The 72,089-nt window shown below is 40.0% G+C and overlaps 2 protein-coding genes and 1 non-coding gene across 3 annotated transcripts; 1 reads left to right on the forward strand and 2 right to left on the reverse strand.

Annotated features, from left to right (window-relative positions):
- Positions 1-10,171: 10,171 nt before the first annotated feature.
- On the reverse strand, positions 10,172-24,679 carry LOC149011641 (putative beta-1,3-galactosyltransferase 12). Its single transcript, XM_089162711.1, has 8 exons — positions 23,574-24,679; positions 23,320-23,472; positions 23,129-23,211; positions 21,465-21,564; positions 21,262-21,375; positions 19,355-19,497; positions 10,970-11,254; positions 10,172-10,864 (listed from the first exon to the last, which is right to left on the reverse strand). The coding sequence occupies exons 1-7, from the start codon at positions 24,677-24,679 to the stop codon at positions 11,172-11,174; spliced, it is 1,782 nt and encodes a 593-aa protein (XP_089018837.1). The 3' UTR covers positions 10,172-10,864; positions 10,970-11,171.
- A 10,193-nt stretch (positions 24,680-34,872) lies between these two features.
- LOC149011642 (small nucleolar RNA R71) lies at positions 34,873-34,979 on the reverse strand. Its single transcript, XR_016174839.1, has one exon. It is a non-coding gene; the product is annotated as a small nucleolar RNA R71 (small nucleolar RNA).
- A 23,029-nt stretch (positions 34,980-58,008) lies between these two features.
- On the forward strand, positions 58,009-60,109 carry LOC149011643 (protein HOTHEAD-like). Its single transcript, XM_089162712.1, has 4 exons — positions 58,009-58,558; positions 58,681-59,073; positions 59,172-59,545; positions 59,633-60,109. The coding sequence occupies exons 1-4, from the start codon at positions 58,009-58,011 to the stop codon at positions 60,107-60,109; spliced, it is 1,794 nt and encodes a 597-aa protein (XP_089018838.1).
- Positions 60,110-72,089: the final 11,980 nt, after the last annotated feature.

The raw sequence follows: 72,089 nt of genomic DNA on the forward strand, positions 1-72,089 counted from the left end.
CCGCTTGGGGCAGAATGATGTTTGGGAAAAGATTCTTGAATCCATCCCTTCCTTCGATACAACTCCCTTTCGTGAGGTGTGTCACAGAGAGGTCTTCGGGAAGTTAAAAATGGATCTCCCTGACTGGGCTCGGGAAGAGGATGATCCTTTTCCAGCTGACCCAAAATACGAGGAATATCTTGCTGACGAACCGCCACTCCAAGAGGAAAAGTCACAGGCTCTTGCTGAAAAGGACTCTGATAATGACAATCCTGAGGAAGGCTCTCCTGTGCAGGACTCTTCGGGCAACAATGAGGAAGAAGCTTAGGGAGTTACCTCTCTTTTTTTTTTTGTGTAAAGATTGATCCTCCACCTTAACAAATAGATACTTCTTCCATGTTTGCCTTAATGTTTCCTCGTCTCCTATCGAAAGCTTGTCTTGAATATCAAAATATAAATGATAAAACTTATCACTTAACTTCGTATACCTCGACGAATGATAATCTTGTAAAGATATAATGAAGGGATGTTTTGGAAAGATGCCTTAGCCTTTATTCTTCCTTACTCCTTCATTTATTGCAAAGTCCACACGTTTCCCTTCCTTTGCTACGAAGTCCAAACGTTTTCTTGCCTTGGTATACCATTCACTGTTTTCAATGAATTGCTAATACAACCATTATTTAAATGGTGGTGCAACGGTTGGAGGTATTCTTGTATCAAGTGCCTTTCCACGTGGCCTCCCTATGATCGTTGATCTTGCTTGTTGAGGATTTTGAAGTGTTTTTTCGATTTGAGCCATTGGTTGCCTTTGGCTCTCAACCGTCGTCTTAATACCTGAGGCTATTTAAATCCTTTGAGAGTACTCTCCATCTATCCTGCTATCTGCAAGTTAGATTTGCAAAAACGACATTCCGTCTTCTGCATCCGTATTCCTCGTACTCCAACAATAGCTCTATCAGCCTCTGAACAAGTGAGCTTTTTGCTATCACCAATCTCTTCTCCTTCCCCCTAAGTAAACTTCACAGTAGTAATACTTGGGGTTTACTTAATGGGTATTCTGAGGAGTTCAAATCTGATAGAGAACTAGGGTTTTCCTTTGTTTCTTGTGTTGTTGGTGTTTTGTACTGATACGGCTTTTTCTGTGGACATAGTGGCTCCCAGAATCGATCCGAACTTTATTAGGGCAAAATCCTGTAAGAAAATCGTTCCAGTATTGGCGGCGGTTGGGGCTAGCGAGGTGGTTTCATCTGGTGAATCCTCTAAGCGTAAGGCGACTGCTGTTGGTGAATCTTCAAGTCAAATTCCCACAGTTTCTACTGATGCCACTTCTACGCTTCCTCTGCCTGAAGAGATCGTTCGTTCTTCCCAGGAAGATCTTGATCACTCCGTTGCTGATGCCCCTGCTATACAGACCGTTCGTGCATCCCCGAAGGAGATCCTTCGGACATCTGAGGCAACTATGTTGGCGTCTGATGAAGGTGCGGTCCTAGCAGGTGCTGCTTCTATCTCCAACTCTAATGCTTGTTTGGAATCCTCTTCCTCCCCTTTGGAGTTGGAGGATTTTGCCACTAGGAAGCGTCGTCGGTTGGCAAGTGATGCAGCTCATCCTTCTCTTGATGTAGCTCATCCTTCTCATCCTTCGCCTGAATTAGTGTCAAACGAGTTTGACAAAGCGTTGGAATGGTGTACTGCTGCTCGAATGACTTCTGAGAACACAGTTCTTTCCAAACTTCCAGACGAGGACTTTATGAAGTCAATGGTGATGTAAGTCTTTCTTCATTATCTTTTGATTCTGAAGGTTACTCTTCTGCTTCTGTTTAACTCGGAAGTTGTTTGCATGAGTCTTACTGGTAACTTCCACAACCAAGTGGAAGTAGCCTCTAGGCTCAGTAGACTGAAGAATGAGGTTTCCAGGCTTCGGGAAGACTCCAAAGCCAAGGATGCTGAAATTGCTCGCCTTAGGAAGCTAGCTTGGGAGGTTGCAGGAGAAAAGAATTCGGTGATCGAGCATCTTCGGTTAGACTTGGATGATGCCAAGGAGAAGATCCGGCAACTGGAGCGAGAAGTTAGAAAGTCAGGAGCCAAAGGATCTGAAGCGTTACCTTAAAGGCAAGCTATCATTCCTTTGCCCGAATCCCTTCCAGCTGACGTTCGCAGAGCCTGCATCTTCAAGTATTTACACAGTAAGCCCTTTATTGACATGCTAAATGCTTATAACTTGCAGGCGTACCGAGATGGTGAGAACAAAGTATGGGAATCGATACTAAGGAAAGATCCTCATTTTGATACGACTCCCTACAGCGCTGTTTGCCATCCTGAAGTGTTTACCAACCTGGGTCTTCTTTCTCCTGACTGGACCAAAAATAAAACTGATCCTCCGCCTTCTGATCCGGATCTTATGCATTACCTGGAAGATTCTCCTGTTTATTCTCCCCTGGAAGAATTCAATTATGAAGAGCTCGCCTTGAATGCAAGTTTGGTCGAGGACCATACTTCTTCTGGACAAGCTGGACAAAGAGTATGAAATTGCGGAGGATTTTGTACACACTGAAATGCTTTTGTAATCCCCGTTTCTCCTCTTCTTTTTATTGAATCCATGCTGCTGCTTGACTCTTGTGTTTGTTCTGGCAAAGTTGTGCTGATCTTGTACGATTTCTTAATGATCACCGGTGATGACTTTCTTTTTTGACCGAAGATTGTATCCCAACTCTTGTAATCTCATATGTATGTTTGATATAAAGGTTGGTCTCTTTCGGTCTTTTGAAGAAATAAGAAATTAACTTCATCTTGAACTTTGCCAGTCACAATGCCTTTACTTAAGGATTTCCGGAGAAATACAATAAGTCTGAGAAGGAACTCACTCGGGTTTTAAACCGATGCCTTTACTTAAGGATTTCCGGAGAAATACAATAACTCTGAGAAGAACTCACTCGGGTTTTAAACCGATGCCTTTACTTAAGGATTTATGGAGAAATACAATAAGTCTGAGAAGGAACTCACTCGGATTTTAAACCGATGCCTTTACTTAAAGATATTTCGAAAATTCAATAAGTCTTGAAGGAACTTACTCGGGTTTCAAACTGATGCCTTGCGGAAGGAACTCACTCGGATTTTCATCCGACGCCTTGACTTAAGAAATTCCGAAAAAATTCAATAAGTGTTGAAGGACCCACACGGATTTTCATCCGATGTCTTGTAGTTGGATCTTGTGGTGTATGATGCCCCCCAATCAAAAGATAATTTGTTGAAAACCAATAATTGCATTGATTGAGTTGAAAATGGTTACATCACGAACAAAATTGAAATCATCATCAAGGATAAAAAAATTTGAGATGCCTGGCATTCCACGAACGATCCAACTCTTTCTGGGTGTTGATGTTCTTCAATTTGTAAGCTCCTGAACCGACTGGTTTTACAACCATATAAGGTCCTTCCTAGGAAGGGTCCAGTTTTCTTTGGTGGCGTGGATCTAAAGCTAAGGTATTTCTTAATACCAAATCTCCCGCTAAGTACCAACGATTCTTTACTTGGGCATTATAATGTGACGCTATCCTTCTTTGATAATGTTGAGTTCGTGCTATTGCCTTTGCCCGAACTTCGTCCAACAAATCAAGACTATCAAGCAGTCCTTGGTTGTTCGCTTTTTCTTCGAACTCTCTATCCCGTAATGTTCCCGCCATTATCTCCACAGGTGCCAACACTTCGGACCCATATGCCAACCTGAATGGAGTTTCTCTTGTGGGTGTTTGAACCGTAGTTCGATAAGCTCACAGTACATTATGCAGTTCTTCGACCCATAAGGCCTTGTCAGCCTCAAGTCTTCTCTTTATCCCCTCAAGCAGCGTTCGGTTAGTAACTTCTACCTGTCCATTGCTCTGGGGGTATGCCACTGAGGACATACGATGCTCGATCATATATGTTCCACAAAATTGCTTGAATTGTGGACCGAACTGGGTGCCATGGTCAGTGATGATAATCTTTGGAATCCCAAAGCGATATATGATTGACTCAAGCACAAATTTCTCCACTTTTTTCTCAGTGATTGTTGCCAAGGCACTGGCTTCAACCCATTTTGTGAAGTAATCAATTGCTACTATCAGATATTCCCGTCCGCCTGATGCCTTGGTGAATTTGCCCATGATATCGATTCCCCACATCGCGAAGGGGATGGGATCTAGAATCGAGGTCATGGTTTCCGCTGGGTGCTTTGATACTGTAGCATGAATTTGACAATTGCTACATTGACGAACATACTCCATAGCAACTTCTTGGATTTTAGGCCAATTTAACCCAAGTGTTAGAATCTTGTGTGCCAGGGCTCGTCCACCCATGTGAGCTCCACAAATTCCTTCATGAACTTCGGCGAGAGCCGAGTTTGCTCCTTTGGGACCTAAACATCTCAGAAGGGGTTCAGAATAAGATCTTTTGTATAATCTCCCATTCTACATGACAAATCTTGTTGATCGTATCTTGATCAATCTTGCCTCTTTCGGATCCTCAGGTAGTTTGTCATCTCTCAGATATTCAACTATCGGATCCATCCAGCAACGCTCTGCTTCAATATAAAAAATTTCTTTCTCATGATAACTTGCAAATGTTATCTCTTCAATGTAGACCGAAGGGTCTAGATTTTTTTCTTTGGCATTGGCTAATCGGGATAGCTCATCTGCCACTGTGTTTTCTGTCCTCGGAATTTGACATATTTTCAAACTCCTGAATTCTTTTTGAAATGCCTACACAATCTCTTGATACTTCTACATGCGAGGCTCTTTAATACCATACTCCCATTGGACTTGGTTGACTATAAGTTGAGAGTCACTATAAATAGTAACATCTGCTAAGGCCAATGCTTTTGACAACCTAAGTCCAGCTATCAGGGCTTCATATTCTACTTCGTTATTACTAGCTTCGAATGCAAATCTCAATGCATATCGAATGATAAATCCTGCTGGGCTTTTCAATAGAATTCCAGCTCCTGCTCCATCCTTATTACTCGAGCCATCCACATATACTTCCCAAATGGTTGGTATAATGGGATCTTCAATAGTGGTCTCCATTGGTGCAGTAGTTTCTACTACAAAATCAGCTAACGCCTGAGCTTTGATTGTCGTTCTAGGCTTAAAGCTCACTTGGAACTCACTGAGTTCGATCGACCAAGCTACCATCCTTCCAGACAAATCATGTTTATTAAGAACTTTACTAAGAGGGAAAGTCGTAAATTCCTCTATTGGATGAGCCTGAAAGTATGGTCGTAGCTTCCTGGTTGCTGTCATGAGAGCTAAAACCTACTTCTCAATCTGCGAATATCGTGTCTCTGCATCAAGTAATACGTGACTCACATAGTAAATTGGCCACTGTTTCTTATCTTTTTCACGAACAAGTACTGCACTGACCGCTGAAAGGGACGCCGCTAGATATAGCTGTAAGATTTCCCCCCTTCTCCGGTCGGGACAAAAGTGGTGGTTGTCCCAGTGTTTCTTTTAACTCCTCGAAAGCTTTCTGGCACTCTTCAGTCCAATTCGCTTCCTTGCTGCCCCCTCAAATCTTTGAGTGCTTTGAAGAATGGTAAACATTTCTCCCCAGACTTGGAGATGAAACGATTCAAAGCGGCAATTCTCCCTGTTAAGCACTGCACATCACGAACAGTTTTGGGAGCTTCCATGTCGATTAGAGCCTATATTTTGGCTGGATTAGCCTCAATACCTCTCCGTGATACCATGAAGCCCAAAAAATTGCCTGAAGAAACTCCAAAGACGCACTTTTCTGGATTCAGCTTCATTTGATATTTTCGCAGCACTGAGAATACTTCAGTTAAATCTGCGATATGACTTGCTCTTGTAAAGCTTTTTACTAGCATGTCGTCAACATAAGCTTCAACATTCTTCTCGATTAAGTCCTTGAAAATCTTGTTGACGGCCCTCTGATATGTAGCTCCTGCATTTTTCAAGCCAAATGGCATGACTTTGTAATAAAAGCTTTCACGATCAGTCATGAAAGCCGTGAACTTTTCATCATCCTTATTCATAAGGATCTGATTATACCCTGAGTAGGCATCCATGAAACTCAAAGTTTCATATCCTACAGTTGCATCTATCAAGAGATCAATCCGTGGCAACGGATAGCAATCTTTAGGGCAAGCCTTGTTGAGGTCTATGTAGTCTGTACACATCCTCCACTTCCCATTCGCCTTTTTGACCATTACCACATTGGCTAACCAAGTTGGGCATTCAATTGGTTCTATGAAACTAGAATTCTTCATTTTTTCAACTTCGCCCCGACCGGCCTCGTATTTTTCAATGGAGAAATTTCTCCTTTTCTGGATAACTGGTTTCACCTTAGGATCTATCTAGAGTTTGTGCTCTGCGACAGCCCGATCAATTCCTGGCATGTCTTCGGTAGACCATGCGAATACATCACTATTTTGTTGAAGAAAAAACTTCAACTCCTCCTTGAATTCCTCCAGCTGCTTAAACCCAATATAAGTAATCTTTTTCTTATCCTCGGTACACACTGGACTTGCTCCAGCTTTTCTATTGGCTCGGGCCTTTGCATTTCTGCTTCTTCCCGATCATCTCGAACTTCTATAGGAAAGGCTGTCACTTTCTTCGGGCCCTCCTTGTCCTTTAAGTAGGCAACATAACATTGCCGAGAGATCCTTTGATCAGAGGAAACTTGATCAATTCCCATGTCAGTCGGGAATTTTATCTTCAGGTGTTTCGTCGAAAAAATAGCACCAATCTTGGACAACGATGGCTGTCCAAGGATAACATTATAAGCTGGAAGTTCCCGAACCACCAAAAAATTGATTCGAACGGTAGTCTCCTTGGGAAAACTTCCAATGGATAAATCCAACTGGACAAATCCTTCCGCTATTGCAGATGATCCTGCAAAGCCATATAAATGCGTGGATGTCGGTTCCATCAAATCCTCATCCACCTTTAGCTTTTGATACACTTCATAAGAAATTAAGTCAGCTGCAGACCCTGTATCAACTAAAACTCTATGTACCTCCCGGCGCGCAATCTCTACCTTGATGACTATGGCATCATCATGAGGTAGACAAACGCCTCTTTCATCATCCTCGCCAAAGGTGATAGAATCTTCACTACTTGGCCTCTTTCGCTTCTGCGCCTCTCCGGTTCCAACAAATTTAGATTTTGTCTTTAACCTCCGGAGTGATTCGGGTTCTGGGCCTCCGAAAATTGTAAGGATCGGTGACCGAGTAGCATCAATCACCTCCTTACATTTTTTAGACTTCGGAGCCTCCTTCAGTCGTTCCGAACTAACCGAACGATCTCTCTTAGGGGCAGCCTCACGTGGCTCCTCCCTTCTTCTGCTAACAAAATTGGACAAATGTCCCTGAGATATTAATCTCTCAATATCTGCTTTTATATGACGACAGTCATTAGTATAATGACCATAATCCTTGTGGAATCGGCAATATTTTTCTCGATCCTGCTGCTCTCCAGGATTCAAAGGAATTTTGGGTGGTCATTTCAAAATATTTCGCCTTTTGATGATATTCAGAATATCAGCCCAAGGAGCATTCAATGGAGTGTACTCACTTTTACCAGGAGACCTCTGTCGCCAAGCTTGAGGCTTTCCAACCCGATCTCGAACATTCTGCTTTGGCTTCTGCTTTTGCTCAGTAGCCTTTGGTTCTTTAGTGGAGGCTTTGTTGTCTCCCTCGCGCACATCTAAGATCTCCATGACTTCAGCCTGCTTTTGGCATCTCTGTACCAACTCAGCATAAGTTGTAGGCATATCCTGTAGTAATAGCTCCAGGAGTCTTCGGTTAGTGAGTCCAGTGAATAGAGCAGTTTTAGCTACCTGCTCATCCAAATTCTCTATCTCCATTGTTACTCTATTGAATCTTTTCAGATACTCTCTGATCGATTCGCTCTTTCCTTGTCTGATGGTAAACAAGGTTTCTTCGGTCTTCTTGATTTGGATTCCACTCTGGAATCGCCCTATGAATTTGCGTGCCAATTCATCAAAATTTACGATCCTTCTAGATGGGAGGTTCGAAAACCACTTTTGTGCTGCTCCGGTTAAAGATGAACCAAAAACCCTGCAGAGAATTTCATCAGAATTACCTGCAACTGCCATGGTTTGCTGATAATGGCCGATGTGGGCCGTAGGATCTCCGGAGCCATCGAATGTAGAAAAGGTAAGCAAACGGAAGTTGTGGGGAAACTGATATCCCGCAATTGGCTCGACAAAGGGGGTTTTCCGAATAACTAAATAAATATCCTCAGTTATTCTTCCTCTAGCCAATTGTCCTAGTTTTTTTTATTGATCTTGGCCAATTCCTGACCAATATGAGTCGAGTGATCTTCTGCATTACGATCACGACCTCGAACAACACGATCTTCACGAGCTATCCGATCATCATGAACGGCCCGTCCGTCACGAACATTCCGCTCATCGCGAATTGTTCGATCATCACGAACGGTTCGTCTAACAATCGGTGAGTGAGTCCTCATTCCTGTATCCAACCTTGTATTTGAATCGGTCGTACTTTCCTGTGGTCTATCAAACCGATCGTCCCGCCTAGGTCCTCGGTCACCTTTGCGAAAGTTCTGATTGATATTCCGATCTTCAGTCAATCTTTGATCACGTGGCAATACACGCCTCCTTGAATCGCGATGATCCAGTTCTTGTGGTAATACCATTTGTCTGGTTAGCACACGGAGTGCTTGGCTCACCTCCAAAAGTTGAATCTTTACCTGATTCAATTGATCTTGGAATGTCCCCGGAGGATTATGTCCTCCTTGACCACCATCTACCTCAAGAGGAGGTAGACTTCCCTGGGGAATATCTGGATTATTCTCTCCAGAAATTTGAACACCAGTATCACGTTGTGCAGCAGCGGTTGCGGCTGCTGCCGATCTAGTCACCATAGCTTTATAAGTCTTTCCCACAGACGGCGCCAAATGATGCGTCCAAAATCTGCTCAGCCCTTAGATCTCCTTGTGATGACCTGCAAAACGAAAGCGTTAGATGTGGCCCGATCGCTGGGGTCGGGAGTCCACCTTCGAAGGCTAAGTCAGTTGATGAACTTAATCACAAATGGCTCTGTTAGACACAGAGCTAAGGAATAAAAAACTGGGAAAGTGATCTAGATCGTAAGCCCCTGATGGTTTACGTCTACCAGTGTGTATATGGATCTGAGTCCTCCTCACCTCGTAGGTAAGTAAGGTTTATATAGTGTGTACCTTCGAATATTCTTCGTTGGATGCATTTGAGCCTTCTTCGGATAATCGTTGGATTCTAACAGTTAGATCCGTTGAGCAATAGACTTCTACTAGTTTGAACTAGTAGAGGACTCCTGAGATAACCTCACGGTTATTCAATGATTATCCCTTCAATAATGATAAGTGACAGCCGCCAAGTTGTGTCAGCCATCATTAAGGTAATTAACCTAATCCATAAGTCGGATTAGGGTGTGCTTCTTGCCGATTTAGTTTTCTTCCTTAGCAAGCTATCTTCTGGACCCGGCTCACTCGGAAGTGAGTCGATTCCCTCCGCCTCGACCGGTGTTGAGGGTCAAACCTAGTACGAACCAGGTTCGATCATATTTCCTCCGTATCACCTCCAAACTTGATAAGTTCTTTGCCAATGACTCTAGGGTCTCTCATTTTCTTACCTCCCATATCTCCTTCCTATCTTCTAGTCTCTTTGACCATTCCCTTTGTCACCTCCTAATTCATTCTGAGGCAATGCAATCAAGACCCTCCTCCTCTTTCCCCTTGTACATTTTTTTCCTCCCTTCTCTCTCTCTCTCTCCCCTTCAAGATTTTTTTTCTCCATGAGAGATTAGAATAATAAAATGTTCTCTTTTTGTTCCACCAAAAGAGTCACATTCTCGAGTTCCGATCCACCCGTCAGCTTGCCCTATTTTTATGCATTCCTTGGCAGGGGTCTCCTTCAATTGATTGCATTTTACTGCATTACTGTTTTTTTCACTTTCCTCTTCGCCCCTATGTATCAGTTTTTTGCTTTTTTTGCTCTTTAGGTTTGTAAAATCCTAAATTTTACCCTTTTGTAGATTCATACGCTTGTTCCCGGGTAGTTTATCTAGGAGCTCAAGTTTTGCATAAAGTACTTGCTTCATCACACAAGGTTTTAGTACTTCATACTTACCAAAAAAAAAGGTTATAGTACTTCATATACCTCCCAGATTTGAAGCTTTATGGCTTTAAGAACCCTTTTTGATGAACTCATTTCCAGTCACTGATTCAATATAATTCCTTAGGGTTCATCTTCAAGTCATCTTTGCTGTAAACTACTGTCTTTACAATCAACATTAAGGCAATGAAATAAGACCTGGTTTGGAAATATATTCAAGAAAACGGAGAACCTTCAATCTGCCTTGTTTTCTTTATAGTAACATGGATATCGATTCAAGATCTCTCAGCAGTAGAACTAGTTCCAACTCAAAACTCACATCAGACTGAAACTTGGTTGCAGTAAAATCTGAGAATCTATTGGATCAGAATTGAGGACAGCAACTGTAGATACAAAAAGATATGGACGAAAGCACGTCACACATTGATATGATACACTGTACATATTGGTAGAGGTTGTTTACAGACTTGGGACTTCAAATTCCTATAGCTAAACCAAAAAAGCAGACAAAAAATTGAGCCTCGTAAACAAGTTGCATGTGGAAATAGATTCAGAAACTGGTAGTAGTCCCCAGGAACAGATTTGTTCTATTCTTCGGTAGTAGATTCAGAAACTGAATAGTAGTCCCCAGGAATAGAAGTTGTTCTATTCTTTGTTTTGGTAAGACCAGCAATAGAAGTTCTCCATAACAAAATGAGGATAACTTCGTCTTACTTGCTCTTAAATGCCAGGTGAGAACCCATACAAATGCTACCTGTCATCATCAGATTTTACAGGCTTAGGAGCTCAAATTCCTACAGCTAAACCGAAAATACAGACAAAATATCAGGGGAAAAAGAAAGAAAGGATACATACTTGCCTTATTAACAAGTTGCATGTGGAGAAATATAACCCTCTTGATGGTAGTAGATTTAGAAAGTGATTGCAGTTCCCAGGAATAGAAATTTTGTTCTTTTTTTTTTTTATGTAAAACCCAGCAGTCGTAGTTCTCCATAACAAAAGGCAGGTAAATTCCTTTTACTTGATCTAAATCAGGTAGGACCCCATGCAAATGCTACCTGTCAATCAGATGGTCGTGTTGGACTTTTGGAGCACATACTGCTCTTGTGCAGCTCCTTCAGCTCATCGACTGGGTTACATAAACCTGAAAAATTTTCCAGATCGTCAAGTCTAAAGCATTTTACAGAGTAACTAATAATATTAATCACTCAGGAGGTAGTGGGCACTAAAGTCCAAGAAGAGAAAAAGGAGGATCACGAGTTTGGATCACCTATCCTATGTGGGAGGAGGGGAGACAACTCCAGACCACACAATGAGTGAGGATTATCAGATCTCAAAGGTGGGACCCCCACCCCACATGTGGGGTAGAGGATCTGGACTCCTTTGAGATGAGCAGAACTAGATACCTACAGAGTAAATTCAGAGCCCCAATACATGATATTACCATCACAAACCTAAGATTACATTATTGCTGGAGATTTGCAAATTATGTATTAAAAGAAAGGATATTTATTTGTCAATAACTTCATGGTGGATAATTTTTGGAACCTCTCTTCTAGATAATTCACTCCAAGAAGGTACCAACCTCAAATAGAGCTGATTGGAGGGAAGGTATCCATGTACCTGACCCGTTCTGTTAAGCATGCAATAGATCTATGAGGTCTACCACTGAAACTTTATATTTAGCCTATTATTGGCCCATGCATGAGTTCTAACTCAACTCTAAGTTTAAACCTGAAATCTAAAGAAATGAACATGCAATTTGATAAAAAGCGAAATACAGAACCGTTAATTGATATAAATTAAAATCAAGTGATAAGATACATCATAATATTTGGAAAAAATAAAATTTGGGGAAGAAATTCACCTTGCTTGAAGAACACCTTGAAATAACCTTGATTGATGTTGTTTTGTTGTTGTAGATGAACTAAGGACTTCTTAGAAGTGTTGTAATTGAAAAATCTAGCAAGATTTCGACCAAAAATCAGGCAAAAAATGAAGAACACAACACTGGTTTCAAGACATGATCGAGAGGAGTCAATACAAGATAAGGAATCTTGTCTCGACTTGAGCGAGATTGGGTAAAAAGCGGGGTGAGATGAACCAAGATCCTGGTCAAACTGAGATCTCGGTCGACTTTTGGTGTTTTTTGGGTCTCGCATATAATCTCGACTCGACCTCACAAGAAACCGAGATATCGGCCGAGATCTTGCGAGATTTTGCACTATGGCACCGATCACTATAGCCGAAACAACACTTCCAATGTTAACCAAATCAGATTGTGAGTGGGTCAAGTCTGTCAACTGGCTGAGCATAGCAAGCCCTAACTCTATTGTATCAACCCTTAGGCCATGTTCTAACCTAACCTTAACTGCCCTTCTAAACAAACTTTCTTCTTGAGCTCCAACAGCCGCTAGAGTTTCCAAGACCTCTTGTTGTCTTCAGCAGTTGTGCCGATATGCGTCTTCTGAACTTCTTGAGGACGTCTTTGCGAGTACTCTTTGGTGAGATGGACTCTAGTTCTCTCTTCTCTTCTCAGTTCGGTGAAGGCTGCAATGTTCGTTACCCTCTCCTCAATCATTTCCATTGCCGGTGGATTGAATTTGACGGCCTTCCCAGCAGCAGGTAAGTTCTGATTCCCTCCCTGAACACCTAGTTAAATATCTCTTCTCTCCATTTGTTGGGATAGGGATCCTATTTGGATTCCACCACTGATACCTGACTCTGTAACCCCTGCACCGCCGACTGGATTTCTTCGACCTTGGCCTCCATTCAGCTTCTAAACATCTGCTGGATCAATGCGCTTTAATACTAGTTGATAAGAACCTCACACCCTAAATTAAATGGATGGAATCCCTGCAACTAGCTCTTAATGGCCTCTTTACAGCACACACTCTGACCTTGATGGATTGACTCTAACATCAACTGATGGCGTACACAAAGTGTAAAGAAGAAATGTAAAAGACTGATGCATTAAACTCAACCATTGTAATTAATTAAGCAAGACCCCATTACAATGATCTTCCCCAAACCTGGATATATCCTTCAAGATGCCCCAACTGAGGGTCTTTTTCCAAACAAAACACTAGTCAATTCCCCTTCATAGTCCCTCTCTTACCCTTAATATAGCCCTAACACAGTCCTAGCAAATTACTTTCCATGTTCGGAATTCATCACCTACAATTCCATTGTAGCTCTACCCCTATAGTGAATGCTCCTCAACATTGGCATTTTAACAGAGATCATAAATATAACCCTACACATCATTACCCACAACCTTTTAAGGCCAGTTGAGGTCTACCCGGGCTAATTCAGTTCATCTGATCTGAATCAAACCACTCCTCCATACTAGGACATCCAAAGGCCTCCATTGATCATAAAGATGCCAATGCCATCTCCATTGGATTTCTCTTACTCAGCATATCTAGAGCTAATCCCAGTTTGAAGCTCCTTCTCATGCCTGTTTCTTGATAGCCAAAGCAACCATCTTCTGTTATGTTCCATTCCTAGGTTTAGGATTGAGTCTCCGAATTTATTGGACACTCTGAGTTGCCCTATTTGAATCAGCAGCTTGGAAGGGCTGTTGGTGGGAAAGGGTAGAAAAAGTCAGTCAGGTTAGGAAGAGTAACACAAAGGTTAGCTCTCTTTCCCACCTTTTCCCCTAATGCATCTCAACATCCTTATCTCCATTACAAAGTTTTTGTCGACATGATGCTTCTTGACTGCTCACATTATACACAATACCTTAAAATTAATCGTATGATTGTCCTATAACACATCCTTTAGACTTAATTGAATACACTAACCATACAACACTTTGGACACAACTAAAGAGTATTCAAAGAAGAAGGGGGAGGGAGATAAAGAAGAAAAACCAGGGCAAATGAGGGCAGACAACTAAAGAACAGCAGTCAGCAGAAGCATCTGTCATGTTAGGAAAACAAACCATTTCTCTCTTGGAATGGAGTCACACAATGATAACCATTTATGCGTAAACCAACCTAGGGATGGGGGGTCGAATAGGTTGAACTAGTGGAAACTGCCTCTTTTAGAAACAAATGGTTTAAAAATAACTCAACAAAGACAGATAAGCATAAGATCGAAGGCAACACAAAATATTTAGTGGTTCGACTCAATTGAGTCTAAGTCCACTCATCTCTAACTTTAGCAAGAACCTTATTTATGATTCCTTTTCAGTACAATGGTAAAGAAACAATACCTCCACAAGCTTGCTAAGGATAAGAGAACCTTAATACAATCTCAATTCCAAAAAAAAGCATCCACTCTATTAGGGCTTTTTTTGTATCATCTCGATATCATTTTCTGACTTTTTATTTTATTTTATGTGTTTTATATCCATTTTAAATCCTATTTTTATTTAAAAGACTAGAAACGCCCCCCCCCCCAAAAAAAAAATCCATAATAGACTTTTTGTCTATTATTGTTTATGGATTAAGAACTCCTCTTCAATTTTGTGCAAGCCACTTAAAATCCAAATGCAAATTGAGGGTATAATAGTAAACATACATTCTTTTATGAAGTCCCTATTGTTTCACATTTTTCTCACTTCCAAACCCAAACAATCTCTTCTCAATTGTCATTATCATTTTTTTTAATCAACTTTTCATTTTTTACATAGCATACTTATTTTTCATTTCATAATTTGTTCTGAATATAATTTACCAAAATATTTTTAAAATAGAGAGTGAGAACTAATACCAAAAAAAGCCCTTAAGGATGAGAGAGTCCTTGTTCTTTTTTTTTTTTTTTTTTTTTTTTCGGTTGCCAACCCCGGTTTCCAAGGGTTTGCCCTGACTAATCCGGTGTTTGACCCGGGTCGCACACCTGGCTGTGGTGGGTGAGTCTCCCAGCGGGGATTTTTTGCATCCACAAGGTTTCGATACCGGAACCTTGCTTAAGCGGACCAAGCTGCTTACCACTTGGACCAACCCCCGTTGGTTAGAGTCCTTGTTCTTTACTCATAAGTCTAGTCTAAAATCTGAGTACAATCAAGAATTCCAAAAGAAAGGAGAGGTAAAAGATGTTACCTTTTAAAGGGTATGACATAATACCCTTTGAGTAAGGGTAGACAATGCACAGTGATACGACTTATGTTGCAATGCACCAATGGCCTCTTCAAATGACTTCTTCCTCAACTGAGTTCTTCACACCAAGCTCTTCAATTAAGAGCAATTAAACCCAACAGAATTTGGATTCCTAGGGAGACAAAGCTTGGTAGAGACAAGCAAGAATGAGAGGCTAAGTAATGTCTTTTTAACGATGTTTAAGAGGATCACTAAGACCACTATTTATAATCAAAATCTGAAACTGATTTGAATTCCAACAAATAGAAAATGGTTATATTTTTGGCCTGATGGTTGACCTATAAAATGTGTTAGTTGACCTACACAACTAGCCAATGAAAAACTAGCTCTTAGAAATTAAATAAGCCAGTGGTTGCTTGATGGTTGATTTGTAAATCGACCAGCAGACTGAGGGTCACAACTGTCAGGCTACTGACAGTTAATACAGCCAAATGACTATATGGTCGACCAGCACTTCGACCATCACTTATATTAAGCACTGCACATTTCAGGAAGTGATCAACTATTCAAAGGTCTGACCCAATGGTAGCTCATGCACATATGTTCAAACATGAAAGTGCATTGTTATGCAATTACAACATGCTGTCTGTCCTAGACTGGATGCAGTGTCTTACCATCTTGTAAAATCTTCGGTTCTTCGCTTTTGGAGTATGTCTTCTTGTGTGACGGGATCTTGGAAGGTCCATCTGTTTGTAGTAAGCTCTTAGGCTTAACCACTTAAGTGTCATGTATATAAATACATTCGTTCTGATAGATTTACACATACATGTCCAAGAGTATAAAGACATTTTAACTTCCACACAAGTAGATAGCTTTAATTTATATCTTGAAATGTTTTAGGTCATCAATACTGATGGAAGGCAAAGGGGTTAATACCCCTACATTATACACACATGAATAACACAAAAAAAGTAAAGCCAAATCGCAAAAAATAATACATCAATTTAGCTGAGGAAAACCTTCTCAAGTTGAAGGGAAAAACTACATCACCCATTCCAGGTAAAGCTTTCCACTATAATCAATAATGAAATTACAACACCTTTAGCCGATGCTAGAGGCTAACAAACAAAAATAATTATAAACATTCTAGGACAACAACACAACTCACCTAATGTGGTGGATCAACAAGAATACCAAACTGTTGCATCAACATCTTACATGACATATATAAAAAAGAGAATGACGTCACAACATAACCAAGTAATAAAAATGAAGAGAGAAACATCAAAACCTATTCTTCTGTTCTTTTTCCCCCTTTTCCACTCTTTGCTATACAGAAGGATCCATATACTACTAACCCCGGACTAGTAACACCCCCCCCCCCCTGATGTATAGAAATATAAAGAGGACAGATAAAATAGAGAAATTCAACATGTTTTGAATGAAGGACTTTGAACAATTGAAAACAGTTTCTCAAATCATATTGATCCTAAATTATGCAACCCATATGGTGACGTTTCCTTCATGTTCAAGGACACCCAAATATATATCAATCTGGACTACCACTTAGATGGCATAATGAATGATACTGTCAAAAGCTAACCCAACCAAAAAGCCCTTATGCATCTGACCAATGGTTTATATAGTCACAGCCTGCTGATTATGTGGTTCTAAGCCCTAAGGGAGTCTTATTTAGAGGAATCAGCATGATCTACGAGAAACCAGAAACCAAGCCAAGAAGAGGACCTTGGCATAAGTAAATGGTTAATGTGCCTAAAAATCCCCTAATATCACAAACAAATCCCGACTCTACAGACACTCCCTACTTAAAACAAAAATGATTCCCATTCTCCCCCTCAAACAGCCAGGTCCAATGCAATAAAATAGATACTAAATACCCAGCTGTAACTTAAAATGACAATTATGTGGCCACAGACCCTGCCACCAAAGATAGAATACTGTGTAACAACACCTATGGGGATTTGGGGATTTGATTTCCAGATATTCTGCTCCTTTTCTATGAAGAAAATAGAAAGAGATATATGATCACTTATATCAAGGTGTATGAGCATGTATGTGTAAATGAAAAAGGGAAAAAAACCACCATGTAGCCACGAACCACCATGAACCAACCTTTCTTTTTACACAACTCTGCCTCCTATATTTCATCCTGCAGTATAATAAGGAGCAAGTTTCTTTTCACCATGGGTAAAGAAAAAAACGATGAATGGGATGTAATAATTACTCTCTCCTATTTGATGCATTCTTGAAATGCTTTGCCCACCATTCTAGGAGGCCCATCCAAACGCCAAACCCGTGCAAAGGAAAAACTGGGTCTTTTTAAAACATACAAGTATCCAACTTAATAGGGTCAGTTAAATGGATCCAGAAAAACCAAGGGGAATGTAGAAATGGGAAAAGAGGAGCAGGACTGAGGAGCTAAAAGGAAATCATAACACACACCCTCCCTGCAAAAAGATAAAAAAGGGAGGGATGGGGGGAGGAGATGGACAAAAAGAAAACGAAAATAAGAGGAATATAACAGCCCAATAGGTCAGGAGAACTCTTTACACGGATGCTTGCCCTCCAATAGGCTCAACCTGAGGTCATATTAGGAAAATGACAAGACCATGCATGTGCCTTTTCACAATTTCTCTTGTGGTCATTCTAGGCCTGCTTGTAGCTCTTTCAGATGCTTCAATAGGGAATGTATCACTCCACACTGGGGTGTATGGAGGCCTTCAATGAATAATGTCCATACCACTACCTCAAATGGTTCTCAAAGCTTGTCATTAATTGAGGCAACTCCCAAGTCAGCTCTAATGTATTCATTCTAGGAGGCCCATCCAAACGCCAAACCCGTGCTAAGGAAAAACTGGGTCTTTTTAAAACATACAAGTATCCAACTTAATAGGGTCAGTTAAATGGATCCAGAAAAACCAAGGGGAATGTAGAAATGGGAAAAGAGGAGCAGGACTGAGGAGCTAAAAGGAAATCATAACACACACCCTCCCTGCAAAAAGATAAAAAAGGGAGGGATGGGGGGAGGAGATGGACAAAAAGAAAACGAAAATAAGAGGAATATAACAGCCCAATAAGTCAGGAGAACTCTTTACACGGATGCTTGCCCTCCAATAGGCTCAACCTGAGGTCATATTAGGAAAATGACAAGACCATGCATGTGCCTTTTCACAATTTCTCTTGTGGTCATTCTAGGCCTGCTTGTAGCTCTTTCAGATGCTTCAATAGGGAATGTATCACTCCACACTGGGGTGTACGGAGGCCTTCAATGAACAATGTCCATACCACTACCTCAAATGGTTCTCAAAGTTTGTCATTAATTGAGGCAACTCCCAAGTCAGCTCTAATGTATTCATTCCTTACTCTATCCTTCTAGTTTTGACCCATATCCATTTTAAAATCTTCATCTTGGTTATGCATAGCTTCTGCGTATGACATTTTCTAACTGCCCAACATTCTGCCCCATACATCACAGCTGGTTGTACAGAAATCCTGTAGAATTTTCCTTTTGCCATTGAAGGAATATGATGGACACACAACAATCTAGATACACCTCTCCAATTAATCAAACCCACCTTAGTCCTTTGTCAAACATCATCGTCTATGTCACCTTTATTTATAATGGAGCCCAAATATAAAACATAGTCACTTTGTGATATTTCTCTTTCCTCGATTCGCACGATGTCAGCATCAATCGTAGTACGCCTAAGACCATCATATACTTTGTCTTTGTTCTACTAATCTTAAAGCCTCTTATTTCCAAGGTTGACCCCAAAACTCTTCAGGATTTATTCTTGCTTGTCTCATCCACCAAGGTGCCAATATGATATCATCGGCAAAGAGCATAAACCCTGGGACCTCATCTTGAAAACAAGGCTCTTTTAATAATGATAAAAAGCATAATACACGATGCATACTGCTAACTGATACCTGCTTCTTGTACAGCCTTTTGACATGACCCCATTAGAAATGTAAAATAATATTTTCATTTGATCTCTTAGATTCTGAATCCAGGTAAAAAGTTATTAAAAATAATTCAAAATTAAACTCTTAGTGCCTTACTTTTATGCACTTGATATTTTGCCCCAACTTTCCTTTGATGCACTTCTAAACTGTAGCTGCTTTAATTAGAAATAAGAAATGAAATAAGAGAAGGGAACTATCAATAATTTTTATACCTGAACATCGTGGAATATCCCAGACAGCAATAGTCGTAGGTGTACATTTAGGATCACATAATGCTTGGTTGTTTTCCTGGTTGACATTCATGGCCAGCATCCATGTTCCAACTGAGATGTCCTCATTGCTAAACATTCTAAAACTGAACAAGGAATGGCATTTAAACAAGAAACAAATTTATGATTAAAATAAGATATATGTTGAAATTTGACCAGAATGTTTATTGATGACATATTTCATATTTATCACAAAATGTTGTCAATGAGGCTGATTTTAGTAACTATGACAGCAATAGGATCATTTAATATATTTAAAAAGAAAGAACCAACATTCTAATGATAATCATAAAAAGTACTTGAAATGAAAATTTTTCTCTTTTTATTCATTGGAGGGCACAGGGGCGATGCAATCATGCAATCATTCAGAATGGCAACTGGTGACCGTGTACAGGCCATTCCCCTTCTCTGTGTGAGATCCGGAGGGATCTACCAAATGTGGACATATCAGCTGGTGGAATGCAAAAGAAATGCGACAGGAGTATTTTCCATCAAAATCAGCTTGGATCCTCATCAGGCAGAAAATTCAAGAGGATGGACTGGTTGGCAGCTTAGTGGGTTCCTGATAATGTCCTGTTATGGGTCCAAATCTTACTTGGCATTGAAGATTGATCCACACCGATATATTTTTCTGGGCAACTCGAATGACCCAATTTTTGAGATCCGTGATGGGAGCAAAGGGATCTTGGATTTGGATGGGGGTGCGGGTGGTTTTGTACAGCCAGGATGGGTCAACCCATTTACCCAATTAAATTCTATAAATACAGAACTGCAGGACTGCGATGATGATGAACTGCAAAAGCTCTACAGCTCTATAATGACATATGCATGCCAGAGAGAAATGAACTACAAGACAAATATTGTAGCAGATTTAGAAGACATAACCCGTGAATTTGATAAGATCCCTCAAATTGAATATGAAATCTAATATCAAAACAAGGAAATTAAGAAGATAATCTGGTTTTAATGGTGCCAGTCACCCCACAGCAAACAATGCTGCCCCTCAGCCATAGGCTGCCCAAAACCAGTCACATAGAATTCATGACCTTTTCTTCTAGTTTCCCCTCTATTTGTAATCCTCCAATTACCAATAATCCTCTCTCTCTCCTCTCCACACGGTTCAATCTTGTAATCCCAGGGCCCTAACAGAATTCCTCTGAACATAAGATATGTTTTTTTTTCCCCCAAAACATCTTATGTTTTGGAGAAAGGATACAGTGAGATTGATCTTGCAGTAGACAATGAAAACAAACCAGAAGGAGAAAATATCAGTACTGATCTTCTGATTTTCAAAGGTTTTTGTCAATTATAGAAGAGAGTGAATTGTTACACATCCAATTGCTTTATTTCACTGATTTGATCCTCATTCCTCCCATCTTTCTCATCCTTGACTCTCTCTCTCTCTCTCTTTTGAGTTTTTATATTCTAAAAATTTTCTCAATTCTCTCCCTTCCACCACCCCCTGGTGGAATAATAGGCGGTTCGACAGAGTCAAAGCAGTGGGAGGAGAGAGATCATTGTCAGAAGCGACTTTCTCTGGAGAAGATGAAGTTCTGAGGGTAATAGGGTCATGGTACACTCACCCAGGGTTATTTTGGGGATTAAAAAAATACTATAGTTGATGGCATGAGTATAATAGTAACTTACTGTAAACTGTAGGGGATACTGGAGTAAAAATGGAATATTGAGGGTAGCAAAGTTTAATTAGGCAAAGTACAGGGGAGGGAGATGTATTTTTCCCTAAATAAGATGTTCATGGAACGGTATCATTACTGAACCAAAAGAAAGAATGAAAAACATAAACCATCCGCTTATCAAAATTGTAAGTGCAATAAATTAAGAATACAGACCTAGTATTTCTTGCAACTGCCAATTTTGCCACAATCTCTTCCGATAGAACATATATCGAACCATAAGCGTAAATGAAATCCTCATAGCCAATTACATGTCCTGACTTCTCAGACCTGAAAGTTCCAAATGAAAAAAATCCCATGACAAGTTGAATACTAGACCATCAAATTTTATCATAGACTACATAACATAAGGTCTCTACTTAGTCATCCCCAGGCCACTAGTCACTGGCCCTCTCTTCATGCAGCCAATGTAAGTCATTGGATCTGTCCGTTTCTTAGCTAGAAGTACAGCAAGCCGATCTGAAAAACGAACGATGAACCAATCATAAATTCATATTGCTAGGTACAGGGACAATAGCATACTTACCTAATTCATAATATAAGAAGAAAATGCAAATTCATTCATTACAAACATCTTTCCAGACAGTTTGTGACAGATCTCAAAGGGTTGTAATAAGGTACTGTACAAAGCAGAAAGTCTCATAAATGATACAACTGGAAAACCCTTATAAGATGGAACTGTAAAGAAAGTTACAAGAAGTTAGAGATAACCCAAACTACTGGGTGATAACCCAAAAAAGTAAAGGATAATCCCTGTTTCTTCCCATTCCATTATCATTAAGTCCCTCAAACCTATCTCAAATTTGCCCCTTTACCCTAGTTTCAGTACTTCTTGAAACATCCCCCTGAACCCTTCAAACCACCCCATACAACCCATGATAACCTCCTTGTCCTAATCAGGGGGTTTGGAGAATTTTTTAGATCAAACCCCAATAAAGATCACCATCCACAGGACATCCCATAGCAAGGTTTAAAGTATCGGTATCAAGTATCATATTGGTTAGGTGATTTTAAGAGACGTATCGTCCCATATCGAGTATTGTATCGCTTTGGCTAATGTATTTTAGCATAGTTCAATAGAGATACATATCCAGATGTATCGTATCGCTTGGATCAAATATGGATACGTATCGGCTAGTATCGTATGGTATTGTGGGATACTTTAAACCTTGTCCTAGAGGCTATAAAAAAAAATTCTCCAAAACCCTTTATTTTGAGCCTGGAAATAATGCATGACCTGAAGATATTGGCAGTTTTGCCTCATTAAATTATGAATTGTGGCAAAATCAGTTGGATATAAAGTAAGATTCTAAATATGTTGAACGGCTTCTCAAGGCCTCAAGGGGAGATTTATCACTTCATATATATTTGTATATGGTTTATTTGAGTAACATAGTTGAGGTAAGATGGAACTGTAGAGTACAATGAATTACAAAGAGTTTCAGATAAAGAGAACAACTACGGGGAGCTGTAGATAACCCAAACAGCTAAGGGACACTCTTCGGGCTGCAGCCAGCTGTCTGTTGTGGTGGTAACTGATGAGCTGGCATATAAAGCGCAATGCATCAAAATTACCAATCAAATCTTAGAAGAACTAATGAATGCTCCTTACTCTCTCTTTTACTGATGCAACTAAGCCTTATCATTAAAACAGAAGGGGTACTCCCAAATATAAGCCAAGGATCCCATTTCTAAGACAGAATTAATACTCAAATATAACTAAAAGTTACTGCTCAATCAGCCTAGAAACCATTCCAATCCTAGGCCAATTTAAGCATCTTGTGTAATCTGCACAACTAACACTCCATAAAAGTAATACCTATATATTTATTTCCTTAAACCATGGAAATCATAGCACACTATATGCATCGTCTATCAGGAAAATGGTGAGGGTTAATGAAACAGAAGGTCAGGTCACCGTGATTCTTTTGAGATATGCAACTTAACAGGCATAGTTCTCAACCAAAACTTAATGAACAAACTAATCAGTTAAATACAATCTGCATTGCATAAGTGGCATTACCTGGTCGTAAATAGATGTTATCATTCGCTTTGACATAATAATCTGCTTCAAAATGATCATAGGCTGCTTTGAAAGATGCCAATCTACGATAAATATGAAAACGGGCAGACCAAAAAAAGAAATAGAAAGAAATTATCACAAGTGACAAATTTGAAAAATTAAGAGCAGCGTCACAGAGTTTCAAGTCTTACGTTTTATTTGACAGATTTACATATTCTTCTTCAACATCTATAAGCAGAAAATCGCTGTATCTTTTAATCTCTTTATTAAGATCTGCCATCTTTTTTGCATCTTTCGATCGTCCAATGACAAAACGCAAAACTAATCCAGTAGCCTGCTCTAAACTGCGAAGGATGAGTAGAAAGTTCAAATAGATATTCTGTAACAAGCGTCAAGAACATCAGTCTTTGACAAGAATGAGTGAGTTTGGATTAGGATTAATTACCTGCGAAGGTCGTCGGGGTTGGAAGGGAACCAAGAAGAGCGGAGAGCAGCTCGGCGATCGACAGAAGAGAAACTAGTCAGAACCCCAACAAATCCGAGGATTTTGGTGCTTTTGAATGTGGGTTTGCTGTGGTCGTTGCCATAGCGAAGCTCCTTTCTTGAAATATTATTATTAATGGAGAAATCTTGACGACTCCGGAATGTGTCTTCGGCACTACCGCAGCGGCAGACATGGAGTGGTTTATAAAAATATAGGGCTAACGTGGCAACGACGAATCCGGCGAGTAAGATTATCAAGAAGCGACATCGACGAATCCAATACAGAAAATATCTTCGAAGGACGGTTAGACGCCTCTCCTGCACATTGACATTGCTGCTGCTCGGCCTGTCAGGTTGCGTTGCATCAGGACGCCCCATATCGATGGTAGGGACGATGGTAGGGCCGATGGTAGTGTTGATGGTAGCGCCGGTACTGCTGGTGGCACTGCCAGACCTTTCCAGAGCTGCGGCGCTGGCACTGCCAGACGTCGTTTTCGGAGCTGCAGCGCTGGCACTGCCACACGTTTTCGGAGCTGCGGCGCTGGCACTGCCAGACGTCGTTTTCGGAGCTGCAGCGCTGGCACTGCCTGTCGTTTTCGGAGCTGCGGCGCTGGCACTGCCAGACGTTTTCGAAGCTGCGGCGCTGGCACTGCCAGACGTTTTCGGAGCTGCGGCGCTGGCACTGCCGGACGTCGTTTTCGGAGCTACAGCACTGGCGCTGCCAGTCGTTTTCGGAGCCGCAGTGGTGGCACTGCCAGACGTCGTTTTCGGAGCTGCAGCGCTGGCACTGCCAGACGTTTTCGGAGCTGCGGCGCTGGCGCTGCCAGACGTCGTTTTCGGAGCTGCAGCGCTGGCACTGCCTGTCGTTTCTTGCATCTGCAGGCTCCTCGTTTCTAATTCCAATTGACGTTTGGGTGGTTCCACATTGCCTGGCGGCGCCATTTCCATTTCGATTTCCAGTTTGCGGTGAGCTTCTTGCATCTCCGGGCTCCTCTTTTCTAATTCCAATAGACGTTGGCGGGTCCTCATTTCCTTCGACAACAGTTTTGAATACCTTTCCGACGACATTTCGTTTTCCTTTTCCTTTTCCGGGTCCATTCGGTGGTGAGTTTCTTGCATCTTGCTCCTGAACCTTCGAAACACTTTCTCTAGTCACAAGAAGAAAGAAAAGAAATCTTTAGTGTCAAAAAGGATCGAGACAGAGATTGCTGCTGCTGACTAATTGAGTGAGAGAGAGAGAGAGGACACTTGACTGGAGGAGCTGAGAGGAATGGAAAGGCGAATGTGGCAGCAACTGAGAAATACTACTAATAATATATTCTGTTATTCGAACCCACGTCACCAGTCTACCACCCCCACCTGTGACTACTCAGGTTCTATGGTGGGACCCACAGTGAGTGATCCAGAAAACGCTCCCTCAATAGAGAGCCGGAAGAGAGAGAGGATTTTCTTCTTTAGGAATTAGGAAGGAAGTGACTGACGATAGTGCATGAGAATATATACTATTATTGTGGTTCAACTTATAAGTTTTGAACTAGTCAATCTGAACGAACCAGACATTACAAAAATATATATATATATATATGAACAAACCAGATAAACTCAAAAGAAAAAAGAAAAAATCAGTTAGGTTACAAAAATTAAGTGTAATTTGAGAATTAAAAAATAAAAGTACAAATTGTAGAGGCATTTCAAAATAGAGGTTTCTAAAGTATTGACACTCTATTTATGTTTGAAAAACACACTGAGAATATAATTAGAGACAGTCTAAGTAGTTCAGCTAATAAGTTTGACTCAATTATGAATAGGTTGAACTCAAAAGAAATAAATCACTTGGGGATTAAAATACTAATTTGAGAATAAATAAAAAGGTAGGGTGAAGTCATGGTAAGAGTCTTGAATTTTTTTGGGAATCACGCATGCATGAAAGTTCGAGCAGGGAAGTTTTAATAAATAGAATTTAAGTATAAGGTAGTTGATAGAATTTTTTTTTTTTTTATTATACAGCCTTAGTTGAAATAAGGAATGTTCAAGTGTTGGATGATCTGATAGTTTTGCAATTCCAGCAGAAAAATCTTAGATACATCTAAGGAAGAACCGGATGCAGCAAGGGCTTCATGATGTTATGGGATGCTTTCAGACTTATCTCAACAAATGCAATCAGCAACAAACAATCTCTGGTGACCAGTACTCGGTGCCATGAAAGCATCTGAATTATCCTAATAACACAGAAGCTATTAAATGATTAGCCACCACATAACTGAAATCTTCAGTTCGGGAAGATAGAAAGATGAGCATAGCACCCTTACAAGATGTAGCCAGCAATTGATATAAATGTAGTTCTACTTCTACCCCCAAAAAAAATGATATAAATGTAGTCTTTGAACATGGACTAATACTCAACTTTCTTTCCCTGAAGGAGATTTTGAACATGGACTAATAGTCAACTTTCTTTCCCTGAAGGAGATGTTGAAAGTGACCTTTACACCATTCAAATAGTTTTCCTTCTTAGCCTTTCAAGGTTATAGGGGTGAAGGGGGTAGGGCAGGTGGGTATATGGTATATAAATTGAAACAAAAATGTAACCCAAAGGGAATCCGTACATAATATAGGCTCAAAACTGCATATTGGATTAGTGATTTCAAGAAATACAACTAATTCAGCATTTCTACTTTTTTTCATCATCTACCCTGCTAAATATCATGATCAAGATGTAAGGTGCCAAACATAATGGTTTGGGTGGAAGAATCCAAGCATCTTGCCCAAGCACCTAGTAGGATCTTAAGTTAACAAAAAAATTATAAGATGCATATCATGCAACTGATAAGGCGAGAAAGCACCATAATTGTTAAGTATGCGATCTTCAAGCATCTCTAATAAACATAAGGTAGTATCCTCCATGGAACAAGCCTGCAATAATCTGCCCAGACTTCTTTATACTTCTCAGCACACCGAACTTCATCTCTTCTCTCTCTCCATATCAGCAGAATAAGAAGGTAAATGGGGTAGAAGTATGGAATAGGGGAACTGCAAGAGGTGGGTGATGTAACAATTACGGTTTCAGTACTATGCAATATAGAGCAATAAGAAATTGTACCTAGCACAGAAAAAAAAAAAAAAAAAAAGGCCCGGGGGGGTGTGGTGTTAAACAAGAAATTACCTGATCCCACAAGGTAGACTGAAGGATAGAGCTACCAACAGGCCCCCTAAGTAATTGCAATGTCTTGCGATTCCGCTGCCATAAAGGGATGAAGATGAACCATTCCAGAATTAAATGAAGGCGCTAAGAGATATGAAACTCATGCAAGCCACACCCTTTTATCATCAAGCTAAATGCTGATTCATTTAGATGGCTAAAACAGTTTCAAGAGATATCTGATACAGGTTATTAAATGATCTCCTCTCTTCTTGAAAAATGGGTCAAAAAAATACTGGTAAATCAAATACAACCACAAAATCCAAAACTGTTGGTCCTTTCTGAAATCAAATCCTCCATGAATTCTTTCATAGCCTCTACCTTCCTTTTCAACATGCCCATCTAGATCTCTCCATATCATAATCTTTTCATTTTGCCTAATTCTTAAACAAGCTTCCACCTAAATTTCCGTTTTTTCTAGGAGTAGCTCTAGTAAATGATTAAGCTACGAGGAAGTAAATTGTGCCAGCACGGCCATTTAACGGATGCCTTTAAGTGCCCTAGTATGAGAGTGATTTACTCTAGATTGGAGGAAATAAGAAAAATTAGGGGTAGACCTAAGATAACTTTACAATAAGTGATGAGAAAGGATATGTATAGCTTAGGCATTGTATCTATTTATTATGGCATCAAATAGAGCTGATTGGAAGGCAAACATCCATGTAGCCGACTCCATTTAGTTGGGCAAGGCTTGTTGTTCCCATCATTCTTTTGAAATCCTTGACATCATTTTTGAAACATTTATTTGCTATTTTTCCCATTATTCCCACTCCCTTTATATCACTAGTATCCCCATCATACCAAACCTTAGTCATCTAAATCACTGGCCTTTTTACCCTCCCACATCGTGTCTTGTATACAGGCTACACTAATTCTTCCTTTTTCGAAGTATCTGCTAATTATAGAATATTTTCCTTAATCCTATGCTCTTATGCAAGCTTCTTTACTCTCAAAAAACCAAGCTTACAAGTCACCTTAAATAGGCACCAGAGTGGTGCATGTCTCTTAGAAGGGGTGCCCAATCTAACCCATGTTCATTTTCCAATGCACCCAGATCATAATGTACATTTCACCTGGGGAACACCCTAAGGTCGACAAGGCATAATTCTTCATAGCCATTCATTAGGGTCCATGCAAAAGGTGATTGATACATCTTCATGATGCAAGAAAAATTAGAAAGTTGACAACCTAAATGAAGCACTAAAGAACAAAATTCAATAAAGAGATGACAGTGGGAGAGAAAGAGAAGATGGAGAGAGTGGTATTGTGTGTGTGTCCCCTCCTCCTCTTGTAATCTTTTATTTATAATAGAGAGATACAGTCCTATCTATTTATGAAAGTAAATATCAGTCAAAATTACAATCAAAAGTAACCAAACATTGCCATCCCAAAACTGCTCTAACTTGCTTTACAAGAGACTTGCGGCCCAAGTATTGGTTTGACACTAAACATAATCAATGCCCTAACAATCCAACACAGAAGGCACCAAATTTGAGGACAGACATCATTTTTGGACCAAAGAACCCAATATGAAATCCAGAATCAAGCAAAAAAGGTGAAACAATAAATGGATAAAATAATAAATACATTACCCAGCAAATCACATTAAAAGAAAAATATTTGGAATTACCACAACTAGTTCAATGAGAAATTTAACTATACTCATGAAACCTTATATAGAAAAAGCTAACTATAAAGGTGTAAGTTTCGCGAAAGGATATTGCAGTGAATTACCATTTCAGTTATCTTGAACTATTACAAAGGAAAAACGGGAGTGTGATGGTTCAAATAATTAATGCATAGAGGTCAACTGGAGCAGAGTTTTTTACAAAGGCAGCAATACAACTCAACATGATCCAAGCAATAGAATGTTGAGCAATAAAAAAGGGCGAACATGGTTCCGAAGGCTTGGGCATGCCTGGGGGGGGGGGTTTGTTAATTTTCCTACACAGATTATCCCAGCAATTTTTGCTGAAAGACTGTTTCCATGCCTTGACCTTAGGCTACAATGGTCGACCGACTATTGAGCCAAGGCCCACCCCTAAATGTTGAGCAATTAGAAAATAACTTATACATAGGATACACTAACCAAATGTGGTTTTCAGATCAAAGAGTAGGAGATTGATATGATCTCTTTCTAAACAAAGACCAATAACCACATCAATGAGAAGGAGCAAACCAATGCAATTGAAGGAACTAAAATAATAAGAGCTAAGCTGAGCCAAGGTGGGGATCAGCTGATGGGCCAGCCATGGATTGGAAAAAGGCAAGCCTCCTAAAGGGAATGGCAGTAGAAAGGATCCAGTATGGTGGACCAAATAGTAATAGTTGAAAAACTAAAAGAGTTAATCCAAAAGGAGGTGGCTTCAGATAGGGGGCCAATCATGGTAGAGATGGACCGTAACAGTGACAATATTTTGCATTTAAAACCATTGCTCAACTCTAAATTAAGTCTCATATATCATATATATGCTAACCATTTAATGAATTTGAATTACTTGAGAAATCAAGGCATGCTCTTGTTCCCACATTGCCTTAGCAACCACGGTCTTGTCAGTTGGCTTTCTAACCATGCAAGCAATTTATAACTCAATAAATCCCTATATAGTTCTCTGACAAGGATGAAAAGTCGATATTTTGTTTGAGGAAACTGATCATTGTTCACTGCAGTGAACAACAGTTCTTTGAGAGTTTTGACCACACGTGGAAAAGCATGATGAGTCGTCTACATGGTTCACACATCATTTAACTTCAATTTCCAATGGCAGTTGGCCAAAAAAAAAAATTCCAATGGCAACTTTGGGATTTAAAAATGCATACGTAGATGTTGAATTGTTCAAAGAGGAAATGATTCAGTAAGAAGGAATTGTGATTTACATGAAATGCTAAGTAGTTCTTTATTATTGGTCAATAAGTTTGCTCCAAAATCAATATTGGAATAATTTTTAACAATTAAATTTGAAAAAGAATTGGGTCATGATGAAATCACTGTATTTGGTGAATTAATGCATAAAGATTCCACATTTAATTACTCCAAAGATAGATGATCATTTTGATGATCCACAACAGTCATATAGCCAGAGAGACTGAAGTGATGATCCATGGATGGGTTTCACCCAATATGCAATAACCAGCCAAAAACATACCTGGAGGGGAAGAATTTGAGGGTACTAACTTGGATGCGGAAGTGGCAGAGGGGTTTGACAGAAGCTGACGGATCCAATTTGGTCACCAACAGCACGTGCAATATTACAGTAAGTTCATGCTAAAAGGTAGAAGGACCACCAACAGCTCCAGTCAATTGAAGTGGTCTAAGTCTGGTCAGCTGATGGTTTGTCATGGCTGCAACCACAAAGCTCAATAGAAGAGGCTATGCGGCAGCCATAAAGCTTCCACCAGAATTCCTTGGTGTGCCATTCCTTCCCATAGAAATCACACCTGATAAGGTCATGATCAGAAACCAAACGATTATTCCGCAATAGGACTCCCCTCTCCTTTTTCAGCTGTTTGGGAGGCCTCAAGTAAGAGCTGATTATTTCCTGAGAGGAGAGTGTAAAACAGTATTGCAACAGCTATCCTTTAACAGGACCATAGAGTAGGGTTGATCCATAAGTAGGGAACGGAACATGGCTAGCACTTGGGGCACATTACCAATCATACTACAGAATAAGCCCAGAAAAAGAAAATCATATGCCTTAATTTGACTTCATGACTTCATGTCTATGAAAACATATCACATTGTGATGTCCTAGATTGGTAGGAGACCAACTAGGAGCCAGTACCAGATCTAGAATGAACTGGTAAGCTTAAGTGAGTCAGCATTGGATGTGGGGTCCACTTGAGGGCTAGGGGCAAGTGAAAGTTAGGGTTTAATGGCTAGGGTAGAATATATGCTGGGAATTGAAATTAAATCAGGTTGGCATATTTGGAGTTACAAGGGATTCCTAGTAGAACAGGATGGAAATGTGAAAGAGAATTGCAAGCAATCGTGAGTGGATGTGTATGAAATTTGGATATTCTTCCTTAGTGATAGGAGGAGCTTTGATCAAAACTGGTTTTAATGGTTAGGAGTAACTGGGCTAGACTCTTGTGTTAATCACCTTGTATATGACCTTTCAGAAGCAAAAAAAGAATAGTTGCATCAGAGAGGCTGTGGAACGAATTTGAACTCTTTCTGATGGTGAAATAAGGCTGTAGACGATTTTTAGTGGCTAGGGTTTGTAGAAGACAAAAACTAGGGGTTACACTTTGGGAAATTAGAGGATTAGAAGAAGAAGAAGACTTGGGAATGTGAATAATTCAACTAACTGTTTTCAAAGATCTTATTGAACTGCAGCTTTAATGGTTGAAGATGTTCTTGGGAGGAAGAAATAGAAAAGAAGAAATCAGACTCGGGATATCAAACCCGTATGCATTGCTCAAAAGCCCCAAATCTCTAAGGGGGAAAAATCCTATTCTTTATCCAACCCATCTCTAATTGATGGGGGATGAACTTAAAATTCCTAATTGACTCGTGGAAGGACTCCTAATCACTCTAAAAGACTCAGTAAAGTAAACAAAATTCTATCTAGCTATTAAGGTTGGTTTTTTTTTTTTTTTTTTTTTGGGGGGGGGGGGGGGGGTGATGAAAACTATAATCTTAATCTAACTCATGCTGAATTTAATTACTAATCCCATGTAATCACACTACCCCACCTTATAAATAAGCTTCAAATTATGCCGTTGCATCTATAAACCCAAAAATAAGAAGCATAGGGTCTACAAAAGCCATCTATGGGGCCAACATAAAGTATTCCAAGGCTCAATTGACCCATTTGGACAATCTTAATGGCAATATTGGTAAGGGTAGAGGCTTAAAAAGTACTGTAGAAATCCAATTCTTGCCCCAGATTGCACAACTCAGAATACTACTATGTCAGTTTTGGTTCCTTCTACTTGGCTTCATGAAGTTCTTCACATGATTCATATATCTGAGCATCATTTCCAACCTGGGAGTAGGTTCCTTGAACCACATCTGCTTGAACACCATGATAATTTGGGGGGAATTGTGACAATAGCGTAATCAGACAGTCATTTTTACTTGCAAGGGAAACAAAATATTCCATAATGTCTGTAAGAAGATTACGTCTATTTACAGTTCAACCCTCAAACCTATATCACAACCGACTTTGAAGAGCTATATCACAACCGACTTTGAAGAGCTGACAAAGTTTGTAGAATTACTGTCTGAGTTTCTAAATAGAAGATAAAAGAAAGATGATTTTATTAAAAAAAAGAGCATATAGGGAAAAGAAGTCATTGGGAAGAGGGGCATTAATGTTACAAACAACCTCATGAAAACACTTGTATCTTGTGCACATTAAAGATCAAAGCTACATTGCTGGAGAGAAGCAAGAAGAACTTACGTGGAGGTCATGAACTCCTCATGGAAAAAGTAGTCCACAACATACCACTGCAAATAAAAAATAAAAAATAAAAAATGGAAAATCTGAGCAACTGATAAATGTTCAGATAAAATTAAATATTTCAGCACGGACTGTGGTCATATTACTGTACAAAATATTTGGTAAAGAATCATTGACAGGCTTATGCTGTCATCTTCAATGCGTTTTTCCACTGCTTTTGAGAAGGAGTGACTTCTGATCACTCTCTTCCTCTTTTGAGAATTTTCTTGATATGTACTTGATACTTGATAATTTTCGCACTCTGATTGATTATCTTTTCTTATTCATTTGATCTGATTATTACTTGCTTAAAACATTGATTATATTGTTCGTGATTATGTAATCGTATATGTGGGAGGCATGGCCGCTCGATCCTTGATCCTCGGGCTGTGGATCACATTCCCGGGTATGCCAGATAGGATACCGGCTGGGTGGAGGAGACAAAGCTGGTGGGCTTTTGATTTTTTGGAAATCACATATCATAATTATAGTCCTATATGCAAATAATAGAAATATAGATACAAATGTCTCAATTCTGGATGAGCCTTTTTTCTATGCAACTTTTGTACATGGCGATTGATAACTCTATAAAATAGAGTTAAGATTGGTAACTTTATACTTGAGATGGCTTGATTTAGGAGTATTTTATCTTTTTTTTAGTGTTAGTATTCATTAGATGTTGTCTTATTGAGTCTTAACATGTTGCATCTTGTATAGGTCATTATTGTCACTCTTACATGAATTTCTCTTCAGATTTGTGGATGAATTTGATTGTTTCTCTTTCTCTTGAAAAATGTAGGTGAAGAGCCATAATAGGAGAAGAATTTGTCCTCTAACTTTGATGTAGAGTTTGCTGCAGCAGTATGGAGCGGAATATTCTTAGATCCAATTCAAGTGGAAATGACCAGAAGAGGCTAACTTAAGAGGACATTACTCTTGTAAATGCATGATTGTTCTCAGCCCTTGATCCGAGGAGGAAAGTTCTAATCCTATGGCTAGATTCTAACCTAATGATTGAATGCATTTATGGAAGAAAGAGAAGAGAGGCAAGAGGAGAAGGGACATTGCAATACACGGCTAAGGAATAGAGGACATGGCTGAAGCAAGGGGAGGCAGAACTGACTCGTGCGAAAGCAAGGGAAGGCTGCTGGAGAAGATGATCTACTATAGAAGAAAGTTGGAGCTCTTGTGGAAGCATTGAAGCTTTAGTTTCTTTTCATTTTTATAACTTTATCCTCATCTTCTAGCTTAATGTTATCTATAACTACTGTTGTGTTTTTAATGTCTGTTATGGGCTAAAATTGTGTTGTGTTGGGATGATAGTATTACCTAAACCTGAATTTTGAGATGTAACTATCATGTGTTCTTTAGTTTTACTGCAACACAACCTTTTGTCAATGAATTCAGCATGATATATATTGATTAATTTTGGTTCTTGATGAATCTTTCATGAACGATTGCTATGATTGAGTTAACTGGAAAATTAATGCAGTCTAGATGGTTGTTGAATTGTGTGAGTTAGCATAATCTTTAATTAGTTTGTGTTAATTAGTAGGTTGGGTAGCAATACCCAATTACCTCACATTGCCATGATCGGGATTGGGTTTAAATTGCATTCAGATTTCAATTCTTCATAGGAATATGCAAATGTGAATTAGGTTGCTAAGCATATGTGAATTGGAAAATACCATATTGCCATTCATTCCAGGTTCTTGATATATTTTGGGGTTGTAGTATTACTTTAGTATTTGCATTATAAAATTCAGGGGAAGGGAAACTTGATTCCCAACACTCTTTTCACTCACTAAGTTCCTTCTATTGCTCAGTCTCCATTTTAGTTCTTTAGTTTAATTACCTATCATTTGGTTATTTAGTTAGTCAATCACAAATCAATATTGTTAATCTTGTTTAAATCAATTTTACTTTTACATTGAATGTTAAGGATAGAATTCTCCGTGGGATCAATACTTTACTTATCATTTATTACTTGATTGCGATACGTACACTTGCGTAATATCTTGAGATACAAGCAACAAGTTTTTGGTGTCGTTGCCGAGGAACTTTGCTTTTACCTTTGTATGAACACGCTACCTGATCAAGAGTTGGTACCCTTTGACTTCGAAATAGAAAGGACATTTTGAGCTAGAAGAAGGGAGCAGTGAGGCTTAGCAACAGTTCCAACAATGGCTGAAGCAGTGAGAAATGGGTTGAATAATATTGAGAATAATATGGCAGCTGAGGATGAAGATAGAGATAGGGCCATCAGAGTGTATGCTGTCCCCATGTTACATGAGCTGAATCCAAGCATAGTACGGCCAGATATTCAAGCACTACATTTTGAACTTAAGCCGGTGATGTTCCAAATGCTTCAAACTGTGGGACAATTCAGTGGGATGCCAACAGAAGATCCTCATCTCCATCTTAGACTCTTCATGGAAGTAAGTGATTCTTTCAAGATACTTGGAGCAACTGAAGAAGCCTTGAGATTGAAGCTATTCCCTTACTCATTGTGGGATAGAGCAAGAGCATGGTTGAACTCCTTACCTCCACAATCAGTAACCACATTGAATGATTTAGTATAGAAGTTCTTGATGAAGTACTTCCTTGCAACAAAGAATGCCAAGTTCAGATATGATATCACTAGTTTTCAACAACTGGATAGTGAATCTTTGCATGAAGCATGGGAAAGATTTAAGGAGCTCTTGTGTAAATGTCCTCACCATGCTATTCCTCATTGGATTCAAATGGAGACTTTCTACTATGGTTTAAGTGGACAAACTCGATCCATAGTGGATGCATCAGCAAATGGGGCTATATTGGGAAAATCTTATAATGAAGCTTATGAGATCTTGGAGAGAATGGCCAACAACAACTACCAATGGTCAGCTGAGAGAGGTGCTACAAATAAGAAAGTGGCAGGGATTTATGAGTTAGATGCAGTGACAGCTTTAACTACACAAGTGTCATCCCTAACTAGTGTGTTAAAATCTGTAAACTTGGCTGCAACTGTACAAACTCAACAAAATACAGCAATCTCGTGTACATATTGTGGTGGGGAGCATGGCTTTGATAGCTGTCCATCTAACCCAGAATTTGCTTACTATGTTGGTAATTTCAGCAATGCCAATAACCCATATTCCAAACCTTCCTTTCCCATTTTCTGGGTTCGGCCGCCATCCAAACCTTCCTTTCCCATTTTCTGGGTTCGTGGACCAACTACAGGTTCCAATGACATCCCTACCCTTTCTGGAGCCGAGCAACGTGCCAGGGAGAAGATTCTTCGGCTTCCGTCCTAGGATAAGAACATGTATGCCGTTCACGGCCATTGTCCGGAATACCCCAATATACTACGTCATTGGGGATTCCTTCCTGGTGAGTATCCTTGTTTGTTGGTGTAGATATTCATTTTATAACTATCTTGTTCTAATCGGGATTAACTCTTTTATGTTTTCCCAGTGATGCTTAACCGAGCAAACTATTCATGGGCAGCTGATGAGGATATGGAGGAGGCTGAAGCACGGATCCCCACAAAGTCTGATCGGGCCCAGTCTGAAAGAAAGAAACAAGTTCTAACTGGCTCGAAGAGATCAGCTGATGTGCCCGACGTGCCCACTAGGCCGAACAAGAAGAAAGCTCCTTCATCATTTATTACTAGCTCGGGAGCAGATGTGGATGCCTCTCCTTCCGCTCCTCCCAAAGATCTTCCGAGCACCCAATCTACTAGTGCCCCCCCTTCCAGACCACTTAAAGCTGGATCTTACATTTTGAATTACACTACTGATGGGACTAAAGTTGCCAAGGCATGGTTGCCGTCAGTTTTGCTTCCAACTGATCAACATTTTCTTCAGAAAACTGGACCCACCCGAACTCAAGACATAATGACTAGGTATGTGGTTTTTGCACAAGATTGAGTTTCCCGTATAGTCCTCCTTTACCATTTGTTACTCTCTTTTGGTAGGTTAATTTGCACCTTGACCCAAGCTTGGGGTGGCAATTTAGAGACTGCTTGGAGGGATCAATCCACCATCTATCAGCTTGATGATAAAGTCAAGGATTTGAGTGGTCGTCTTGAGAATGTGATCGGTGAAAATGACACTTTGAAGGATGAGAAGGCGACCTCTAATGCTCGGGCATTGTCTGCTAAAGAACGAATTGCAGCTCTCGAGCGTGAGGTTGCTAGCTTGCAGAAATCTTTGGAAGATAAAGATGTTGCCTTTACAAAGGTTGAGCAAGAAAAGGATCAATTTATAAAGGATTTGACCGATCAACTTGCTCGAGCATGCCCGGCCTCCTTCGAGAATCTTTCCGAGGAATTACGTCGAGGGGTGATTCAGAGATGGGTACGTACTAAAGGTTGCATAAAGTTTGTCTTCGAAGTTGTAGCCCCGGGTTTTAATATGGTCAGAGAGATGCTTTTACTCAAATCATTGAAAATTATCTAGAGGTCGATCTTGAACTGTTAAAGAAATATATCGACATGAGCATCTTTGATGTGCTTAAGCTTCCTCGACCATCTTGGGTGGTTGGTAAGAAGGCTTTCCCTTTGCTGAAGAGGGTGAACGTACAGGATTTTTTCGACTCCGACTGGGAACCGGCCCCCGAGGAGGAGGTGAAGCCAGCCCCTCGACGATCATTGATCCAACCGATCCCTCGACGACTTCCAATCCAACCGATCCCACTGACCCAATAGCTTCGGATGATGTAGTTGTCGAATAGTCTTCTTTTTGCTTTGGGCAATCTTTTTTGTTGTTTAGCGACAACTTTTAAACAATGATAAGTCTGTAATTTGATATTTGATATTTATCATAATTTAACTTGCTTGTAGATCAGTGCTTTGTCAATGGTATTTTCCCTTCTTTGCACCTAAGTATACTTCTTCGGTGAGATATCCTTATTCGGTATGTAAGGTGTGCTCATTCGTTACATGCACATTTTCCTTTCTTTGCACAAAGTATACTTCTTCGGTGAGATATCCTTGTTCGGTATGCAAGGTTTGGTCGTTCGTGGCTTGCACGTGTATCATTCCAAACAATGTTGTTCGGTATGATAGGGTCTGGTCGTTCATGGTATGCATTTGTATCATTTCGAGCCATGCTATTCGGTATAGTAGGGTTTGTTCGGTCAAGGATTAAGTAGTTGTTCGTCAACAACTGCCCGTTCATAACCCCTTACCTCCCGGCATGATAACTTGGTATGATTTTTGAAGTTTTTCGTGCCTAATGAGTGTTAGGTCTTTATTGCCTATTGATTTTAGGTCTTTTCTGCCTAAGTTGTATCTTAGGTCTTTTATGCCTTAAGATTCATAGGGCCTTCCTAAGAATCTCAGGTCTTTTTTGCCTAGGTCTTTTCTGCCTGAGAGTTTCTAGGTCTTTTCTTGCGTCTTGTTGAAGTTGAGTAGTAATTTGTACGAATGTCTTTATTTATATATAAAAGCCAATCCGAATCCTTGGGATTATGAATCTCCCATGTTGCCTACACATTGAAATAAATAGCAAGACTGAAGTAAATAACAAAATTTGTCGTGTTCGCGACGCTCTTGAAGACTATGCTTATTGATAGTATTTCCGGAGATTGTTTGAATTCCATGATCGAGGGATCTTATCGCTCGTTTCTGGATCTTGTAAATGATATGCTCCAGGGGCGACTTGTCGAATGACTATGTATGGTCCCTCCCAATTTGGGGATAATTTCCCTTGATTGGTTGGATTTGAGGCGGCCATTCGGCGAAGCACCAGTTCACCGGGCAAGTATTGTTCATTCCGAACCTTGGCATTATAATATGTCGCTATCCTTCGCTGATATTCTTCGAGTCGGAATTGGGCTTTATCTCTTACCTCGTCAATCAGATCCAGATTGGTTCGCATTCCTTCAATGTTTGCCTCTTCTTCGAATTCTATTTCCCGAAGTGATCCAATTTGGATTTCTACTAGGACTCTAGCCTTTGCTCCATATGCTAGTCGGAATGGTGATTCCAGTGGTCGTCTTGGGAGTTGTTCGGTACGACCACAATACACTAGGTAGTTCGTCTACCCATCTCCCTATGAGCTGGTCGAGCCTCTTCTTGAGCCCGTCGAGCATGGTTCTATTAGTAACCTCAACCTGGCCATTACTTTGGGGATATGCCACTGAGGAAAATCTGTGCTTGATCCCTTGTTCTTTACAGAATGTTGAGAATGCTGCATTCTCAAATTGTTTTCCATGGTCGGTTACTAATATTTTTGGAACTCCATATCTGTATGATATGTTATGCTTGATGAAGCACTTCATTTGCCCTCGGTATTGATAGTTGCAAGGGGTTCAACTTCTACCCACTTTGTAAAATAGTCTACTGCCACTACCAAGTATTCTCTACCTCCCGACGCTTTAGGTAATTTCCCTACCAAGTCTATTCCCCACCTTGCGAAAGGTATTGGGGATAGAATTGATGTCAAAGGAACTGCGGGGATGTGGGAGACTTCTGCGTGTGCCTGGCATTTGTCGCATTTCTTAACGAAGTCTTTGGCATCTTCTTCTAAGGTGGGCCAATAGAATCCTTGGCGTAAATTGTATTAGAGAGTATTTGAGATCCTACGTGAGATCCGCAGATCCCTTCGTGCACTTCTTTTAAAACATTTGTAGCTTCTAGTGGTCCCAAGCATCTTAGCAGTGGTCGGGTGAAGGATCTTTTGTATAACAGTCCATCCTTGATCGTGAACCGAGCTGCTTTTTGTCTTATTGCTCGAGCAATTTTTTGGTCTTCTGGGAGCTGGTCGTTCTCAAGATAATGTATGATCGGCTCCATCCAACCCTGCTCGGTTGAGATTTGCATGTGGTTGACCTGGTTTATGCTGGGGCTATCAAGCTCTTTAAGGTAGATCTCTGGTGCTTGGACATCCATTCCTTCTATGGCCAAGCGAGATAATGAGTAGGCCTGGTCGTTTTCAACCCTTGGTACTTGAGTTATCTCTAACTCTTTAAAGTACTGTTTGTACTTGTTGACCAGGTTCAGGTATTTCTCCATTCTTCTTTCTTTGGCTTCATAGACTCCCTTCACCTGATTGACAATCAGCTGTGAGTCACTTTTGATTTCTAGATGTTGAATGCCTAAAGCTTTGGCCATTCTGAGTCCTGCTAACATGGCTTCATATTCAGTCTCATTGTTGGATGCTTTAAACTTGAAACGAAGGGCATATTTTATTTCAAATCCCCCTGGACTCTTCATCAATAGGCCTGCTCCACTTCCCTGTGAATTGCTCGATCTTTCCACGAACAAATTCCATCTTTTGATTGATTCTTCCCCTTGCTCATCCTCATTCTGGCCTGTTTCTTGTATTTCAACAATGAAGTTTGCCAGGGATTGAACTTTGATACTTGGTTGGGGTTTAAATTCTATTTGATGCTCGCTTAACTCTACCGCCCATGTCACCATTCTCCCGGCCAGGTCTAGTCGGTGAAGGATCTTTTTGAGTGGTAAATTTGTCATCACCGTAATGGGATGAGATTGGAAATATGGACGGAGCTTCCTGGCCGCTACAACTAGTGCCAGAGCTTGTTTGTCCACTTCTAGATAGCGAGTCTCGGCGTCATTTAGAACATGACTGATATAATAGACAGGTTGTTGTATATTACCTTCTTCTTGTACGAAAACTGCACTAACCGCCATCGATGAAGCGGCTAAATATAGTTGCAGCTCCTTCTTGTTGGTCGGCATAATGAGAAAAGGTGGTCGGGATAGTTTTTCTTTTAGTTCTTCAAATGCTCCCTGACACTCGTCATTCCAAATGTTGCCTTTTTTATTTGCTATCTGCTTTAAAGCTTTGAAGAATGGCAAGCACTTCTCCCCTGATCTAGAAATGGATCTGTTCAGCACTGCCACCCGACCAGTTAGGCATTGAACTTCTCTGATGGTTCTGGGTGCTTTCACGTCCAAGATTGCTTTGATTTTCTCAGGATTGGTTTCGATTCCTCTTTGAGACACCATGAATCCGAGGAATTTTCCAGAAGACACCCCGAAAGCGCACTTTTTAGGGTTAAGCTTCATCTTGTATTTTCGAAGCACTTTGAATACTTCTGCTAGGTCAGTCAGATGATCTTTCTTTGATATGCTTTTTACCAGCATGTCATCCACATATACCTCCATGTTCCAGCCAATTTGATGTGTGAAGATTTTATTTACCGCTCGTTGGTATGTTGCTCCCACATTTTTTAGACCAAAAGGCATTACTTTATAGTAATAGATGTCCCTGTTAGTCATGAATGCTGTATGTTTTTCATCTTCAGGGTGCATGAGGATCTGATTGTATCATGAATATGCATCCATAAAACTGAGCATTTCATGCCTGGCTGTTGCATCTATGAGAAGATCGATCCGTGGGAGTGGATAGTGATCCTTTGGGCAAGCTTTGTTGAGGTCTGTGTAATCAGTACACATCCGCCATTTCCCGTTCGCTTTTTTGACCATCACCACATTAGCCAGCCACTTCGGGTGGTCGGTGCGCTTTATGAAGCCAGATTGGTTTCATGCTTTTCAATGGCGAAATTTCTTCTTTTTTGAACTACCGGAATTGCCTGTGGATCGATACACAGTTTATACTCGGCAACCTCCCTGTCAATTCCTGGCATTTCTTCAGCCGACCAAGCAAATACATCAGAATTTTTCTTTAGAAACTCGGTAAGCTCTGATTTGAAGTTTGCTTCTTGTACGGCACCGATCTTGGTGCCTCGTTCCTCCTGGTCGGGATTGATGTGGATTCTTTCTAGCTCTTCCACGGGCTCGGCTCTTTGCAAAGTTTCTTCATCGCGATCGTCCCTGACTTCGATAGTCATGGTCAAGTTTGTCCTTCTCTTCTTTCGCATGTAGTTATTGTAACTTTGCCGGCTACTTTTTTGGTCGGCCAGACATTCTCCAATTCCCTTTGTGGTTGGGAATTTCATCTTTATGTGTAGTGAGGAGACCATTGCTTCAAGCACGTAGAGGGTTGGTCTTCCTATTATAGCATTATATGCCGAAAAGTCTCGTACAACCATAAAACTGGATTGTATGATCCTATCTCTTGGGTGTTCTCCGATCCGTAGCTCTAATCGAATCGTACCTTTTGCTTGGGTGGACGATCCTGTGAAACCATAAAGTTGGGTTTCACATGGAATGAGCAAGTTCTCCTTTAGTTTCATCTTTTTGAATGCCGCTTGGTAGCACTAAGAACCAATCCAATGCGGAACCGGTCAGAGAGGCAGCGAAACTTTGGCACATGGCTGCCTCGCTATGCTTATAGATTGACATGGTTGACTTGTAGCGAGTGATGTGATGTTTTGGACATCGTGATCCGTCGAACAAAGTAAAAGTAGGGCATTTGAAGCTTTTTGGTATTTCAGCCTCAGAGATAGCTTGGATGAAAGGATCCTCCTTTAGAAAAGCATATAGCTCATCTTTGTTTGGATCCTTCAACTCCTTTAGCTTCTCGTCTAATTCTTTAATTTGTTTGCTCGAGATGGTCAAGGCGTTTGATCGGGAATGATTAAGAGGTTACTCTTGCTTCTCTCCAGTACTTTTTGAGTTTCTTTAGGTTCTGCAGTCGGGGCAATTATTTGACACATGGCCATCCTGATTAGTTCATTCAGGGAGGATATCTCCTTTCGAAGCTCTATTTGTTCCTTCTGGAGTACCCCAACCTGATTTGCCAATGTGCCTTGCTGCGAGTGTTCGGAGTTTTTCTCCTCCTGTTTGGGGTTTTTCTCCCCTTGTTCGGGGTTTTTCTCCCCCTGTTCGGGATTTCCCGGTATTTCAGGTGGAGGATCTCCCTTAGAAACATCATCACCAACCTCCTTCTCGATCACGATCTTTGATCTTGGTCGTCCCATGACTTTTCGATGTAGTTTCCCACAGACGGCGCCAATTGTTGATAGGGAATTTCACTCGCCCTTCCCTGTCACGAACCTGCAAAATACGTGCTCGACCTTGTGTGGTCGAGGTACGTCTTCGACGAACAAGTCAGTATCAATGATATGATCTCAACTACTCAATAGAGAATTTAAGTAATTGATCACATAGAATATGAATACTTACCTCATAGTGTTTACCTGAGGTGTTTATATAGTGTACGATAATAGAGTTATATTCGGAATATGACTCTAGATATGAGTCATATTTGGAATATGACTTTAGATGTGAGTCATATTCGGAATATGGAACGTAACTCAATAAAGAGTTCTTTTACCTAGCTGACTCTATAAAATCCGGCCTTATCCTAACCCTGACACGGCCCGGATTTTATACTTTTGCAGGTCCGAAGACCCGAAGTGGTGATAAAAGAAACCTATGTGTAGGCCCCATTTCCTTGGATGACTGTAATCGTTTGGATATTCTCTCTCTAGTTCTTATGGATTTACTCGTTACACTATTTGTATTCGGGATGTATTAACCACTTTTCCGCTATTGTGAAGGAGTGACTTCTGATCACTCTTTCTCTTTGTGATTTTGTCATTTAGAAGATGTTACTTAATATTTCCACACTCTGATTTATTATCTTTTCTTATTCATTTGATCTATTTATTGTTTACTCTATACATTGATTATATTGTTCATGATTATGTTATCGCGTATGTGGGAGGCATGGCCGCGCGATCTGGATCTTCGGGCTGTGGATCACATCCCGGGTATGCCAGATAGGATACCGGCTGGGTGGATGTGACAGAGTGGTATCAGAGCCCAAGATCAAGTAAGGCCCCAACCACAGAAACGATAACGGAACATTCCTAGTCACAGATCCAAGGTGACTCAATTACTCTTAGAAGTGAATAATAGATAACTCGGACTAGAAACCTGATTAACGAAGCATAAGTGAATTGTTGAATAACATACAATAATTATAATTTAACAATCATCACTTAATGAAACGAAAAAGAAAGTGAATAATACACAATAACAGATGAAACTGAAATAACTTTCATTAACTTAAATAAGTTTTACAACGGGTTACATATGGAAAGCATAACTGAAATCCTAGTACAATCTATCTATCTAGGAGATCATCGTCGGACTCTAGATGTCCTGACATCCTCAGTGATCTGAGTGAGCTGAGACTGCATTTGATCCTGCCTGGACTCTATCTGTGCAAGCCTCACCTCAAGCCTCTCATACATATGTAACTGACTCGCCTCCATCCTCTCGTATATCTGAGTCTGCCTAGCTCCTAAACTCTCGAACAACTGCTCCTGTCTAACCCCCATCCTCTCCATCATGGAAGTCATAGACTACATCTGAGCATACAGATCCGGTGCCTTTGGTGCAGCCTGTGATGGACCCCCAGTCTCAAATTGTGATGCGGGAACCCCCTGATCATCGGGACCGACCTCTTGTACGCCGATATCATCCCCAGCCTGATCCTCTGCTGGAACATCCTCACCATCATCCTCGGACTCTGACTCGTCCCCTAGACTGGGAGACCTGTCAACATGATCTAACTGCATCAGTCCAATAGTCCTCATACCAATGGAATACCCCGCACCTCCAACAACTCTATCCTCACCATCCAAATCTATCCCGAAATAACTGAAGATGCATGTCAATAGAATCCCAAAGCAAAGATTTCTAACACCCGGATGCGTGACAACCTCGATCATAACATTATGTATAATATAAGACAGATCGATCTCGAATCCCATATAGATCCGATAGATGAGTAAGGCATCCATCATCGTAACCACATTATGATGTCCCGCTCTTGGTATGATGTTCCTCCCTACAATCCGTTCGATGACTCTGGCCGATGCAATCATCTAACTGCTGTTTCTAGGCTGATAACACCGGTCATCGTTCCAAAGTGTCATGCATATCTCATACAACTCGTATGGAAGCATATGTCTACTAAAATCCTCCCCTACTGATATCCACACACATGCATGTGGACAATAAGGAACCCCGAGAATCTTTGCTAGTGTGCGAGTAGTAAATCTGATCTGAGTCTCCCTGATCTGACTCGCTATCACTAACTCCATCTGATTAGCTCGCCCCTCCACAAATGAAGTCAAATTGCTGTAAAACAGCCGAATTAACTCTGGGTACACCGATAAATCCGCAGTAAGAAGGTGTGTCCATCCCAAGGCATCGAATTTCTCCCCAATCCGAAAAGTAGTCAACTCTCCAACCCAAAATGGTCGCCCATACTCTATGTGACAATGCCCAAAGTATGCATCGTAAAGAAACTTGGCTAATGGTGTGACGAAGCGGTGTCGATCAATCACCTCCGCTCGTGGCAGCAAAGGCACCTGACCTCTACCTCTCCTGGCTCCTACTACCCTACCTCGAGCGTGACCACCTCGTCCTCATCTCTCCATAGAGTATAAATATCTGTAGAAAATATCAACAAGTAAATGTTAGGAGATTAACCAAAATTGGACATGAAGGGCATTTTCGTAATTTTTCGGAAATTTTCAAATTTGGGGGAAATTCAAGTTGAGTATACTGCCAAATGCACAATACTTAGAATTGCATGATTGTGGTGTTTGTTCGAAGAAAACCGGTCGAAATGGCGTCCTAAAGTTGAAAAATTCAGCAAGCTAGAAAATAAGAATTTCGATGTTTAGGTCAAATTTGGGGATTTTTGATATTGCTGAAATTGGTTGGAGCGAATTGCATGGTAATGTGTAGCATGTCAATTGGAGTATGTAGCATCAAATTTGGTGTTAAAACTCCTGGTGGTTTGGGAGAAATCGAAGTTTTGCTAAATTTTGGAAACTTTTGGCTGCGTTAGCGAGAACAAATTGAAATTTTGTGTTTGCTTGATGTTTAAGCATTGTTGTTGCATATAAACTATGGGGTTATGTTTCTAAGCATGCATGAACATGTTTCTATCTAAGAACAACAAGTTTAACATGGTATTTTGAGAAATCTAAGTGAAGAAATCATTTGAGAAGATGATGAATAATGATTTACTTACTTGGTTGGGTAATGCTTGATGTATTGAAGATGTGGAAGCCTCAAACCACTTGGATTATACTTAGAAGTGTTTGCTAATGCGTTCTCCAGAGCCCCTCCACAAGAGAAATGAGTTAGAAATGAGAAATGAAGAGGAAATGAAGTTAAAAAGCCTGATTTTTCGTTACTGTTGGGCTTGGTCGACTGCTTGGTCAATTGACAGTCGACCAGACAGTCGATCAAGGCTATAAAAAAATTGAGAAAAATGGAAATTTTGAGGGAATTTTTGGATTTTGACCAATGTTTGATTATTTGCTTATTATATTGATGAACCTATGTATGATTTGAGCATTTTAATCATATGGTCAAGTGTGTTGTGACGAATCTTCGTATCTCGATGTGGTCAATGTTCTTTTGCAGAATGGTCTTACTGAGATGTCGTCTTGTCGGCTCCGATAGTACCGGAAAGGAGGAGACGCCTGCTGGAGGGTCTGACCAACAGACCCAGGAGGACAGCCATACTACCAATGGCATCCCCAATGCCCCTGACATTGGAAGCTTCAAGGACATTGCAAGTGTTATGACAAACATGATGCAACAGCAGCAAACTTAGTTCAACTAGATGATGGCTGGTTTTGTGAATCTTAGAGAGGAGAACCGTGCTGGTGGGCATGGCAACCCTAGCTTGGTTGCTCCGTATGTGGAGAGGTTCGCAGGAACCCTGCATACCCGGCTGATGGAAAGTTTCTTGAAATGCGCAGGTGCCATCCTTTACTGGTGTATCAAAGGATGTTCTGTTCCCTAATAGATGGCTAGGGGAACTAGAAAAGGCCTTTCGGAACTTGCAGTGTACAGATGCTCAGAAAGTACTCTTCGCCGAGCAGAAGCTTCAGCAGGAAGCGGATGCATGGTGGAATTCTTCTCGACCTATTCTAGAAACCCTCCATGGTGGTGTTGTCACTTGGGAAGCATTTAAGGAAGCCTTCTGTAAGAACTATTTCCCCGAGGCAGTGAAAGATGCCAAGGAGACTGAGTTTATGGCATTGGCCCAAGGTTCCTTATCTGTGCTGGACTACCAGCAGAAATTTGAAGAGTTATTCTTTTTCGCCCCTGATTCGATGAAGCCTGACAATGCTAAGACAAAGAAATTCTTCAAAGGACTGCGGCCATCTTTACAGACGTACCTCACCCTTCTCCCTCTTGAGAGTTACACCCAGGTGGTTCAGAATGCAAAGAAGTTGGAAGAAGCTGAAAGAGAAAATGCTCGAGTTCAGAGGCCTTGGCAGCCTAGGCATCCCGGTCTTGTAGATCGCACCGAGCGTCAGTTGTGAGGCCTTCACCATATCCCACTCCTGCCTTCCAACCTAGGAGTGTGGGTCAGAGTTCCAGTGCTACTCTTGTGGGCCCCCGTGGCCAATATAGTGGAGCTCGACCTACGGGATTTGTGCAGCCTTCCCGGCCTGGTGTGGTTCACCCTCGGCCCCTTTTCCAGAGACCCCCTTTGGCAGCCGCCCCTGTTAGACAGAGAGATCTTGTGTGCTTCCTTTGCAAGCAGCCCGGACATTTTGCTCGCTTGTGTCCAAAAAAGTCCGCCTTACCTAGTGTTTCTGCTCCTACCATGAGAGGCGCTCTCGCTTCTGTTCCTGCCCCTGCCCCTCCTTCTGGTAGAGTATTTAGCATCTCCGGTACTGAGCATGACCCTTGCCATGAAGTTGTACAGGTACATTGTTAGTCGCTTCTTTTCTAGCATTTGTGTTGTTTGATACGGGTGCATCTCATTCATTCATTTCATCTACTTTTGCTGTGAAGACTAACCTAACACCCAGATGTTTATCTAGTTGTTTGTCAATTTGTACCCCTGTTGGGTCTACTGTTAAACTAGATAAGGTGTTAGAGGAATGTCCTGTTCTTGTTTGTGGGTTGAACTTGAAGGCAAATCTAGTGTTGTTTGATATGAGGGATTTTGACGTCATCTTGGGAATTGACTGGTTGACATCCTACAACGCTGTGATCTTGTGCTCTTCGAAGAAGATTCAGTTTCCATTGGATGGGAATTCAGTTTTTGAGTTCCAAGGAAAGAAGGGAAGAGTGAGCAAAAAGACTTTGACCGCTTTAATGCAAGTCCACGCTTTGGTGGAAGGTGCTTCATCTGGAAGCAAGGTCAAGGAAAGGAAGAGACTTGAAGATGTCAGTGTTGCTTGTAATTTTGCTGATGTATTTCCAGACGATCTATCAGGACTACCCCCTGATAGAGAGGTTGAGGTCTCCATAGATTTGATTCCTGGAGCATCTCCGGTGTCTAAGGCTCCATATAGGATGGCGCCTACCGAGCTTGAGGAGTTGCAAACTCAGTTGAATGAACTCCTGGACAGAGGTTTTGTGCAGCCAAGTGTGTCGCCTTGGGGAGCTCCGGTCTTGTTCATTAAGAAGAAAGATGGTAGTATGCTCCTGTGCATTGACTACCGGGAGTTGAACAAGTTGACGATTAAGAATAAATACCCGCTGCCCCGGATTGATGATCTGTTTGATCAGTTGAAAGGCGCGGCTGTGTTCTCAAAGATTGACTTAAGGTTTTGGGTATCACCAGTTGAAAGTGAAGTCAAGTGATACCTTTAAGACGGCGTTCAGGACAAGGTATGGACATTATGAATTCAAAGTCATGCCTTTTGGTTTAACCAATGCTCTTGCTGTGTTCATGGACCTCATGAACCGGGTATTTCACGATGTACTCGATAAGTTTGTAATCGTTTTCATTGATGACATCTTGATATACTCGAAGAACGAAGAAGAGCATGTGAAGCACCTGAACTTCACATTGCAAAGGTTGAGAGAAAAGAAACTCTACGCTAAATTTAGAAAGTGTGACTTTTGGCTCTCAAAGGTAGTGTTTTTTGGCCATGTTGTTTCAGCCGAAGGTATTCGTGTTGACCCGGAAAAAGTGCAAACCGTTACCGATTGGGAAAGACCGAAGACCGTGACTGAGATAAGAAGTTTCCTTGGATTGGCTAGATACTATCGGAGATTTATTGAAAATTTTTCTAAGTTGGCTGCCCCTATAACTAAGCTAACTAGAAAAGAAGAGAAGTTCATTTGGACCGAAGCCTACGAGAAGAATTTTGAAGAGCTGAAAGTTAGATTGACAAGCGCCCCAGTTTTAACTATACCTGATAGTTCCGATGGGTTGACAGTCTACACTGATGCTTCCAAGATCGGTTTGGGTTGCGTGTTGATGCAACACGGCAAGGTTGTGGCTTATGCCTCTCGGCAATTGAAAGATTATGAGCGGAATTATCCCACTCATGACTTGGAGCTTGCCGCCGTTGTTTTTGCTTTAAAGATTTGGAGGCATTACTTGTACGGTGAGAAGATCGCTATTTTCATAGATCACAAGAGTTTGAAATACTTCTTCACACATAAAGAGCTGAATATGAGACAAAGAATATGGTTGGAGTTGGTTTCTGACTACGATTGTGACATTCAGTATCACCCAGGTAAAGCAAATGTAGTTGCGGATGCTCTTAGTAGGAAAGATCAGAGGAAGGATTTGAACTTGTGTGCTTTGAGTCGGCCTTTGCTTTTGTTGATGGAAAGATTTGGTTTGGAAATGGTTCCTGAGGGTTCGGATTGTATCCTTTATGCCATGACGGCAAGATCCACCCTTAGAGACCGCATTGTTGCCTTGCAAAGTTCTGATCTTGAGTTGAAAGAAAAGATTGAGAAGATTGCCACGAATTTAGAAATGGACCCTGCATTTAGTACATCTTTAGATGGTACCTTATTGTTTAGAGGTAGACTTTGTGTGCCTGTTGTTGATGAAATCAAGAAGGAAATATTGAAAGAAGCACACCAGTCGATCTTTACAATACACCTTGGAAGTACCAAAATGTATAAAGACTTAAGGGAACATTTTTGGTGGAATGGTTTGAAAGCGGATGTTGAAGACTTTGTTGCCAGGTGTGAGACTTGCCAACGTGTGAAAGCCGTTCGTCAACCTCCATCCGGATTGCTTCAGCCCCTTCCTATTCCTAGTTGGAAGTGGGAAGATATCTCCATGGACTTCGTGACTAGCTTGCCGCGGACAAGTAAGGGAAATGACACGGTGTGGGTGATTGTCGGTAGATTGACCAAATCAGCCCATTTCATTCCTATGAAGATCACTTACACTTTGGATAAGCTAGCTAGGCTTTATGTGGACAATGTGGTTCGTCTGCACAGAGTGCCTGTGAGTATTGTTTCTGATCGTGATCCTAGGTTTATCTCTAGGTTTTGGAATGGTTTGCAGAAAGCCTTGGGAACCCAATTGAATCTGAGTACAGCCCATCATCCACAGTCTGATGGACAATCTGAGTGTACAATTCAAATCTTAGAGGATATGCTTAGATCCTGTGTGGTGGACATGGGTGGAAATTGGGATGAACACTTAGCTTTAGTCGAGTCAGTTACCAAGCAACAATAGGCATGGCTCCATTTAAAGCTTTGTACGGTAACACTTGTAGGACACCTTTGTATTGGACTGAGACGGATGAAAGAAAAGTCTTAGGTCCGGAAATGATTGAAGCTACAAGTGCTATGGTCGACATGATTAGAGAAAGAATTAAGTCTGCCCAATCAAGACAGAAATCTTATGCCGACAAGAGAAGGACCGATTTGGAGTTTCCAATTGGAGAAAAAGTTTTCCTTAAAGTGTCACCTATGAAAGGGGTGACGAGATTCAATGTGAAAGGAAAGCTTAGCCCTCGCTTGATTGGACCTTATGAAATCCTGGAGAAGGTTGGACCTGTTGCTTATCTCTTGGCTTTGCCCCCATCTCTTGCTGGAGTTCACAATGTGTTCCATGTTTCAATGCTTCGAAAATACATAGAGAACTCGGAACACATATTACAACAAGCACCCGAAGGACTTAGTGCCGATCTTTCTTACGATGAAGGACCAGCCGAAATTCTAGATAAAAAGGACAAGCAGCTGCGGAATCGCACCATCCCTTTGGTGAAGATTCGGTGGAAGAACCATACCCCGGAAGAAGCCTCATGGGAGAAAGAAGAAGACATGAGAGAGAAGTTTCCTCATCTTTTTGGAAGCACAAGTACGCTTTCAATTTCGAGGACGAGGGGGGAGAATGTAAAATCCGGCCTTATCCTAACCCTGACCCGGCCCGGATTTTATACTGTTGCAGGTCCGAAGACCCGAAGTGGTGATAGAAGAAACCTATGTGTAGGCCCCATTTCCCTGGATGACTGTAATTGTTTGGATATTCTCTCTCTAGTTCTTATGGATTTACTCGTTACACTGTTTGTATTCGGGATGTATTAACCCCTTTTCCGCTATTGTGAAGGAGTGACTTCTGATCACTCTTTCTCTTTGTGATTTTGTCATTTAGAAGATGATACCTAATATTTCCGCACTCTGATTTATTATCTTTTCTTATTCATTTGATCTATTTATTGTTTACTTTATACATTGATTATATTGTTCATAATTATGTTATCGCGTATGTGGGAGGCATGGCCGCTCGATCTGGATCTTCGGGCTGTGGATCACATCCCGGGTATGCCAAATAAGATACTTGGCTGGGTGGATGTGACAGACTCTCTTCTCCAGTTGTTGGATGATAGGAGTTTATCTTTGTGAGGTTTCCTCATCCTGCTTGGCATTTGTGCTTTCCACCATGGTTGGTCCTAACATGAACCGCCTGGTCGAACCTTGTTAGGTAAAGAACCTGGTCGGACCGTGCAACCATGGATCCAAACCGGAAGGTATAGAATGACCATTTTAGTCATTAACAGATAGATGAATTGAAGTCATTGTGGGATGGTGTTGACACATATGATTCGTTGAAGAAAGAATCATTTAACTTGCGTGCATGTCTCTTATGGACAATCAATGACTTTCCAGCTTATGCTAATCTTTCAGGTTGGAGCACAAAGGGAGCATTGGCATGCCCTTGTTGCAACAAGGACACTAGTTCAACATGGCTGAAACATAGTCGCAAGCATTTTTACTTAGGACATCGTCGATTTCTCAAGGAAAATCATAAATTTCGATGGGATAAGAGAGGTTTTAATGGTCATGTTGAGTTTGGGCAAGCACCACAGCTCCTTTCAGGCACTGCTTTACTAGCTCAAATGGAAGGTGTGGAATTCCTGCCATTTGGGAAAGAACTTGATAAGAACAGTGGTAGTAAACGGAAGGAAATTGCTACAAAAGAACTACCATTTAATTGGAAAAAGAAAAGTATATTCTTTGAGTTACCCTATTGGAAGGATATTCTACTATGCCATAATCTAGATGTTATGCATGTAGAAAAAAATGTATGTGACAACATCATTGGTATGTTGCTGGAATTGAAAGATAAATCGAAGGACAAGTTGGAGGCTCGACTAGATTTGCAAGAGATGAACATTAGGCCATCCTTGCATCCACAAAAATTAGAGGGAAGCACCAAGTTGAATATCCCTCCAGCAAGCCATACAATGTCTAAGGCTGAAAAAGAACAATTTTGTAGAGCTTTGGATGGTTTAAAGGTCCCTGATGGTTATTCTGGAAATATATCAAGTTGTGTGCAAGTAAATGAAAGGAATATTTCTGGATTGAAGAGCCATGATTGTCATGTTTTAATGCAGCAACTCCTTCCTGTGGCAATACGTGTACATCCAATAAAGAATGTGAAGTTGGTGCAATCATCACTGTTTGGGTTCTTTCGATGTCTCTGTGCTAAGGTTGGTACAAAAGAAAATCTAAACCATCTTGAAGCAAGTATTGCAGAAATTTTATGCAATCTTAAAAGAATCTTTCCTCCTACATTCTTTGACGTTATGATTCATCTGTTGGTTCATTTACCACGAGAGGTATTACTTGGTGGACCAATCCATTACAGGTGGATGTATCCATTTGAAAGGTTAGTAATTGATGCTTTTGTAACTTTCAGGATACTTCTAGGATCTTTTGGATATTCGTTTTCTTAAAATTATTTTGTATGTTATTAGATTCAACAAGACCCTGAAGGACTACAAACGTAATAATAGATACCCAGAATGATCTATTGCAGAAGGGTACATTGCAAATGAATGCCTAACATTTTGTTCTCAACATATTAATGGACTTGAGACTCGTTATTCCCGTCCAAAAAGGAATCTTGATAACGAAAATCTACAGTCAGAGCAACAACACTGGATTTTTTTCAACCAATGGGAGACTTTTAGGGAGTGCTGTGATGATACAGTTAGATTGGAAAGAGATGCAACAGGCTCATCGATATGTTCTATTGCATTATGATCCCATCGGTAAATATCGGAAGTAAGTATCAACACTAATGTTACTTTAGCTCTAATATTTTTCTTCCCTAATGTGACTTCTTTAAATATAGACTCCATTTGGAAGAGCTTAAAGCAGAATTGAACTATAAAGTAGAGCAACAACAAAGAGAAAAACTGCATGCAGAGCAATTCATCGAATGGTTCAAAATTCATGTAAACAACATTAAGTATTTAGATATCAAAGCATCTATCTTTGATTTCCTTTTTCTAAAATAATGTTGAATTGATTAGGTGGACAAGCAAAGGGAATCAGGGGAAGAGGTACCTCATATTATCCAAAAGCTAGCCAAAGGTCCCAATCAAGAAGTAAAAAAGTATAAGGGGTACATTTTGAATGTTGGACGTTTTCACACCAAAGATCGTGAAGCCAATCGTCAAACACAAAATAGTGGACTAGTAGTAACAGCAGTAACATCAAGCTATGCTAGTCGTAGAGATACTCAACCCCGTGATGGAAATGTTCATTACTATGGCATGTTACAGGAAGTGGTTGAGTTGGAATATTCAGCAGAATTGAAGACAATATTATTCCATTGTGATTGGGCTGACACAAGTAGCAGAGCATTGATTAAAGAATCTACAGACTTAACACGTGTAAACTTTAGTCATTTAATGCATACTGGGAAAAACTTATCTGATGATCCATTTGTCTTCCCTAGCCAGGCAAACAGGGTGTTTTATGTGACAGACCAATAAACCAAGGTTGGATTATTGCTCTAAAGACAACAATACGTGATGTGTTTGATATAGATGGTGCTCTGGAAAAAGACTCTGCTGAAGAATTCCGACATATGACCACACAAACTATGAAATTAAGGCAATTGAACATTGGTGATGTTGATGTTAGTTTGTCAAGGGCAGATTTAGTGGGAGAAACTATTGACTTAGAGGAGTTATCTTAGTTTGTATATTAAATTTAGTTGAGGATATGTTAATGCTCAGTGTCTTTTATTTTCTTTTCTTGGACCCTTTTCCTATCTTTTTTATAGATGCATTTTCTTTTTTTCCAACAATATAAAAGCATATCAGATTTGTGTTTGTCATTGTGGATTGGAATTCAACATCTTATCACCTTTTGTCCTAGCTAGTTTCATTCTTAGTGTGAGGATCTATAATTCATAACATGTATTATTTTTGTGTTGGATATTGATGGTCTTATAACTGATTATTGTTTGGATACATAGACTCTTGTTAAGTGATGACTTATTGATTATTCCTTGTATTGAGATTGTGTTTATATTTTCTATTTTTTTTGAAATGTTCATGATTATTAATGATGTTCCAATGTATGTTAATTTAAGTGAGGATGGATGAGAATTATGAAGATTCTGATTATGGTAATGCTTTGGACCACGAGGACCAAAGCGACGATGACCATGGTATGATTGCGTCCTCTTCAGGTCCAATATTTGATTTCTACTTTTCAATTTCAAGCATACTTAAAATGATTGTTGTAACTTATACTAGGATAGACACTAATGTTGTCACATTTTTCAAATGTAGGGCGTAAAAGAGGGCGATGGCGTACCATAGGAAAAAAAAATCAACGAAAGAGTCGAGAAGAAAGATGTGGGTCTCGATGAAGACAACGCTATGGTTGGAAAAAATAATAGTGAGGCATCTACGTACATAGGGATACTTGCTAGGGATCCAGCCAAGTTACCATTGAACTATCCAGATTGGAGAAAGGTTCCATTACATCACAAATTAGATGCATGGGCCAGACTTAAGGTACAATGACATCCTTTATTATCTTATTTATGTCATTAATTCATGGGATTTGACATCCACTAATGTATCTTCTTTATTAGGATAAATTTAATGTGCCAGATGAAGGTCGACACATTTTTTTAATGAAGTTAGGCCATGCATGGAGGGATTTTAAGGTAAAATTATTGAGAGAGACGAAAGAAAAATACGCGAAAATCTATGATGCTCCTCGTCCTACTAGTCCCATAGAGGTTCTAACAAATCAATGGGAGTACTTCAAAGTCAAGTGGACATCTAAAGAGTGGAAGGTATACAATTTTTTAAGCAGTCCTGTGATTTTAATATTTTTTTTTATCATAATAGAATTCTATTTTTACTTTACCCATTTCATCTAATTTGTGATCCAGCAAATATCTACAAAGAATAAAAGCACCAGAGAAAAACTAGAAAATATCGCATACAACTGGTCGGAAGTGTTTTGCACAATTTGCACATGAGATGGTAAGTTTCTTATTCACATCTTGTGAAAATGGAGAAATTATGAAGTCGATCAGATTTTAGTGACATTAAGGATAAAAAATTATTCTACTTGATAACCAGCCACAATTACCATGTGGGTTGTTCATTGAAGAATCAAAATTGCCCTTAAAAAATGAATAAGAAAAGAGGGTGAACAACAAAGTTCTGACAATACACAAAAGAATCCATCAATGACGAGTATTTTGCCAACTAAAACTATAACTTCAAAGCAGGTGATGATAACCAATGGGATATGCAAGAAGCAAATATGTAGTGCAGCCTTTTTTTTCTTCTCCTTAACAGCTCCATCTAATTACACAAAAGGCTGCACAACTTGCACATGAGATGGTAAGTGTCTATTCACATGATTTTAATCTTTTGCCATGTTTGGTTGTTTAGAGGGCTAAAGGTGAGGATGTTACCAGAGTTAAATTTTATAAGAAAACTCACCAAAGAAAAGATGGTAGCTTCATAAATTCAGCTGCCAGAGAGATTGCGGTATGATCTTTTGTTTCAATTAAATTTAGTTTATAGAGAATACCTAATATTTTCTATCATGGTATAGACTAACTTTTTTACATTTGTTTATAGGAGAAAAACTTGATAACGAATTAGAGAAACAACTTCACAGAGGTAAGAGACACTCCTGCTGCCTAAGACAATGCTTTTGAGGTAGTCATTGGGAAGGAACGTCCGGGGCGGGTTCGTGGTGCAGGTGTAGGAGTTACACTTACTAGTCGTCACCTCACTCAGAAAGACAATGAGATGCGATTGGAAAGAGAAAAAAGTCAGCAAAAATTGAAAAGTTGGAGAATGAGGTCAAAGACATCAAACATAAATTAGTGAAGGAAAAAGATCAAAGTCAACTCGGCTTGAAATGACCCAATTAACTCAACTTGTAATGGATAGGCTTGGTTCACAAGGTTCAACTCACTTATGTAAGTGTGAAATGTCTTTATGAATTTTATTGGTTTCTTTATGTTATAAATTATTGACATTTTATTTGTACAGCTGATAATGGAAGCCGTTGAGGTCCTTGCTAGAGTTGGACTGCAAAAATCGAGCTGAAAATCAAGCTTGTATGTTGATGCCATCTTTGATAAAAGTTGTTATAATAATTTGAGATCTCTTGCAGTGTTTAATTCAAGAGTGCTGTTTTTCTGGACGATGATTCAGAGGAAATGTTACCCATATATTGCAAGCTTCTAATAAGAATGTTGCTTCTAGTGTTGTTCAATACCAGATGCTTAACTTAGAGATACCAACAATTCATATCCTTGGGTCACTTATCAAATCTGGGATTCGAGTAATGGTTTACAGGTAAGTTCTTAAGCCAAACATACTGATTTATGTTAATACCTCTTGAATATCATGTTTTGTTTCAACATCAGTTCTACCCACTAGCAGCTTGGCTGCCATGAGGTGAACTAAATGTCGAAAGTGAATTTCTGTACAGTTGAATGAAGAGTATCTGAAAATGTCTACTTGAGGGATGTAAAAACACTCCTAAAAGTCACTCTACTTCAAATCTTCAATCATCACATTGCTTTGATTGCATACATGATCTTCTTTGATGAAATAATTGGGGTTTTCTTGGAGCTAATTATATATTTAATGGCCATTACAGTGGAGATCAAGATTCTGTTACACCATTAATGGGGAGTTGAACATTGATCCACAAGTTAGCAGATGAGTTGGGATTGAACACAACTGTGACTTACAAAACTTGGTTCTCACAAAAACAAGTTAGTCTTTCAATTTTCTTCATTAACTTGCTGTCTATATAAGATTTTCTTTTTATTGAAATTATAAAGTCAAATTTACAAAAATACCCTTGTATCTTGGTTTTTTACCCATTTCTCCGTTCCCTTGCTTCGGTGGTGGTCGGGGGGGGGGGGGGGGGGGGGGGGGGGGTGGGGGAAACCCGGCCGGCCCCCGCCCCCCCCAAAAAAAGGGGGGGGGGGGCCTCTTTTTCTTCCTTCCTTTGGCCCCCGCCCCGGGGGGCCCCGCTCTCAAAGGTGTTCCCTTTCCATGTTTCAGCTTGGATCATTGCTTTTTCTTGGGTGGTCTTTGCTTCTTTGGTCGCGTACTTGCATCGGTTTTTGGGTTTTGTACTGTCCCTTTCTTCTCGGCTGGTGGCTTCTTTTTTTTTTTTTTCTCTTCTATTTTGTGGTTCGATGGTGAAAACGTTGGGGGGCTTTTTTTTTGTTTGTGTTTTGGGTTTGTTTGGGTTTTGTTGTTGGGGTTGGTTTTTTTTTTTTTTTTTTTGGGGGGGGGGGGGGGGGGGGACCGGGGGGGGGGGGGGGTGGGGTTTTTTTTGGGGGTGTGGGGGGGGGGGGGGGGGGGGGGGGGGGGGGGGGGGGGGGGGGGGGGGAGGGGGGGGGGGGGGGGGGGGGGGGGGGGGGGAGGAAGAAAAAAAAAAAAAAAAAAAAAAAAAAAAAAAGGGGGGTTTTTTTTTTTAATTTTTTTTGGGTTGTTTTCTTTTTTTTTTTGTGGGGGGGGGGGGGCCGCAGGGGGAAGGGGAAGGGGGGGGAGGGGGGGGGGGGCCCCCCCCGGGGGGGGGGGGGAAACCCCCCTTTTTTTGAGATTAAAAGAAACCAGAACTCATCAAGTAAATTTATTGCTGCACATCATGAATCTCATCAAGCGTGCTAGAATTTTTGTGTATGGTGTTACAGAATACTGTTGGTTGTCTTTTCAGGTAGGTGGATGGACACAAGTGTATGGCACTATCTTATCCTTTGCCACTATTAGAGGTGCTTCTCATAAAGCTCCATTCTCACAGCCGGAGAGATCTCTTGCAGTGTTCAATTCAAGAGTGCTGTTTTTCTGGACGTTGATGATTCAGAGGAAATGTTACCATAAATTTTTTGGAGTACATGTTTGAAACATCAGATGCTAGGAAAATGATCCATGGAAGGCTACTGAAAAGGGGGTCTCAGACAGTTCTTGGTAACACTGCTAATGAGAGGGAGAAGGACATTAGCCAAGCAGTTTGAAGAATTCACACTTGGGATTGATAAAAAAGACATAGTCTAAGTTTGGTATCCACTTGGAGTGGGAAACTGATCCATAAAGAGAAGAAAGAGTGACTCAAATTTGAGCTGTAGGGTTCAACGTTAGAAGAAGAAAAGTGAAGGCTTACAACATATATCAATGGAAAGTTTCCAATCTTCTGTAGCAGCCCATGAGTCTGCTTTTCATGAACAAAGAACGTTTCATTCACTTCTCGCTCCCTTTGTTTCAAATCTTCTGCTTCTGTCATTTGACACTCTTTGTTTTACATTCTTTCCCCCTGTTTGTGGAAGAAGAAGATGGCATCAATGGGACAACTTGTCGGAGGGTCTTTTCTCTCCGCCTTCCTTCAAGTGTCCTTGGACAGATTTGCCTCTCCTGAGTTGCTGGACTTCTTACTTCGATGGGAAATCAACTTGGATGAGGTGGAATCGTTAAAACGGACGACAGCCATGATTCAGGCTTTATCTGATGAAGCTGAAGTGAAGCAATTCACCAACAGGGCTGTCAAACTCTGGCTTGATCACCTTAAACAACTCCTATATGATGCTGAAGACATACTCGATGAGTATGCCACTGAACTACTACGCCTGAAACTGGAATATGCCCGCCAAACTCAAGAGGTACGCAATTCTGTTCTTCACACTCCTTCAACTGAAAGTAGCATTTCTTCTTGGTTGAACTTTGGCATAGAATTTGCAATTAAAGGCGTCAATGGAACTTTTGAAGGAATAAAAGACATTGGGTCTAAGGTTTATGGTATCACTGAAGAGTTGCTAGAAATTAAAAAGTTTGGATCAAAAGTAAGGGATATCGACCAGAGATTAAAAAGTGTAGCACAAGAAGGTGTTGCTCTAGGTTTGAACTCAAGCATTGGATTTGGGTCCTCGAGGCCCAAAACATAACCAACTTAGAATCCTTCGGTGACACTCTCGCTAACACATCTCCAACCTCACCTGCACAACAATTTATCTCTGAAGATGGCGTTTACAATGTCCGTGCACGCGTTTTAGGTGGCGGAAGCTGCTTGAATGCGGGGTTTTACACCCATGCCGGCAGTGACTACATCAGGGACGCTGGATGGAATGCTAGACTTGTTAACCAGTCCTACCGTTGGGTTGTGAAGATGGTAGCCTTCAAGCCCCCCATGCTTCAGTGGCAATCTGCAGTCAGAGATGGATTGATTGAAGCTGGTGTGTTGCCTGATAATGGCTTCACTTATGACCACATTTATGGGACTAAGGTTGGTGGAACTATATTTGATTCTAAGGGTCATCGACACACTGCTGCTGATCTGCTCAGCTATGCCAACCCCAAAGGTCTCACAGTTCTTCTACATGCCACAGTTCATAGGATCATGTTTAGAACCAAAGGTAAGAAACTAATAAGAACCCAATTTTCCTTTATGCATGACTTCATAAACAATATCATCAATCTTATCTTAAATAGTTAGCATTACATCCCATTACAGGGAAGTTAAGAGTGACAGCAAATGGAGTGGTGTTTACAGATGATGCAGGAGTGAGACACAGAGCATACTTGAAGAAGGGAGCCATGAATGAGATAATCTTATCAGCAGGAGCCCTTGGCAGTCCACAACTGTTGATGCTGAGTCCTGCCCAACACCTTAAATCCCACAATATCAAGGTGACATTGGACCAGCCCCTAGTGGGGCAAGGAATGGCAGATAATCCCATGAATGCCATCTTCATTCCTTCCCCAAATCCTGTTGAAATCTCTCTGATTCAGGTTGTTGGCATTACTACCCTTGGAACCTATATTGAAGCTTCAAGTGGCAACAACTTTGCTCAGACCAAAAGAGACTTTGGCATGTTTTCCCCTCAGGTTCTTATTCAATTCTCATTGATACACCTCTCTTATTCATCTGTGCAATCTTCAAAAATTGACACAAATGGGAATTTCTTGTTGTAGACTGGGCAGTTGTCAACTGTGCCCCCAAAGCAGAGGACTCCAGAAGCCATAGCAAAAGCAACAGAAGCCATGAAAGCTCTTAGCAATGATGCTTTTAGAGGTGGGTTCATCTTGGAGAAAGTCATTGGTCCTATCTCGAAAGGGTATCTTGAGCTCAACAGCACAAACCCCAAGGACAACCCATCAGTCACCTTCAACTACTTCAAAGAAGCAAAGGATTTAGAGAGATGTGTTGATGGAATTAAAACCATAGAGAAGGTGATTGAATCCAAGGCCTTCAGTAATTTCAGATACCCATATCTCTCAGTGCATACCCTCATCAACATGACCTCAAATTTCCCAGTGAACTTGAGGTCAAAGCATACCAATGTTTCTACCTCGTTGGAGCAATTCTGCAAGGACACAGTGATAACCATATGGCATTATCAGAGTTTGATTCTGTTAATTTTCTGCTCACCATCAAAGTTTCCTATTTAAATGTAGTTCTTCCTAGGCCACTTAAACTGCCAAGGGATCTAACCTAATGGACTTCATTTACATTTGTAAAATTGAATTTGGATTGATGGAATTGGATTTTCATTTGTAAAATTGGATTTGGATTGATGGAATTGAATATTCATTTGTAAAATTGAATTTGGCTTTTTGGAACGTTTTTTTTTTTTTTTTTTTTAAAATTTAAAAAACCTAACTCGGCGTTTTACAAAATGCCGGCATAATTAACGTATCACGACAGCACTTTTAACGGCGTTTATAAGAAACGCCGCAACAGAACTATTAACGGCGTTTACAAGAAACGCCACAACAAGAACTTTTCATAGCGTTTCCTAGAAACTCCGCAACAAGAACTTTTAACGGCGTTTCCTATAAATGCCGCAACAAGCACTTTTGACGGCGTTTCTAGGAAATGCCGTTAAAAGTGCCGTCGTAAGTGACCATCACCGTCATTTCTATTTAGTGCCACTATAACAATACGGCATTGGTTTTGCTGGCATTTTTTGCGGCATTTTTGAAGTGCTGGGGAAACTTTATAGTGGCATTTTTTAACATTTGACGGCGTTTCCAAAATGCCGCTGTAGGTCCATTTTCTTGTAGTGGAACCACCAAGATCATATGTTGTTTGCGGTTTCCACTCCTATCAACTACACTTTGAATCAAATGGGAGAAGCATTAACAATCCGGACCGCATTGCTACATGCTTTAGCGGAAGGCCTGAACAAAGTGATTGTCGAATCCGATTGTAAAAGTGTGATTGAGATGATATCAAGATCAAGCGCAATCCCTATCCCCCTTGAAGTCCAGCCCATCATAGCTGACATTCAAAAGCTTGGGCTTTATTTTGTTTCATGTTACTTTGAACACATTCCTAGGATAACAAATTCTGTTGTGCATGCCCTAGCACAGAGGGCCCAGTTGATTGAAGACTCAATTGTTTGGCCCATCTCTTCTCCTTGACTGTCGGATTCTCTATCCTATGACAAGGCTTAGTCATTTTTTAATGAAACTTTCTTGCCAAAAAAGAAAAGAAGGCTATATTCTACATCGAATCGTAGTATTAACTATTAAGTAGACTATTTGTAGTGGAATTCGAAAACCGTGATATTAAGTAGATACATATGTGACACCAATGGATTTTTGTTGGATTTCGTCAATGATATACTACAAAAAAAAAAAAAAACCCTTCTTTTTTTGTGAGAGGTATTATAATATTTTTTTTTTTTTTTTTTTTTTTTTTTTTACCCTTTTCCCCTTTTTTTGTGATAAATAATAATAATAATAATAAGGGATAATTACTATTGCCCCCCTATACTTTGATTTTATTACTAATGTATCCCCCGTATTTTTCAAAATTACTAATCCAACCTTTAACTTTGTCTATAATTACTAATGCCCCCCTACTGTTAAGTTCCGTTAGTTTACTGATGATGTGGCATCTCCATATTTTTTAAAAATCCCAAAATACCCTTTTACTTATCTCTTTACTTATTTACCCTTTTGTCAAGTTACAGTAATACCCTTAATTAATTGTAGAGAAAAAAATAATCATAATCTGTTTTACTCTAAAAAAAAATCACCAAAATAAAGAAATAATAATTGAATAAAATTAAAATAGAAACCGAAGAGGAGGGAAGATAGAATTCAACTCAAATTTGGAAACTGAATATCACCTACTTCGTTAATTCCTTCTCTGGCAAGATTTTGTGGTTTCGTCAATGGTGGGTTAGTAAAGCGGTTAAAAGTTTAAACTCCCATGGGGAGGTGTTACGTTTCGTTTCCAATATTAAAAAAGCACCAGTCCCCCCCCAAAAAAAATAAAAAAATAAAATTGTGGTTTCCTTCCCTACGTATGCTAGAGGAGAAGGTGGGAAACCAAATCAAATTTGAATTTTGCCAATTTCTTTAATTCAAAATAAATAAGTTTAGTGAAGGTGGAAAACCAATATTTTTTTTTAATTCAAAATAAATGAAGTTAGGGTAAAATTGACATTTAATCTGGTTTTTATAAATGGGGTAGTATCGTCTTTTGATTTCTTAATTTTAATGAAGGACAAAGTGGACATTACATATTCAAACTTAACGGCTACTTAACACCGTTATAAGGAAGGGGGGCAACAGTAATTTTGTAAAGAACAGGGTTTTATTAGTAATAAAATCAAAAGTAAGGGGGGCCACAGTAATTATACCTAATAATAATTAATCTAATGAGTCCAACCTGACATAGCCCACCATGGACATCGATTCAATCTGCCTTGTTTTCTTTATAGTATCATGGACATCGATTCAAGATTTTTCCTCCACCCGGGTGCACCTAAACTTTTCCTTTCACTGCCCACCTGACATAGGCCATAATGAGAGGAAAAATTGGGTGCGCCGTAACACCCGGTGCAGAGGATCTGGATGCTTCAAGACGGAAAAGTCCTACATGGTTGATGGTTCCAACTCAAAACTCACATCAGACTAAAACTCGGTGGCAGTAAAAACTGAGAAGTGAGAACTATTGGATAAAAATTGTACGTGTTGGTACTGTTCACAGACTTAGGAGTTCAAATCCCTGCAGCTGATTGGAGAAAAATCAGACCAAATGCTAGGCCAAAAAGGATACATATTAGCTTCAGAGACTGATAGTCGGAATTGACTCGTTCTCTTCTATTTTTACTTGCTCTCTTAATATCAGGTCGCATCCCATGCAAATGCTTGCTGTCATCAGATGGCAGAGTTGGACTTTTGGAGCACATACTGATGTTGTGCAGCTCCTTCACCCTACTAATTGGGTTACATAAACCTGAGAAATTATCCAGAGTTAAGTGAAAAGCATTTTACAGATTAACTAATCATATTAATCATTCAGGAGGTAGTGGGCATTATAGTCCATAGAAGAGCAAAAGGAGGATCACCTACCCTGTGGGGGAGGAGGGGAGACAACTACACCACCACACAATGAGTGGGGATCATCAGATCTCAAAGAATTCAGCCAATGTTTTCCGAGAAGGTATCAATGTTTCAATTGTAGACCTCGTAGATCTATGGCCTGCTAACCAAAAGCAATTCAGACTTCTACCAACTAAATGGGTCAGCTACATGGATACCTTCCTTCCAATCAAGCTTTATTTGAGATTGATGGGAACCCCAAATTGAACCCTAAATTAAATAGATGAAATCCCTGCGACTAGCTCTTGGTGTCCTCTTTGGTTTCATGGAAGCACCACTCCACACACCCCTACCTTAATGGCTTCACTCCAGCTCACACAGAGAAACTGAAAATAAGAGGGGTATAAAAGTCCAACAAGTCAGGACAATTCTCTAATTGGGGTATGCTACATGGATGCTTGCCCTCTAATAGGTCATATTAGGAAAAAGACCTAGATCATGCATGTGCTTTCTCAGAATTTCTTTCGTGGTCATTTTAGGCCCGCTTGTAGCTCTGTCAGATGCTTTAGTAGGGATTATGTCATTCCTCACTGCAGTGTCCCTAGGCCTTCGATGAGCAATGCCCATACAATTACCTAAAGGGATTCTCAGAGCTTGTCTTTGATTGAGGCAACTCCCAAGTCAAATCTTATATTCATTCATTATTTTATCCTTCCAAGTTTTGCCCCACAACCATCTTAAAATCTTCATCTTGCATAGCTTCTGCATATTACATTTTTAAATTGCCCATACATCACAGCTGGTTGCACATCAGTCCTATAGAATTTTCCTTTTTCCTATGAAGGAATACCACGACACTTTAGATACACTTTCCGAATTAATCAATCCCACTTTAATCCTTTGTCAAACATCATCCTCTATATCACCTTTATTTATCATTGCCCTGGAATATTAAAAATAGTGATAAAAGCATAAGTCAAGATGCATACTGCTGACAGAGTTTATCTTAGGTCTAAGACCTGCTACTTACCAGCCTTTTGATATGACCCCATCAGGAATGTAAAATAAGAAATGCAATTTCAAATTGATCTCTTAGATTCTGAATCCAATAAGAAGTTATTAAAGATAAAACCTTCGAAATTAAACTTTTTTAAATTTTTTTGGTTAAGTAACCGAAATTTAACTTTTACTGCCTCGCTTTTATGCACTTGATCTTTTGCCCCAAATTTCCTTTGATGCACTTCTAAACCGTAGCTGCCTTAACGAGAAACAATAACTGAAATAAGAGAAGGAAACTATCAATAAATTTGTATACCTGAACATCCTGGAAAATCCCCGACGGCAATAGATGTAGGTGTACATTGAGGATCACATAACGCTCGGTTGTTTTCATGGCTGACGTTCATGGCTAGCATCCATAATTCAACAGAGACGTCCTCATTGCTAAACATTCTCAGACTAACAAGGAATATGGCATTTAAACAATAAACAACTTTAGGATTAAAATAAGATACAGGTTGAAATTTGACCATAATGTTCAGTAACGACATCTTTCATAATTAATCATAAAAAGTCATCAAAGAGACTGATTTTAGTGACTACTGCAGCAATAGGATCATTTAATATATTTAAAAGAAAGAGCCAACATTCTAATGAAAATCATACAAAGAATTTTAAGTGAAAAATGCTTTCTTTTTATTCTTTCTTAATTTTAAGAAAGAATGAAAACCATAAATCATCTGGCTATCAAAATTGTAAGTGCAATAAATTAAGAATGCAGATCTATTATTTCTTGCAACTGCCAATGCCTGCCACAATCTCTTCTAAGAGAACATATATCGAACTCGAATCATTATGATTATGGATGATCCTAGTTGCTTAATTTTCTTCAGCTTTCTTTTGTGGTTGTTTTTTTGTGTGGCTGTACAGTTTTAGATTTGAGAGTTGCTTTCGATTTGAGAGTTGATGTCCAGTTTTAGAGTAGATGTTTTGGGTAGATGTTTTGTGTAGTTAATCTGGCTTTTCATGAAATTTGGATGGTTGTTAAGGAATGTGAATGTCAGTGCCTCTTAATCTGATTTTGTTGGAAATCTTAGCACAAGTCTGCTATAATGATCTGATGTCTGCATTTACTTATGTCTGTGATGCCATATTTTTTATGCACCAAGTGATATTTCAAGCTCTGGAGAACCTGGGGAAAGTTGGATCAATGTGAGAGTTTTAGGATTTTAGAATTGGTTAAATGAAAACCTTGAGACTTACACATTAGGGGTCCCCATTTGGGTGTTTCCAAGAACTCTGTGCATTGTGAATATTAACTGAAGTTTGACCCTTTCCCTTCCCCAAAAGAATAATGCTCCGCTGATTTGGGCTACTTAGTAACCGGGAATATGCATGTAACCCATGTGTATTTTTGACGTCAACAGTGGCCTGAAATATGAGCATAAAATAAAAAAAAGAGAATAATGTTCCGCTGTTTTGGGCAACCTAGTAACCGGGAATACGCATGTAACCCATGTATATTTTTTACGTCAACGGTGGCCCAGAATATGAGCATGCAATGCACTCTTGTTTGTGATCTTGTTGAGTAACCGGGTATCTTCATCACAAATGAGCGATATTCGCGTAAAAAGGCAGGATGACAACAACATTCAAAAAAAAAGTTCAAAAAGAATAAGTTTGGGGGTCAAATGCTCAAAAGAGTATAAAACAAGTTCTTGGGGGGTGTAAAAGGATATGGATCCCTAATTAGTTGAGAGGTAATCATTTGGTCAACATATTAAATCAATGAACTAAACTTGATGACCATGATTCAGCTGGACTAGGGTGATCTGGGGCAAGATTCTTAACTTTCACACACACACACACTTGAGAGCATCCTGATGAGTAAAGTATGACATCTAAGTGTTATTGGCCAGACATGTTGGATCTAAAATTTTTTTTAAAAAAAAAAAGATTGAGAGGCAACTTCTGTTTAACACCCATCCTATTGCATGATTGAGATAGGTTATTTGCTTCTCTTTTATTTTGATCTTTTAATGCTTTCATTAGTAGTTAGTTGGTATTTTCACTTGTCTTTATTGCTCGAGGTCAAGCAATGTCTTAAGTTTGGGGGTGTGATAACTCTATGAAATAGAGTTAAGATTGGTAACTTTATACTTGAGATGGCTTGATTTAAGAGCATTTTGTCTTTGTTTTAGTGATAGTATTCATTAGATGTTGTCTTATTTAGTCTTAACATGTTGCATCTTGTTTAGTTCATTATTGTCATCCTTACATGAATTTCTCTTCAGATTTGTGGATGAATTTGACTGTTTCTCTTTCTCTTGAAAAATGTAGGTAAAAAGCCATAATAGGAGAAGAAGCTTTCCTCTATCTTTGCTGTGAAGTTGCTGCAGCAAAACGGAGCAGAATATTCTTAGATCCAATACAAGTGGAAATGACCAGAAGGGGCTAACTTAAGAGGACATGATTCTTGTAAATATATGATTGTTCTCAGCCCTTGATCTCAGGAGGAATGTTCTAATCCTATGGCCAGAATCTAACCTAATGATTGAAAACATTTATGGAAGAAAGAGAATAGGGGCAAAGGAGAGGAATGACACACATACGGCTAAGGCAAGAGAGAGACTTGACTAAGGCAAGGAGAAGAAGGACTGGAGCTGGACTCATGCGGAAGCATTGAAGGTTGCTGGAGAAGTTGATTAATTGGAGAAGAAGGCTGGAGCTCATGTGGAAGCAATGATGCTTTAGTTTCTTTTCATTCTTATAAATTTATCTTCTCATCTTCTAGCTTTATGTTAACTCTAACTACTGCTGTGTTTTTAATGTCTGTTATGAGCTAAACTTGTGTTGTGTTGGGATGAAAGTAGTACCTAACCTGAATTTTGAGATGTATTTATCATGTATGCTTTAGTTTTACTACAATACAACTTGTTATCAATGAATTCAGCATGATATATATTGGTTAATTTATGTTCTTGATGAATCTTTCATGAACGATTGTTAGGATTGAGTTAGCTGGAAAGTTAATGCAGTCTAGATGTTTGTTGAATTGTGTGAGTTAGCATAACCTTTGATTATTTGTGTTAATTAGTAGGTTGGGTAGGAATACCCAATTACCTCACATTACCATTGATTGGATTGGGTTTAAATTGCATTCTTAATTCAATTCTTCATAGGAATATGCAGATGTTGATTTAGGATGCTAGCTTATGTGTATTGGAAAATACCATATTGCCATTCATTCCAAGTTTTTGATTTATCTTGGGGTTGTAGTATTGCTTTAGTATTTGCATTATAAAATTCAAGGGAAGGGAAACTTGATTCCTAACACACTTTTCACTCACTAAGTTTCTTTTATTGCTCAATCTCCAATTTAGTTCGTTAGTTTAATTAACTGTCATTTGGTCATTTAGTTAGTCAATCACAAATCAACCTTGTTAATCTCATTTAAATCAATTTTACTTTTACATTGAAAGTTAATGATATAATTCTCCGTGGGATCGATACTTTACTTATCATTTATTACTTGATTGTGATACGTACACTTGCATAATATCTTGAGATACAAGCAATAGTAGCCCAAGTACCCCATGGTTGGGATGGCAATCCTAGGGATGCTACCGGGGATACGACTATCGGAGATTTCCTGGCACTTCCTTTTCGGAAAGAAGCGAAGACCTCTCGCCCCCATACTTCTTTGGGGAGAGACATGGAAAACCTCCACCCTTGGGAAAGGTATGGAGAACCCTCTTGAGAACATACAAAGCACCCACTCTTGATGATTTGAGGAACCCCTCGGGGAATCGCGTAAACATTCCGTCAGGAAGTTGGAGAACCTCCCTCCTGGAGGATCCTCGAAAATCACTCGAGATATGCTTGGGCAGTGTGAGAATGCCCATCACCACATTCGAAGAGGGACGTAAAGAAAGACTAAGTCAAAAAGGTCGGTTAGAGATAACCACCCAACATGTCCACTCCAAAACATGGAGAAGCGGCTCATGGAGTAACGGCTCCATTAGAGTCCCACTAAGAAGAGGAATGTGCTTCCTAAGGCATCTGGCCCCAATTTTCAATTAGTGGGCGAGATCAACGAAAAGGCCACCCGAGGTAATCACTATATAAACTCCATCCTAGATTGGCGAGGTAGGAGGTATTAGTCACTATCATTCCTTATGGGTTCTCTGAGCCTTCTACTGTTGAGCCTAGACAACCTTGAGTGTCGGAGGCGGTCTCCCGACCAACACTAGATCGGGCCGCTCTAATTTCTTTTGTGAGTGCAGGCATCACACCTACTCGGGTCACATTGAAGAAGCCCTTAAGAGGTCTTCCAACTACTTGGATGATGTGAAGAAGGTCTAGACACAACAGTTGCTCACCCTAAGGGGACGATTATAGGGTTTCCTTGTCAAGGAAAGAAAAAAAAAGTAATCAAATCCCCATAGAGATAAGACACTACAAGAAATGGGGGTAGATGCGACACTTTTTTTTTGTTGGAGTTCCATAACTGTATAATAAGCAATATAATACAACGAGAATCAGCAATTGTAGTATTAAATAGACTATATGAAGTGAAATCCAAAAACCGTCCCATATAGTTGGCTAATACTACACATTGAAAATGGTGGTATTATGTAGACTATATGTGACACCACTGAATTTCAGTTGGATACAGTCAATGATATACTACAAAAACCATAAAATCATATTCTATTATGAGATGGATTATAAAACATTTGATTACTAATTGAAGATTTTCTAATGTTAGCCTTTTTTGAGGGGGGGGGGGGGGGGGGGGGAATCTAATGAGCCCAACCTTTCATTGGTTAAGATGATATAGAGGCTAAGAGAAGAACACAAGAGCTCAACTCATGAACTTCCATCATTGACAAAAATTTTCCAGCCACTTGAGATTAGTCATTGATAAGTAACTGAAATATCGTGAAAGAAATGGAAGTGAAGAATTGATGCATACGAGAATCAAAGAGGCAGATAAGTAATTTTAGGATTGCTTGGAATCTAAAGCCTAAGAGATAAAATCACAAGCAAAGTAGATAAGCATTTGATGGGGTTGAATCTAAGAAGAAGAAAAACGAGAGAAGGCTTGCCTTGGATTTACTAGAGGAGGAAACACGGGCCAAGCACTTACACACTTGTTGTTGCCTGTTGTCACTTGTTAAAGGGGTAGAGCAACTAAGTAACAATCCCAATCCCTAACCAAAAAATGAAAGTAATGATCCCAATCTTATTACTCAATCTTATTACTCATTGGATGAATTAGAGATTTTTTCCGATAAGAAAAATGCTAGATTTAGAGACCTTTAAACAAAGACAAGTGCAACTTTATAGGTAGACTTTGGCTATCTATTTTATAGGTCTTATCCCAAATAGAAAGGATTAGATAATGAATAATCATATTAGAGCTAGATTTGGAGTAGCTCCAACAAGTGATCTTTTTTTTTTCTTTGGGTATTAGTGAAAAACAATAAGCTACAAGAAAGTCTATTAAGGAGGTACGAACATGTTCAATGGAGGCCATTAAATGCCCTTGTGCGGAGGAGCGATTTGATCCAAATCGAAGAAAATAAGAACTAGGGGCAAACCTAAGATAACATTAAGAGAAGAGGTGAGAAGAGATATCCATAGCTTACCCTGCATAGTTTAAGCCTTGTATCTAGTATGGCCCCAAATAGAATTGATTGGAAGGCAAAGATCCATATAACCGACCTTTCTTTTGGTCCTAAACCTTTCAAATTCTTTAACATGTGGTTAGAGTTCTTTTCTCTCCACTATACAAAAGGCTTGGGACAAGCAAGTCCATTGACATTACCTTCCTCTTGTGGCCTTCACTTTGGAGCTCCACAACTCCAAGTTGCCCTTAATTCTTGGAACTCCTCCATCTTTGGGAACATTTCCTCCCATGCCACTTCCTGCCATGCTAGTCATGCCCATGTCCAATCTCTTTTCTAGCCGAATCATTTTGATCCCTCCCTTTCCTTGGAAAGAATTCCCTCTCTTAGAGCCTCTCCTCCCTCTCTTCCCAAGAGGAAAGAATTTTTCTGTTAGAAATCGAGGATTACATGGCTTGAACTTTGTGCTTTGAACTCGACCTTCTTCCGCCTCTCCCTCAAAGCTCCTCACAAATAACACTCAATCGGCATTCTTCACTCTTCTAGTGGGTCTTGGGTTTCTAATGTCTCGAGTATGAAGCAAGAAGTAGTCTCCTTCTCCTCCCTTCTCACCTTCCTTTGTCCCCCTTTTCCTCCCCACCCCCACCCAAAAAAAAATCCCCCTACCTAATCAACAAATTTTGTTCATCCCTCACTTTTTATTTCTCTTTGTGCCATCCCAACCTTCTTTGAGATCTTCTCTACCATTTTCTCACGTAAGTCTAACCACACCCCCAGTTCTAACTGCTTCAATATGGGATTCTTTCTGGCCTCCTAAGATTTCATTAAAGAGGATCTTCTTTGTGCTATTTGGAGCTTTTTTCTTTAACCCTTATAGGTTTTCTCCATCAACCAAATGTTTCTTTGCCCATCCCAAACACCCCAGAGCTTCCTCTCTCTCGAACTTCAGGCTCGTCTCCCTCTGCAATGTTCTCTACAATTCATTGCCAAGGTCTTGGTTCAAACCAATCAAGAATTCCCTCTTCGGCTAGAATAAATATACTTTCATGTCTGGTAGAAGTGATCGTGTCGCTAACCAATCAAAAATAAAATCCTATACTCAAGGTTTAAAGTATCGGTATCGAGTATCGTATCAGTCAGGTGATTTTAATAGATGTATTGTCCTATATCGAGTATTGTATCGCTCTGGCTAATGTATTTTAGTGTAATTTAATGGAGAGATGTATCGAGATGTATCGTATCGATTGGGCCAAATATGGATATGTATCGGCTAGTATCGTATGGTATCGTGGGATACTTTAAACCTTGCCTATACTAATCTAGCTAACAGAAAGTACGGGGTTGAACTAGGGGTAACGAAAAGGCTAAGTTACTAAGATTGAATTCAACAAAACCTAATTTAAATTAAATCTATTAATCAATGCAAAAACTTTAACTATGAATATGTGAAGATCTTTGGGATTTCGAATCCCCAATGCTTTTCACTAACTGATATAGCTCTACACTTCAAAACAAAGGATGGTCTTTCGTAGATATGCCCTATCTTCGCAAGACTATCGTCTTTCGCCAAAGCTTGGCACACTTAGTTTGCTTAGCTATAGAACATCTTTGGTTAGACTCAAACACAATCAACTAGAATATATAGAACAATCAAATTAATGAAATAAGCATTGGTTCATCTACATCCCAAAGAAAGGAACTAGCTACTCATTATAACAAATTTCATCAGAGAAATAAAGATGAAATTTAGAGAGAGAGAGAGAGAGAGAGATGTGTTCTTCTTCTTGAGCAATGAGAGAGAGATGAGAGCCAAGATCCGGGTTCGCCGTCTCCTCCTCTGTGGTTGGCTTCTCTTTTATGTATCCCACACACAGTGATTTCTTTCTCTTTACCTATCAATTCGACCTTTATTCGTTTGGATTCTGGAAAAACTCAAAACTAGAAAGTTGTAGATATTTTCGTTATCTTTCCATAGCATCTTGAATCACCATAATTTGAGTTCATACGAGAGAGATATGTCCAAAATACTCAAGGTGAGTTTGTTTACCCGATTTTCAAATCTTATTACCAATTTTGTTCCTTGGACCTCCACCTATTTCTAATTTGACTAAGATTCATGCTCACTTTGCATTAATTAAGTTGGATCTCACTCTTCATAATTTCTTGGGTAGCAAGATTGAATTCCATGATTTTATTTAAAATCCTCTAATATATTTGCCAACTTTGCTCCACATTATCTGTAATAACCAAAATCACCTTATTCCTGAAAAAGACACAAAATTACTCAATTAACTCTCTTTTAATATGGGAAATTAAATCAAATAAATAATGATAAATGCATGCTTATCAAATACCCCCACACTTAAGTGTTTGCTAGTCCTCGAGCAAAATGAAACAATAAAAGCAATACTAAAAATAAAATAAAAAAACCTAACTCATTTTTGTAGGAATCACGGTTA

This window comes from Hakea prostrata, chromosome 7, assembly GCF_041222555.1.
Source record: "Hakea prostrata isolate BN-2017 chromosome 7, UWA_Hpros_2, whole genome shotgun sequence".
NCBI classification, from domain to species: domain Eukaryota; kingdom Viridiplantae; phylum Streptophyta; class Magnoliopsida; order Proteales; family Proteaceae; genus Hakea; species Hakea prostrata.

Excerpts from the sequence above, each read along its gene's own strand:
- LOC149011641 (XM_089162711.1), bottom strand. The coding sequence starts at position 24,679 with ATGTCGTCGGAAAGGTATTCAAAACTGTTGTCGAAGGAAATGAGGACC. Across the intron at positions 23,212-23,319 it reads GTAAATCTGTCAAATAAAAC|ATTGGCATCTTTCAAAGCAG; the intron begins GTAAGACTTGAA and ends TATTTATCGTAG. Across the intron at positions 21,376-21,464 it reads AGTGGCCTGGGGATGACTAA|GTCTGAGAAGTCAGGACATG; the intron begins GTAGAGACCTTA and ends TGGAACTTTCAG.
- LOC149011643 (XM_089162712.1), top strand. The coding sequence starts at position 58,009 with ATGGGACAACTTGTCGGAGGGTCTTTTCTCTCCGCCTTCCTTCAAGTG. Across the intron at positions 58,559-58,680 it reads ACAAGAAGGTGTTGCTCTAG|ATGGCGTTTACAATGTCCGT; the intron begins GTTTGAACTCAA and ends TTATCTCTGAAG. Across the intron at positions 59,074-59,171 it reads GATCATGTTTAGAACCAAAG|GGAAGTTAAGAGTGACAGCA; the intron begins GTAAGAAACTAA and ends ATCCCATTACAG.